Here is a 72,089-nt window from a genome sequence, read left to right on the forward strand (position 1 = left end):
GGATCCCTTCCTTGAGGCGGAAGAGATCCTTTTATACCTTCCTCTAACGGATCGCGAGGACCTCGTCCGATGATCATGAAATGTGGCCTCCTCTGACTGGGAGAATCATGCCCACGTTAACTAACTGCCTGGTGACGTCAGCTATGAGCGTCACCTAGGCTTTCTATTACGTCCTGATTGGTCATGAGTGAATGAGTAGATTACAGGGGATATCCGTCCCTCACGGAGGGAAACAAAATGTCACTCGGGTGTTAGATTGCCTTGGGCAAGGCTGGAACTTAGACAAAGTCCTGATGAGATAATGTCTCGTTTATTATGTCTGTTACATTTAACGGGACCATTTATGGTAACGTTAACATAATTCAACTCCACTTCGTATTCCAAACTGATCATCCAACTTCTGATTATCTTGTTGTTGTTGGAATAGTGTCTAAGGCTGTAACTATATCCGGTTGTGCATGGTCCTTTTGGGTTGCCTTCACCATAGCAACTTGATAGGATGATTTATTAAGAGAGAATAAATATTATTAATATATTATGGGAATAATATAATGAATAATATATTGTTATTTGATTAATATAAGTCATAGAATTAATTAGAATTAATTTGGTGACTTAAAGAGATTAATTAAATAAAGGGGTATAAACTGTCAATTGTTTGATAGTTAAGCTTTAAACTGTAAATCCATTTGGATATACTATGGACGAATTCTAAGAGGATTAGTATAGCTAAAATCGTCCATTAGAGTCATCTAGGAATGGATTTGGATAGCCTTAAGAGAAGATTATCTGATAGGGACTTATCTGTAATCCTTAAGGAATCTACAAGTATAAATAGACCCCATGGCATAGGGAATTCGACACTTCTGAAAAAGAAAGAGAACTCTGGTCGAATTCCTCCCCTCTCCTCTCTCCTAAATCATTCTTATTGCTATTGGTGTTTGTAAGCCATTAGAGGAGTGACACTTGTGACTCTAGAAGCTCCAAGACCTCAAGATCAACTAGGAACTCAAAGGTATGATTCTAGATCTGTTTCAATGTTGTTATTTAACCTAATTAGACATTAGAAGACTTGGATTCAATGCATGTTTATTAGAAAGCCTAGATCCAAGCATTAGGGTTTTGCATGCGCACATAGGAAAGTTCTTATGGCTAAAACCCATCAGTGGTATCAGAGCCTAGCTTGGTTTTCTGTAAATTGTTGCTTGATTAACTGAAACAAACCTGCAAAATTCGAATTTTAGGTTTCTGAGTCATGGACTCGGCGAGTCTCAAAGTGGACTCAGCGAGTAGGCCTGACTCGGCGAGTCCATTTGGGCACTCGGCGAGTCCAGGCGTCAGGAATGGCCAGATTCGGGATTTCTTTGTGTTTATCTTATCTTAACTTACCATAAACTAATTAGATCAACTTTAATTCGTTTTTCTGATAAATATAACTATTATCTTGGTCTAATTAAAGGTAATTATCAACTAATTAAATATTTAATTTCCTTATATGATAATTAATTAATTATTTTGATTATTTTGGTAATTATCTTAAAAGAAATCCTGAATAAATCAAATATAGATAATTAGGATATTAATTGTTAATTGGAATTATTTGTTATTTGATCCTCCATGTTTTAAATGTTTAAAACCTACCCTCATGTTTTGAAATTTACTTTTGTGATTAAAAGTTTTAATTTAGACAACTTAAATTTCAAACCCTAGATTTTAAAAGTTTTAAAATACAACCCTATACTAATACGATATTACTAGAATAATATATATATGTATAACTAAATGCTAGTCTTACCGTTAGTAGGCCTCATTCACGAAGCCGATCTATAAGGTGGGTATAAGGTTGCGGCCTATAAAATGGCGCTTAATGGGTGTACACTCACACCCACCGCTTGCTTGATTGGTGGAGGGTCGTTAGCCGAACGGGTAGGATAGGGCAACCTCATCCTCTCATTAAAAGTATAATAAGAAATATAAAGTAACTACATATATAATTTTAAAATTTCCCAATCCTAGTTACTTTAGGAAAAGTGAATTGATGCAATCCCATGAAATTACACTTTGCACCTTGCTAAGATGTTAGTGGAGCGTGTGTGGTTTACCGGCACACTAATTGATTCTAAGCGAAAGTGGCAAAGGGTGATTCATTGTTTATCATAGTTCGATGGAGCGTGTGTGGTTTACCGGCACATCGAATAGGTGATCGTTACAATGAAGGCACCATGTGAATTTGCATGGTAATTCACACCCGCTTTGTGATCCTCGGCATCCCAGTCACAAACGAGAGGGGCATATCGAGATTTAAACATGCCATTGAATAGTTTCAATGAATCTCATCCGAACCTAGGAATTCTCAAATAAAAACACTTAGGACTAATAGTTTAGGTTTTTGTGATGGAGAATTAGTGAATCGTCATTCACTTACCTTCAATTTATTTGCATGTTAGATTACGGCATCCCTTTTCTAGTATGTAAATGTTATTGTTGGATCCTAGCCCTAATTTTCTTATTGGGTGATAATTAGGGATTCTTATTCTAATCCATCTTTGTCCTTTTCTAATTGTAGATGTCAAACGCAAACAACGCTGCTGCTAGTTCTTTCACGTTGATGAGCCTTTGCCAAAAGGTCACCTTCGATGGAACGAACTTTAGCGAATGGATAAGATACATTCGCACCATTGCTCGCTATGAGGATAAGGAGTATGTCCTCGATGAGAAGCTCGAGAAAATCAATCCCGAAATTGCTACTCCCGCCGAAATCACCGCCTTTGAAACTCATGAGCGAGATGCAACGAAGGTACATTGCATCATGATCGCCACCATGAACTCCGAATTCCAAAAGTCCTACGAGGACATGTACCCGTACGAGATGCATCAAGACCTATTGGAGAGGTATCACCAAAACGCGAGACAAGAGAGGTACGAGATTTTCACTAACATGATTTCCGCGAAGATGGGTCATGGAGAATCTCTTACCGTGCACTTGCAAAAGATGCAAAGGTATGTTGACCGCCTCCGCAAGTTAAATGTTGACTTCGGTGAAGACTTGGCGATCGACATGGTGCTTCACTCTTTGCCTCCGATGTACAACCAATTTAGGATGACCTACCACATGAACAAAGAAGAGGTCACCCTAAGCAAGCTCCAAGGTCTCTTGAGGGTTGCTGAGAGCAACTTCAAGGACAAGTCTGTTGCACCCACTCCCAATCCGCCCGCTGCTCCTGTCTTGGCTATTGGACAAGGGAAGGGAAAGAAGAGGAAAGCTTCATCGAAGAACCATCGCAAGGTGAAAGCCCGAGATGGTGCCTCTTCTAGTGGGACCAAAGTTGATCCCGCCAAGCCCTGCTCTAACCCGAAGGAGGCAGAGTGCCACCACTGCCACAAGATAGGACATTGGAAGAGAAGCTGCCCGGATTACCTGCAAGCAATCAAAGAAGGAAAGATCAAGCCATCTTTCGCAGGTATATATACAATCAAATCTAACGATTCTAATCATGCTATTTCTTGGGTTCTTGATACCGGTTGTGGTTATCACATTTGTTCTAATGTGCAGGGACTAAGAAGAAGTAGGGATGTGGAGCAAGGAAGGATCAATCTAATCATGGGGAACAGAAGATCGTCGCCTGTGACCAAGATTGGAGTGTACTCCTTAGTGCTTAGGAATAGTTTAGTTTTAGATTTAAACAATTGTTGCTATTCGCCAGAAATGGCAAGAAACATCATTTCATTTCATGGTTTATATAGACAAGGATTTAGATTTTCTTTTAATAATGAGAATGGTTCTATTTTGGCTTATCTAAATGGTGTCTTTTACTTTGAAGCTATACCATGTAATGGAATATATGAAACCGTTATGATTGTTGATAACTTAGGAAATGATGTTTTGAATATTGATTCTTCCACTAGTATGGATAAAGCATCCTTGTGGCATTGTCGTCTTGGACATGTCAACAAGAAACGCATAGCCCAACTCCAAAAGGATGGAGTGTTGGAGTCATTCGACCTTAGGGAAGATGACACATGCGAGTCTTGTCTGCTTGGAAAGATGACTAAGTCGCCTTTCACGAGTACATGTGATAGGGGAGAGGGTCTATTGGACCTAATACATACCGATGTGTGTGGACCATTTAGATCAACCACGAAGGATGGGAACCGCTTCTATGTGACTTTTACCGATGACTATAGTAGATATGGGTATATCTACTTAATCAAGCAAAAGTCAGACACCATTGAAAAGTTCAAAGAGTTCAAGAATGAAGTGGAGAATCAATTGGGCAGGAAAATCAAGATGCTTCGATCCGATCGAGGAGGAGAGTACCTAAGTCTTGAATTCCACGATTATCTCAAGGAGTGTGGAATAGTTTCGCAATTAACGCCTCCTAGGACACCGCAGTTGAATGGTGTGGCAGAAAGGTGTAATCGAACCTTATTGGATATGGTTCGCTCTATGATGAGTCGTGCTTCGCTACCAATATCTTTTTGGGGGTATGCCTTAGAGACTGCCGCCCATATCCTTAACCGAGTCCCTACTAAGAAGGTTGCCAAAACACCTCACGAGATGTGGACAGGGAAAGATCCCTCGTTGGCACATATCAAGGTTTGGGGTTGCGAGGCTTTCGTAAGACGAGATACTCACGACAAGCTTGAACCTCGAAGTGAGCGATGTATTTTCATCGGCTACCCGCAGACATCCTTTGGATATCTCTTCTATAGACCGAAGGACAATGTTGTCTTCGTTGCAAGGAGAGGAGTTTTCCGAGAGCGAGAACTCATAAGCCAAGGAGACAGTGGGAGGCAAATCGAGCTTGAAGAGATTCAAGAGTCGATAGATGAAGGAACCTCTACCGCTGGCACTCAACCCGAGGAGGAAACTCCGGTTGAACCGATTGACGAATCCTTACCTCTTAGACGTTCCGATAGAGTTAGAGTTCTACCCCAGTTTTATGGTTTTCATATTACTACCGAAGGGGACACGTATATTAGTGATGGTACACTAGTAAATCTTGATGAACCTAATAGCTACAAGGAAGCCATGGCAGGCCCGGAGTCTGCAAAATGGAAAGAGGCAATGGATAGCGAGATCCAATCCATGTATGATAACCAAGTTTGGAATTTGGTTGATTATGTGCCCGGACGTAAGACCGTTGGGTGCAAATGGATCTTCAAGAAGAAGACCGACGTGGATGGAAACGTACACACATACAAAGCACGATTGGTTGCGAAGGGCTTTACTCAAACTCCTGGAGTTGACTATGATGAGACCTTCTCACCAGTTGCGAAGATTAAATCTATTAGAGTGATGCTAGCTATTGCCGCATTTCATGATTATGAGATTTGGCAAATGGATGTCAAGACCGCTTTCCTTAATGGGAAGCTGGCTGAGGATGTTTACATGGCTCAGCCCGAGGGGTTTGTGGATCCGAAGCATCCGAATAGAGTGTGTAAGCTTGAGAAGTCCATTTATGGACTTAAGCAAGCGTCTCGCAGATGGAATCTTTGCTTCGATAAGAAAGTCAAAGAGTTTGGATTTGTACGAAGCGAAGACGAGTCTTGTGTATATGTCAAAGCCAGTGGGAGTATAGTAAGCTTTCTCGTTCTATATGTTGATGACATATTGCTCATAGGAAACGACATCCCGACTCTGCAGGAAGTTAAGTCCTGGCTCGGGAAGTGCTTCGCTATGAAGGACCTCGGAGAAGCTTCTTACATTTTGGGAATAAGGATAATGAGAGAAAGAAATAAGAGACTAATTGGACTTAGTCAGAACACTTACTTGGAGAAGGTACTGAAACGTTTTAGTATGGAAAACTCAAAGAAGGGAGAATTACCAATACAAAATAATGCCAAATTGAGTAAGACTCAAAGTCCGAGTACCGAAGCTGAAATAGCAGAAATGAGCCGAGTACCATACGCTTCCGCAGTTGGCTCAATCATGTACGCTATGACTTGTACTCGCCCTGATGTAGCCTTCGCTTTGAGCATGGTTAGCAGATATCAAGGGAATCCTGGCAAAGCACATTGGATTGCGGTGAAGAATATCCTTAAGTACCTTCGGAGGACAAAGGAATGGTTCTTAGTCCTCGGAGGGAGTGATGACTTGAAGGTGCAAGGGTATAGTGACGCCAGTTTTCAGACCGACAGGGACAACTACCGTTCGCAGTCAGGCTGGGTCTTTACCCTAAATGGAGGAGCAGTAACCTGGAAGAGTTCCAAGCAGGAAACCGTAGCTGATTCAACATGCGAATCAGAGTACATTGCAGCGAGCGAAGCGTCGAAGGAGGCAATATGGCTAAAGAACTTCATCGGTGATCTTGGAGTCGTACCTGCCATAAAGGAGCCCATGGAGATTTTCTGTGATAACGAAGGTGCGGTTGCCTTAACCAAGGAACCGAGGGATCATGGTAGATCAAGACATATCGACAGAAAATATCACTTCATCAGACATCGTGTAGAAGAAGGACAACTCGTAGTGAAGAGGATATCATCAGAAGATAACCCAGCAGATCCGCTTACGAAGGGACTGAGTAAGGTTAAGCACTTACAGCATGCTAGGAGTATTGGGCTGAAGGATGATATTAGCATAGATTAGATAGTATTAGAAACGTGTAATAGATAAATGTAAATTGACATTTGATGATTAAATAAAGGAGTTTATTTATGAGTAATGATACTATCTTATGTTAATTGTTTAGCTATTGTTTCACTTTGCATGTTTTGACTTCCGGAATAATTGAGTTTATTAGGAATAATCGAATTATTCAAATGGTCCACAATCGTTCATATGTTGGGAGTAGATATGAAAGAAGATTGTCATGAATTGGTGTGTAGAGTGTCTAAATGGTGTTAGACATAGCAAAGGATTGCTGCAACGTTCATGAGTGCTTATGAACTAGTTTTGAGCATTGGAATAAACCCGCGCTTGCTGGAATTACCTTATGGAATAGGATATAAAAGGTGATCGCAAGACGATAATATCATATAGTCTTAAAACCTAGATATATGGTTTATTAATTGTTAATTGATTGTACATTGATAATGCGAAAACGCATCAGTAACTTGGTGTTATAAAACGTATTGTTGTGTATAGTTGGTTAATGAATAAGTAAATGCATATAAGTCGAAGTTTATCTGTAACTTTTATCTAAGAAGGTAAAAGCGATATCTCGGCCGCTCGATGATTTGATTTGACTTATGTGCCGGGCCCGGTCAGAACTGAATTGATGTGTTCGATTAAGTTCTATGTCGAATAAATCAGAAATCGAGAAACCTAAATGCTTGACTAACAATTCCATAGGATTGTCAGCATGATATCTAACAGAGGACTGTACGTTCCCTTATCTAAAGGACAAGATTGATTAGATCAGAGTTGACAGCGTCTTTGAGAGCTACGATTGCAAACCGAATTGTACTAGTATAGTTACTAGACTTATCCAAGTGGGAGACTGTTGGAATAGTGTCTAAGGCTGTAACTATATCCGGTTGTGCATGGTCCTTTTGGGTTGCCTTCACCATAGCAACTTGATAGGATGATTTATTAAGAGAGAATAAATATTATTAATATATTATGGGAATAATATAATGAATAATATATTGTTATTTGATTAATATAAGTCATAGAATTAATTAGAATTAATTTGGTGACTTAAAGAGATTAATTAAATAAAGGGGTATAAACTGTCAATTGTTTGATAGTTAAGCTTTAAACTGTAAATCCATTTGGATATACTATGGACGAATTCTAAGAGGATTAGTATAGCTAAAATCGTCCATTAGAGTCATCTAGGAATGGATTTGGATAGCCTTAAGAGAAGATTATCTGATAGGGACTTATCTGTAATCCTTAAGGAATCTACAAGTATAAATAGACCCCATGGCATAAGGAATTCGACACTTCTGAAAAAGAAAGAGAACTCTGGTCGAATTCCTCCCCTCTCCTCTCTCCTAAATCATTCTTATTGCTATTGGTGTTTGTAAGCCATTAGAGGAGTGACACTTGTGACTCTAGAAGCTCCAAGACCTCAAGATCAACTAGGAACTCAAAGGTATGATTCTAGATCTGTTTCAATGTTGTTATTTAACCTAATTAGACATTAGAAGACTTGGATTCAATGCATGTTTATTAGAAAGCCTAGATCCAAGCATTAGGGTTTTGCATGCGCACATAGGAAAGTTCTTATGGCTAAAACCCATCAGTTGTTTCCACTGGAAAACATAATCTTCGTCCATTTATTGTTGCCGGAAACTTTTCACTTGATAAAAGGGATTAGATAATCCTTCGAGTAAAATACTTATCCCTACAACGGTTAGACTCAGACGAGAGTTGCGTAGTAGAGTCGAATCAATTACTCTGAGATTATTTAACCTATGCAGCATGTGGCTTAACATGTTCACTTACTAACAAGGCGACTCTTAACACAAATCCCAATCACTGGTACCACCTCGGGTTCATCTTGTTGCCCCATACTTACATTCCTGATGCAGATGAGACCTCCCGGGTCTCATACTCACCCACCAACTTACCGATATAGTGGGTTTCTAACTAGTTGCTGAGGCTGATAGCCTCACACAATTGCACCATGTGATTCCTGAACAAGGGTCTAATTGACAATAGTTGCCCTAGCTAGCTTGCCATAATGGCTCCAACAACCCTCCAGATCCAACCAAGGATGACCTAACCAACCATTAATCATAATTGAATCCTTCAATTGAGATCAAGCGTGACTCCCAATGCAAGTCTCACCCTAAGTACCAGAGCAATAAAAAAAACTCACATCCTGATAACTAAAAATTCGCATTTTCGATATGTCCAAGATCTCCTGCATCCATGGTGAGCTTCCACTGAACTGGGATAAAAATCCCCAATCCACCACTGAGACTGACAGCCTCACACCCGGTCTAACTATCAGGCCCTTACTAAGAGTCTACTAGTAAAGGCTACCCTAGCTTGTACATTACACAGGTACCAATCACTGACCACAGAGTCGTCCCACTCAAAACATAGCCAGATACCTTGATCCAACCGATCTCCTCCAAGTCCCACCCACATTATCATAACCATGCAGGCCTTGCCCACGGGTCTCACCTAGTCGAGTGCTATACAAGCCTAAACTCTCTTCGGATCCAACGATCCTCATACCATACACATCATGCATACATACATACATACATACATACATACATACATACACATACATACATACATACATACATACATACATACATACATACATACATATACATACATACATACATACACACATACATAAATACACACACACATACACACATACATACACACATACATACATACATACATACATACATTCATACATACATACATACATACATACATACATCGGGCCCTGCCTGGTACATCTATCAGACCCCGTTTGGCATTGGACCGTGCCCGGTACATTAATCGGACCCGACCAACCATAATCATCATGATCTGAACCCGCACTTTACTATGCCCTAATCAGGTGTTTGGGTTATGCTTCAAACCCCAAAGCCTTAATCAGACAAGAACAGACAGAGAGGCCCTAACACGACCCTTAACATGTTCCTTTCTATATACACACCATGCGTCATTATTGATGTTCAATGAAGCATGAATATCCATTCTTATACAACCCTTAGACCAAAAGATCCTCCCCCATTAGGATTCAACTGCGCTATCCCAAACCACAACAACTTATGGAATCCCAATCTATTTCACAACCTTACAATTCAAACTGTCAACAACCTGAGCTCACCGGAACAAACATTCCATTACTGACCAATCTTAGCGAGCACACACACATCCCAAACCATAGGTACACTTCCTGAAGGATGTGAACAACACCTCTCCATTACTTATGAGTAATACGTTACCACTGCTCATCCCTTACTGATAGCAGTAGTCGACAACTTGAGCTTTATAATGGCTAGCTTTCCTTGACTAGCCAAGCCCGACGCTTATACATTCCAAGACCAGTGATTATTCCCAATACCTCAACGAATCTCAAGATCCTTATGCACTTTTCACTTAATCCACCATAATCCCTCAACGAATTATCGAATGACGAAGAACAACGTCTCAAATATCGAAACGGTTACCCAACCAAATCCACAACCTACAAGAAATTAGAGAATTTCCCGATGTAATCTGTAGGCACAAGAGGCTCGGGAGGAGTGGTTAGGTTGAGACAACATGCCAACATACCCGGGGTAATCCAGTCTGATGACTGTGGACCCAATATGCATGCTTGTGTGTTTTGCTGTGTGGGGTAATTTGGGGAAGCTCACTAAGCTTCATGCTTACCCAACTATTTATGTTATTTTTCAGGTATCATTGGTTTTCGTGGGAAGGCGAAGGCATGATTGTACACATTCATCAGCAGCAATAAAGATTTTGTGTTTACTATATTACTCTGATTTTTAAACGATGTACTTTGCAACAAATGGTTTTCTTAACTTGGATTATGAATATGAGAAGTTTTACCTTGATTAGAAATGAAAATTTTGAATGTGAAGATGAGACGTTACAAAAAGTTTTTAACCCTTTTTATAATGACAAATTTGCCCTTTGTTATTTTATTTTCCAAATTTCTTTTATTACAATAATTAAAAAACAATTAAAATTAAAGCGGAAATAAAATACCTCTCTCTCTCTCTCTCTCTCTCCCATATTTGAGCGTGTGTTTACTGTATGAACACAAATCCATGAAAATCCTCCCGCCCCAAATCCACCATATGTCTTGAACTTGAAACCTACCTTCAATCTCTCTCACCCATTGGAGCATTGTAACGTCCCAAAATTTAAGACTAAAAATTTCTTTTAAATAAACATTACTTTAAGCAAATTCATCATTTCAAAACATAAGCAGAGTATTAGTTTCCAAAATACATGTTCATTACCCGTAGTCTTACATCACCATCCATTGTTGACTGCTAGTGAATGCTACGGCTGCCCCGTAGTCTTACAACACTTCCACTACTGACTGCTAGTGAATGCTACGGCTGCCCCCTAATCTTACATCACTTCCACCACTGACTGCTAGAACGATGGCACCCATGTGCCATTAGCTCTCAAGATCCTCATTCCGACTCCCTCGAGTCTTAAGGGCGATCCACAACCTGAATTCCCAACCACGTACTAACCATTACCATCACACGCACTAGCTGATGGGGAGTTTCTCAAACTCCCAACCCTGTAATCCTCAATCCATCAAATGTTGAACTACTTCTTCTCCTTCTCGGAGGTCGAACACTCATTCTGGATCTGCGTGCTCCTACCTTTGCACACTCGGGGGATTCTCCCCCACTTCAATCCTATTTACCCCTTGTTGCTCAATACTCCAAAGAAATCCTTGCTACCATTCCATAATCAATCTGCTGAGGAACCCAAGCTTACCATAGCTAGGGATCTAACCAGTCCATTTCTAACACTATACAACTCCGATCTAGCAAGACATACCAAGTCCCTCCCAAGCATGCTACAGTTACTGCATCCTATGTAATCTTCCCCAATAGGGCACATCCCCTCACTACCATTCGAATATCCAAGGTATGCAGATGGCATATAACTCGATCACAATCAACCGCTCGAAAATAAAATACTCATACCGATAATGATGCAGAACCATAACAATATAATCATGCACAAATAAAAGAACTGAAAACGGAAATCGCATACCTGCAACATCCGGTGCTGATCGCGCCTCCAAGGTAGTCATCTAAAGAGCTCTGCCTCCTACCGCAGGCGCCTCTGCACGGCCCTGACGGCCGTCTGTGATCCTCAAAGTTGCAGGGGCAGGTTCCATCACCTGTCCTGCTGAAAACAAACTGGGGCACTGGGCCTTCTTGTGGCCCCGTTGATTGCAGTGAAAACATAACAAGTCTGATCCCTGCGCGGTGGTAACAGTACAATCCCTGCTGAAATGACCAGTCCGACCGCAGTTGAAACAGCCAGACTCACCACCGCTCCCCTCCTGCATGCGCCCCCGTGCGCCCTGCCACACTTCCCGCACCGATTGCGGTCCTGATAATCCCTCGATCTCGAATCCGATCCCTTGGGCCTTTTGCCCGAACCTGCGGCTACCTGAACCTCATCCGGCTTCCTCTTCCGGATTTGCTCCAAATCAATTTCCCTCTCTCTGGCCCGAGAAATCATATCTTCCAGCGTCTTACAGCTGGATCTGCTCACGAACTCCCTGATGTCATCCCTCAACATCTCATGGTATCGGGCCCTCTTCATCTCCTCATCTGCGACATACTACGGTACAAGAAGAGCCCTCTCCCTGAACTTGGTGGTGATCTCCACCACAGTCTCAGTGGTCTGCGTCAAATCCTGAAACTCCAGCGCCAACTGTTGCACCTCAATAATCGGCGAAAACTCCGCCTTGAACCTAGCTGAGAAATCGCTCCAAGTCATCGCGTCCAACGTGGCATCATCCCCCAAAGCATGACCAATCTCCTCCCACCAATCCCTCGCTCTGTCCTTCAGAAGACAAGAAGCGAGTCTGACCTTGTCCCCCTCAGGACACCGGCTTGTACGGAATGCGTTGGCAACATCAGCCAACCATCTGCTGCTAGCGATGGGGTCCCTAGCCCCATGATAATCTGGTGCCCCGCAAGCCCTGAACTCCTAAAATGTCAAGGTACGCGCTCCCATCAATGCCATCATCTCAGTACATAAGGCTCCCAGCCTTTCATCTAAAATCTCCAATATACCCTCCTTGACCGTGCCAAAGATCACAGGAGTCTGATCTAGAATACTGCGCGTAACCTCGGCGGATATCAACTCCCTCATTCGCTCGTCGAGCTGCTCGACCCCTGAACCCGAGCCTGATCCCTCTCCAGTGCCTGATCCGCCCGCTGGTCTCTTTCGCAATGTCACCATGCTGAAAATATACCACAACCACTATCAGAATACTCATCACTGATGCGAGACCAAACACACCCTACCAGGTTCCTGGTCTTGTCTCGACCTTTCCCGAATCGAGTAAGGATCCTCTGCTTTCAGTAGTACGGGCCCATACTACCTTCCACATCTATCCATACTTTCCTTAGGAATTGCTTCGACTCCACCAGGTCCCTTATCCTAGGCTTACCCTAGGAAAACCTCTGACTCAACTCAAACCAGTCCTCAGCTGCTGAAGGTCTCCTTATGATGTCAATTAGCCATCACCTGGATACCATCACATGTGAAGAGGCTCAGATAATCCTTCAAGTAAAAGACTCGTCCCTACAACGGTTGGACTCAAACAAGAGCTGCGCAATAGGACCAAATCCAACACTCTGAGATTATTCAACCCTGATCACATGTGACGTGTCGTATCCACCTAATGGCTAACTCCCATCACTCAGTATCCCACAATGCACAAAGCAAGCAGCATTCAGACAAGGGAAAATCTAACCACAACATACTCAAGCAATCATATCCACGCAACAAGAATCTGAACTAGCATGCAACACAACTCATAGACTCACATAACTCATAGACTCGGGCATAACCTAGACAGACTATCCTATTATTGTCTAATCAGCACTATCATGCAACTCGAAAGCACATATAACAGGCACATAAGGCATCATCCCTAGATCCTTAGCCCTATTCTAGCATGCTGTTCTACTAACTGATAATCAAATCATAAACTTGTATGGGTATTTTGGGGTACTTACTTGAGCTCGGTTGATTGCATGCACCACACCCTTTTTCTCTTTTCAAAGTTCTTTTCTTTCTGAATTATTTTTGCTTTTCTAAAATTGTTTTCTTTCCCAAAACTCTTTTTTTACAAAACTGTCTTTTCATTTTGAAAACTTCTATACCAATTCTTCAGTTTGAGTTCAGACACACCCGAGAGCATGTCCGAATCCCTCAAACCAAGGCTCTGATACCAACTTGTAACGTCCCAAAATTTAAGACTAAAAATTTCTTTTAAATAAACATTACTTTAAGCAAACTCATCATTTCAAAACATAAGCAGAGTATTAGTTTCCAAAATACATGTTCGTTATTAGAGTAAACATTCCCAGGCTGTCTAATCTATGGTGTGTGCCATGCAATCACCCCGAGCTCTTCCCTCCGCTACCGGAAGTACCTGAAACCAAAACTGAAAACCATAAGCACGAAGCTTAGTGAGTTCCCCACCCTACCACATACCATGCATAACCACATACTGCACATACTGGGCCACGCCCGCTATCCTAGGCCTCGCCCCCTACCTCGGGCCTTGCCCGTTACAACGGCCCCGCCGCTCCAGGCCCCGTCTGGCTTCGAGCCCCGCTTGGATACATATTTGTTTCACTTAGGCCTCGCCTGTCACAGGGCCTCGCACACTAACATATAATAGCACATAAACATATCACATCACATCACATGAGCTAAACACATACTAACAGATCTTGTCCTAAGACATCGCCTATCTCTGGGCCCTGCCCTTGTCCTGCTACTGATGAGTCATGGAACCCCGTCCATACTCCTGTTGATAGTGAGGTACGGGCCCAGCCCACCCTCACTCATTCCCTAACTTAGGCCTCGCCCCTGATCTGCTGCTACTAGGATGTGGAACACCATCCACACTCTGCTATTGGTGAGATACGGTACCTCGCCCACACTCACCTCCCTACCAGGCACATACAAATATCACACAGACAACAAGTATAAACTATCACATAAACCATTCCTTGGGCACCTGCCCTCTATCATTGGACCTCGTCCCGAATATCATACTAGCATATTGTGCCTAGGGCTAATCCCCTGTTCTTCTACTCATAACTACATGGGTCGGCATTGTGGCCGTAGACCCATTCATACAAAGGGAAACTCACCTGCACTGGCTGAACTGGCTGATGAACCCACTAGCTGCTGCCCGGCAACTCTCTGAACTCCTGCTCCACTCGCTTCCCGAGCTTCAGATGTTCAGAAATATCTTCCCAATCTCAGATCTATAGCCCCCTCCTTGCACCTTCAAGATCCTTCTTCCTTCTCCAAGCCTTAATGCACTCCTCAAGACAACAATTGGCTCAATCAATGGATATGGCGGCTAGGGTTTGGCATTCTGGGTTAAAGAGGCAGTAAAGGAACCCTAGGGAAGAGAATGAGGCGCTTAAATAGGCCCCAAGTCCCGAATTTAGGGTTTTCCTCGAACAGACCTGACTCGCCGAGTCTCCTTGGCCGACTCGCCGAGTCGGTCACTTACTCCTCAACCCGGATCCCGCTTGGACTCGCCGAGTCCCCCCTTAAATTTAGGGTTTTCTTTCCTTTCTTAGCCTTCAAAACTTTGGGTGTTACAACTCTCCCCCACTTAAACTAAACTTCGTCCTCGAAGTTTGCTATGGCCCACCGCCTGCGATCTGCTTTCAAAACCCACCAATTATCCCAACACCAGCTGCCTACCTTCGCTGGTCTTCCACCCGGTCATTCTGACTAACATTATCCTCGCGGATAAAACCTCGGGTCAAACCTGACCCTGAACAATTTAGAAACACAACTTACTCAACCGACAATCCTTCTGGTACTCTCTGAGTACTACACTTGAACTCGTAGGGGCTGACCCCTTATTTCCTTACGCGATTCCCTTGCCTTCCTAAGGCGATGCTCCATAACCAACTATTTCCTCTGTCACTGTGAAGATCCTATCTTCACCAATCCATCATTCCTGCTACATCCAGTACGGGTCATCACCGCCAGTAACCACTGACACTCTTCTCTGTCAAAACTTGGTGTCGAGCACCCCTCGGTTCAACTAACTGAATTCCACCATACACTGCTTACCCGCAGTACTACTGACTGAAAATTCTGCTATTCCTTGACTGTCTTCTGGATGAACTGAGACCACCGTGGTCCCTACCAACCTATCAATGTCTGGATTACCGGCTCCCACCGGTAGCTAGTCCCAACACCACCACTATTCGCTCCCAACGACTTCCGAAGAATCTTCGACCACCTATAACTGCTCAATCTATTCTTCCATTCAGGCACTACAAGCCTGGGATCCCTGATCCCCTAGCTTGACACTAAGGTCCCTACCAAGTCCCACCTGCGCTGCTAAAACTCACGGGCCTCTCCCACGGGTCCCACTAGCCTCTATCCTTCTAGTCCCACTAGTCTAATCACTCTCGCATGGGCCTCGCCCACAGGTCTCACCCAACCATACTACTGAGCAACCCTGCTCTCAGGTCTCATCTACACTGCTAATCTCATATGGGCCTCACCCACGGGTCTCACCCAACTATATCCTGGAGCGGCCTGTCACAGGATGACTCTTTTAGACTAGTCAATACCGTGTGCCACTTAGTGCTTCTCCGACTAAGTCAGGCTAACTTCGATGATCTAGATGTACTAACGAACTTAGGAAGCAAGAGTTACGACAAGGGACACTTCAAGAAAGCTTCTATTATATAACTCAACTTCTTTACAAGGCAACTTCTTGATGGTTTGGACAAATGAGTCATCCCCCTATTTATAGGAACCTTACACCTCCTCAAATGGAAGTTTCTAGGTCCCGATCATTCATGACTAATCTAGACTCTTTCTATTATATACATGGATTTTACAAGACTCTAGAATATGATAGATTTGTATACGATGCTCTAGAAATCTCTAAGTCGTCCTGACATTGTCCAAATCGTTCTTGTATGATCTAGCGTGTTCTAGATCCTTCCAAAGTCTTCCGGGTCATTCTAGCTTCTTCTAGCTTCCTCTTGATTATTCCAGATCGTTCTCCTTTGTTCCACGGACATCTATAATATTCTAGCATCTTCCAGCGTCACGTAGAGCATTCCTGATCTTTTCGGAGACTTCTCGAGTATACTTGATCGTTCCGGATTTCTCTAGACGATTGTATAATTTTCCAGAAACTTGGTCCGTGACACCCTCCCCCACTTAAACCCTTGACGTCCTTGTCAAGTCTTCTATACATATGTCTTGGTCTTTTCACGGGGCTACTTCGTGTCTTTTCTTCTTCTTCAAAGTATTTCTTCGAGTAAGGTGTGCTTTTATTTCTCAAGGTACCTTGAATCCTACTTCTTCTCTCAGCCTCATAACTTCTTGAGTAAATCTTCAAGGGGGATATGGATCCCTGTTCCTTCATGTATGCCTTGTTTACTTGAATTTCCCTTTTTGGCTTCATATTCTTCTTAATCATATTACTCTGGCAATAACACATGTGCATACTTCCTTTTCTCTCGAGGCCTTTTTGAAACTTCATAGTTGAAAGGGATCAAGCTTTTGTCTTTCTTCTTTCCAAGGGAATTATATGGATAGTTGATCCCTTGGTTATACGCAGGGTATTGTCTCTTTCGAACGACCAAGGACATACCATATCCAGGAAATCCATCCCTAGTACCATGCGATAGTCGTCCATCGGAACCACTATAAAGTCGATCGTCCCTTCCCATTCTGCAATCTTCATGGGTATTCCACGAGAAACTCCGAGGATCGGGTTAGATGGAGAGTTGACAACCTTCAATTGATCTAACTCCTTTGTATAATGAATACCCAACTTCCTTGCTTCTTCCTCTGCGATGAAACTATGTGTTGCTCCAGAATCTACTAGTGCCTTAGTGTTCCTTGCATTCACTTTAACTTCGACGAACATGAGACTCCCTCCTTTATTTTCTTCCTTCTTAGAAGATTTTATCTCATCTTTCGATATTGAGTTCAGAAAATGCATTGAGCTTATTTGTGCTTCGTCTTCTTCTTCTTGCAAAACCATCGCATAGAAAATCTTTTTCTTCGGACAGTCTCGGATCAAGTGAGGACCATCACACAAGTAGCACTTGATCTCCTTTCGCTCTTCTCTTCGGTTTCTTCCTTCGATTTCCTTTCCTTTCGTATTTAAAGGGTGGGGTGTGCTTTGTTTTGGTTCCGGTTCCGTCATAGTTTGTTCTCCCCCACTATTCTTCTTAACTGTGCTTTCTTTTCGAAATTCCATTAGATCTTCTGCCACGGCAATAGCTTCATCAATGTCTTTGACATTTCTCCTCTTGAGCTCGTTGTAGGCCCAAGATTGTAGTCCATCCATGAAATAGAAAAGTTTGTCCTTCTCCTGTAGTCCATCCATGAAATAGAAAAATTTAGGGTTTTCCTCAAACAGACCTGACTCGCCGAGTCTCCTTGGCCGACTCGCCGAGTCGGTCACTTACTCCTCGACCCGGATCCCGCTTGGACTCGCTGAGTTCCTCCTTGGACTCGCCGAGTCCCCCCTTCAATTTAGGGTTTTCTTTCCTTTCTTGGCCTTCAAAACTTTGGGTGTTACAAGCATTCATTAGAGTCGGAGGAGACGAGATCAAACCAAGATCCTATGAGGTCACCAAACAACCTTCTGATAGAGAGGGGAGATAGACAATCATCGTATGGTAGCTCAAATGGTTTTTTAGAACCGTCGCCATTTAGGGTTTCAGCCCTCCCGTATCTCTACTTCTCGGACGATGTTGTTGTTCCAGCTATGAAACGAGGATTTGCAAGCTCAAACAAGAAGGATGACTCCGCCCCATTTTCACTTACCTACACACCGACTTCGATCCCTCGTTGCAAACCCTAGAAACTGGAAACTACAGCCTCTCCAATTTGCAACTCGACAAATACGATGTTGAATCTCTGCAAACTGGAGCCTCGTCTTTATAGATCTGCAACCTGTTCTTCACTTTGCTTAAGCCCCTTACGATTTTGGATACTTTCAAGTCTTTCGGTTGTTGGGTTGACCTTGATGAAAGTGGAGGCCGTTTCTGACCTCTAAGTAGCCATTAACCGGTGATTAAAGTGTACCCTATGATGAATCTGATTTCTTGATGAATTTTAGGTTAGAAAGATGAAAGTGTGTGGTCATCAGATTTCATGTGTGTTTGGGTGTTCATCTGATTTCATGTGTGTGCTCATCAGATTTCGCATGTATGTTCAACTGATTTCGTGTGTGTATGTTTTTGTTCATCTGATATAATTTTGTATGTGTATGCGTGTGTTCATCTGATCTGATTGTGTGTGTGTGTTCATCCAATCTGATTTTATGTGTGTATTTATCAAATAGGAGTGAACTCAAGAACAAACCCAAATTTTGTGTATGGTTTTTGTTTTTTGGATGCTTTTTTTGGCAGATATGAAGTGATAGAAAAAGTTTAGGTGGAGATGGAGGTAACAGACGATGGTTGTGGTGACAGACGGTGGTTGAATGGTGGTGGCAGCGGAAGATGTTCTTGAGTATTCTTAAATCTACGAATATGTTCTTGGGTGTTTATCAAACACAGAGAGGGAGAGAGAAAGAGTATTTCCCTTTTTTTTATTCCTATAATAAAAAAAATTGAAAAAGAAAAAAAAATACCAAAGACAAATATGTCTTTATAAAAAAGTTTTGAAAATTTTATAAAAGAAAAAAAAATACCAAAGACAAATATGTTTTTATAAAATTTTTTGAATATTTTTAATCAAAGGCCAACAAAATCAAACTTTTGACTAATGAATCCAAATCTTTTTTGGGTTTTTGACACTGTAGCACATCAATATTTGGTCAATTTGCACATTTAGTCACTTAAGTTTTTTTTGTGCTCAATTGATCCTTAATGTTAGTAACTACCGGCTAATTAAAGGAATGTGAGTAAATACTACCGGTTTAAGGGTCATCGCTGACGTGGATTCGCTTATGTGGACAAGCATTTGACCATGTCATCTGTAACGTGTAAACCTTCCTTAATTGAACCTTATATTGAACCATCGAGGATACATTGTTACCCCAAATTAGGTCAGTGCCTCCCTTCCGATACTCTACACTCAATCGATATAACCAGAACAATGTCTGCCTCTTCCAGTCGATCAATCAAGCTCCTGCATGTCGGAAACGTTCGTGATGATGATCCCTGTCCACCTTGCGATTGTCAAGACGCAATAAGCGTGGAAAGGACTGCCTGGACCGACGATAATGTAGCTCACATGTTTTGGAACTGCAAAAACTCTTTGGTGAGTATTCATTTTGTTTACTAACACCGTATTTGTTATTTTGAGCTGGAGATGTACACATTCTCATTAATTGCAACCCTAACCCTAACTCTGGTTTTCCCTTGTAATCAGGCAGCTGAAGGTCCGAAATGCAAGTTCTTTATGTGGAAAGACAAAGAAATGGAGGAGGGTTACTACAAAGAATAGCTTCGCAAGATGAGGTTTGAGCTGAAAAGGAAATAAGAGTTTAGTGAAGTTTCAAAGGTTCAAAAGAAGTTGGTTAAGCTGCAGCAAGCTATGGAAGCAGATAAGCAAGTGTTTGAGACACAGTTGATGGAGTTGACAAAGCAAAACAGAATGTTGAAGTGTGGGATCTTTGTTATGGTAATTGTAGTCATTGCCATGTGGTTGAAATGGACTTGAATTGTGATCAAATAGGTGTTTATGGTTGATGGTATATAATTCCAACCAGTTTTTTGGAAAGTGTATGGGTGGATGTTAAAAAGTTATTAGCTTTTTTGGGAAGGGTATGGGTGTATGGGTACATGGTCAAGGTTAGATCCTAGTTGTAATGTATAGTCAGGTTTTTGGTTGAATGTTTGTTTGATCAGTGTGTGTGTATGGGATGTTAGATGTAATGGGATGTAGATGTAATGGAATGTAGATGTAATGGGATGGCAGTACATGGGAACAGTTGTAATGACTTTGTGTTGATTCAATGAATGATATGGAATATCCTAGTTAAGATATACCTTGTTGAATTTTATAATATGCATGTGCTCCTTTTATAAATTAAAGTGTGGGTACCACATTGTCGGCCATAAGGAACTCACTTTGTCCATTTAAAAGTGGATTGTCTTTAGAGTTCTGTGCAGGGGTATATATGGAAAAGTAAGGCTAAATGGACCACTGACCACACGTGGTATATAAGGACATAATCAATCATAATTTTAAATTATCTATATATGCAAATATATTCCCTTCCCATGCAGTTTAACCAGACAAGTCCTTGCCATGCATGCAACTTCAAATTAACACAACAAAAAGATCAAAATAACAATCAACTTAAGAACACAAAATGCACATCACATAAACCAACATAGTTTCATACAAATTAGCATAGTTAATAGCAGTTTCATAAAAACAACAATACACCAAAACACATCATTTAACACTACATACCATGTTCATATCACATAAACCAACACTTAAGGTTATTCTAGAGTAACAGGTTGAGCTTCTGAATTCCCAGGTGCATCATTTCCACCAACTTTCTTGCCCAGTTTCAACTTGATAATCCTTTCAAATTTCTTCCTCCTGATTTTCTTCAACAGGGTTGCAAGTGGTGTTTCTCTAGCCTCCTGTTCTTGCACATGAACCTGACTAGGTTCTCCATTAGCTAATGCATCAAACTCCAAAGGAGTGAGTTCCACCTCATCATAGTCTTGTTGCACATGCACCTCATTGACTGCTTCTCCACCATGAGTTACTGCTCCTCCATCATTGACTGCTTCTCCACCATCATTTACTGCTCCTCCATCGTTGACTGCATTAGATTGATTACTTTCATCCTCATTGAGAGCTTCAGCTACACCCTGATTGACCAATATGAAACATTATTAGAAATTTAAAAAGAAATTGTAAAGATTAACCATTTAAATACTTATGTACCTGTTTTGTTTTTCTTTTAACTTTGGTTTTAGGAGGCCTTGTTAAAGTACAAGCTCTTTTGTTGTGTCCTTCAATCTTACAAAGACTACATTTTTGTTTTTTACCAGCCTTGGATACCTTCACCTGCTCCTTACCTTTGTTTTGTGTTTGGGTAGTTGTCTTTGATTTTTTACTTGACTGGTTTGGGGTTTCTGTTGCATCCTTTTTCCTTTTAGTTGCAGGTCTCCCAGGCATAGCTCTACGAACAGGAGGTAAAGGTGGGGTATAATCAGTTGCAGGCCACAAATTACTTCCATTCATAGGTGCTAACCTAAACTTGTAAGCCTTCATATAAGTGATGCTACTAAACATTTTGTCCACATATGAATCTACATCCCTATTCATAAAACTAATAGCTGCAATAGAATGGACACAACCAATTCCATTAAGCTGCCATAGCCTGCATGAGCAAGTTCTTTCTTCAAGATCCACTTCATAAGCATCTGTAGTTCCTCTTACTTCAAACTGATTTAGTCCACTAGGTAAGACTTGGTAATGTCTTAGACCCTTCTTAATGTCATTCACTATTTCTCTAATTGTTGGACATATTTGGTTGCCCCATCCTAGACCCTTGCATTTCTTCTTGAACACCCTCTCCATCATATACATCCTCAACTCCTCTAGCATGGTGATAATTGGTTTCTTCCTAGCATCAACAATCACAACATTAAAACTTTCTGACATTCCATTCTCCACAACATCACAACATCTTCCTGGTTGGAAGTAGGCCCTTGACCATGTTTTGGGGTCTTTGTCCATCAGATACTGATGAGCACTTGAGTCTAGCACTTCAAGCTCTTTCATGGCAATCTTAAAATCTACCTCTGTTGTTGCTTTACATGCCTTCCAGAAAATGCTTTCATATTGAGCACCACTATATTCCTAAGGTTTTGGCTAATATGCTTGGCACACTGCCTATGCTCTACATAAGGAAGGAGTTCTTTCACAGCCTCAATCAAACCCTGTTAACAAATTCTAAATATAGTGAATAAGGATGCAAATAGATAGAAAAATTAATTACAAACAACTAAATTACCTTGTGTTGATCAGATATTACACTGTATCCATGGCCCAAATTAAGTCCTAAGTCATCAATGAGTAAATCCAAAAACCACCTCCAATTTTCCTTATTCTCCACATATACTACTGCCCATGCAATAGGATAAATCCCATTATTTGCATCCCTTCCAACAGCACATAATAACTCCCCTTTACAGTTCCCTTTAAGGAAACAACCATCTAAACCTATTATCTTCCTGCATCCCTCCTTCCACCCCTTCTTCAATGCATCAAAGCAAACATAGAACTTACTAAAGTAGTTCTTCCCATCTGGCATATGATTTACATCAAGCTTCACAGTGCTACCTGGATTTGATCTCCTAATCTCTTCTGCATATGACCATAACTTTGCATAATGTTCAACTAGGGTGCCATCTATTAGTTGGAGTACATATTTCTTAGCTCTCCTGCATTGACCAACACTAACATGAATGCCAAACTTCTGTGACACAGCTGTTCTTAGCTTTCTAACACTCATCTTTTGTCTAAGTAAGAACTCTCTTGTATAATGACTCCTTATCCAAGCATAAGTGACCATGGACCCTAACTTGTAGTTCCTTGCACATTTGTGGACTGGCTTTAAAGACTTAATTTGGAAGCTTGCTTCATCACTCATCCAAGATGCCCACAACCTAAATGAGCACTCACCCTTGCAACACTTAACCAACAATCTTTTCCTATCATTTTTCTCAAAGCAAAGTTGGTACCCATTCGCAACAGCATAGTTGCATAACATCGATTTTAATTGAGATGGATCTTTGAACCTCATACCAAGTATTGGGATCTGCTTTTTCCATGGAACTAACTCATTAAAAATGGAATGTTGTTGAGTTACATTGGCATCCTCTTCATGCCCATCATGATCATTTATGTTGTTATCATTTCCCTTTTCATCTTCGCCACATAATCTATTTAGAAATTCATCACCCTTTGTCCTATTCATAATGACTATGTCCTCATTAAAGTCCACATCCACATCTATTAGGCTATCATTTTCGTCCTCATTCTCACCACCATCAATGCAAGAATCATCTCCATCCTCCTCTTATATTTCAGAACCAAACCAATCTTCTATTCCTTGACCATCATGGTCCACATACATACAAATTTTACCATCTGTCCCATATGCATGAAAAATGAAACCACCATAGTCTTCATCATTAAAGATAGCAATTATCCCAGATATTAAGGGCTTACCTGGTTCACAATAGTATAACTTCTTTATACTTTCTTGCATGAACCGTTCGAGAAATGTGATACATTCACCGTATGTCATTCCAGAAAAATCGTGATCATTGAAAGTGAAATTGATACCATGGTTATATGAGAAAGGATTTCTAAGAAAAACACCTTTGAAGTTCAGCTCCACTATAGGGTAGAGTCCATCAGGGTTTGGCGTCGAGATAGACATTGTGGGTTGGTTGACTGCTCACTGACTTCGATCGGAGAAAACGACTTCGAACCCTAGGTTTAGTGCTTCGTATTCACTGTAAGATGAGACAAAGAAAGAACGAAGGAGGAGTGTTCTAGCTAAATAAATGTGTTTATTTTGACCTCCAAATCCTACATGGATAAAATAAATGAATTATATTATGTAAACTTATTTCACGTAAGCAATATCACCGGTTGTTCCGTTTACCGGGTGCATAAGGGGGTAATTAGCCGGTAGTTACTAACATTAAGGATCAATTGAGCACAAAAAAGACTTAAGTGACTAAATGTGCAAATTGACCAAACATTGATGTGCTACGGTGTTAAAAACCCATCTTTTTTCAACCAAACTTGCCTCCGACATAACATAACCATTGTTGTAATTTTGTCAAAAATTAATAAAAATACTAACATAACCATTGTTGTAATTTTGTCAAAATTTAATAAAAATACAGTTTTATTTTATGAACAAAGTAGAGATAAAAACGTTGAATCTTTTCGTTATTTGCTTCACCCTTCCGCCGCTCGCTGCCACCATCGCCGCTGCCGCCGCCACGACGTCATCGGTTATCAGCTCCGACTATAGAGTACACAAGTTTTCTTCTCTGCCTTGCGTATTCTTTGTGTACAATGCACAACATTCACAAACACAAAACGACGACGCTATACCTTCTAACCCTTTTTTCTTAAACGGTTTTACTCTCTATTTCTGTTTGAATTGAACCGTAAAGGAGTAAAAAAACCCTAGAATTGCTTTTCTCCTTACTTCAGTGCTTCAAGACTTCAAAGCCTCAAGTATTGGTAGAATCTGAGATATAGCTGGGCAATTTACTAATTCCTCCCTAAAACAGTTCGAAACTCCAAATTCCAGACTTACAGGTGAGCTTGTTGTTCTGATTTACCATCGAATTGAGTTTGAGAGCTCAAGTTTATTTTACATTGAGAGTTATCTGCATACTGTAACAGTGCTACTTGTTGTTTGTTCTTATTTTACATTGTTACTGTATCTTAGTGCTAAGATGAACTCAATGAAGTTCCTTTGAGCATCATAATGTACTCAATGAAGTTGCTTGTTACTGTAAATTTGTGTTGTTAACAATGAACTCAGTGCTGTAACCTAGTGCTAAGAATAAACTTGTTTTTCATAATTAGAGAATTGCTAAAATATATAATTACAGAGTATTGGATATTGGATATCATCATCCAATACTTTGTAGTTATGTATTTTAGTCATTCTCTAGTTATGTATTCTTATTTAGTTCACTATTTCTGTAACCATTCTATAATTTTATTTGTTACCTGTTACTTGTTGTTGCATTGACCATATCACCATCCAGTACTCTGTAATCTGTACTTTATCATTTTTAATCTGTTATCTGTTGCTTGTTGCTTCAATTACCATCTCTTTAATCATTCAATCTGTTATCATTTCTATCATTTATGTAATTCTGAAATACATAATTTTGTAATTATGTAGTAACCATTCTGTATTCATTTCTGCCTTTCTGTTAATAATTCTGTCTACATTTTTGTATTTTCAGTTTCAGCCATTCTCTAATTATGTATTAATGTGTTTCTTCCAACAACTATCATGTTTTAACTTATATTTATGTCATCTTTGGTAGAATCTTATGATTCAATCCCGATCTAATGACTCGAGGATTACTCATGCTCCCACATTACAATGCAAAATCACACTTAATTCGAATCGGATTATCATCACCCTCAAAGAATCCTCCTAAATTTCATACCTTTTCTTCCATTTCAAGAAAATCAATCCATGTTCGATTGTTGTGTGGTTGTTCCTCTAATCTCCAAGATGAATCAATTGAACTCTCAAAGTACAAAGAAACTTTCTCAAGGCGTATGGCTATGGCAGGTCTCAAACCCCATCATCATATTGGTTAGTTTCACATACCCAATTACACAATCATATTTGAAATCTTGATTCTTCTTTTCTACTCATTTTTGTTATTATTTTTACAAATTGTTTGTATCTTGTTTCAGCTGTGGGTGTCTCTGGTGGTCCTGACAGCATGGCGTTATGTTTACTAGCTGCTGAATGGAAAACTCATGGACTGAATGCTGCTTTAAGGCAAAACAAAGATGTTATTGATGGATTATTGGCAATAATAGTTGACCATGGATTACGTCCTGAAAGCAAAGAAGAGGCAGAAACAGTTCAACATCGAATCCTAAATATGAGTACAGATTTTGAGTTGTTTTTGCCAGTAAAAAGTAAAAAACTCAAAACTTTTTACAGGACAAAAGATGGTTAATTTTGGATCTTTGTAGGAATCAGATGTGAGATTGCCCATTGCAAATGGACAGATGGTAGGCCAAAACTCAGTCATTTGCAAGAAGCAGCTCGCGATATGAGGTATCAAGAGTTCTATATATATATACATATGTATATATATATATATATATATATATATATATATATATATATATATATATATATCTGTTGATAGTTTTGCTATATTCTTTTCAGATATGAAAAGTTACAGAATATTTGCATTCAACACCAGATAGGGGTGCTACTAACTGCACATCATGCTGATGACCAGGTTTGTGATTATTATAACCATTTTCATTTTTCAATGAGAAAATCATAATGCCAATTTCTATTTCTTGAATTACTAAAAAAATGAATAAAATTCAGGCGGAGTTATTTATTCTTAGGCTATCTCGCAATAGTGGTGTTCTTGGATTAGCTGGCATGGCATTGGCCACTCAGTTATTTGCTACACATGGAATTTCAAATAGCATTCTACTTGTTCGCCCACTTTTGGATTTCTCAAAACAAGATTTGTATAAGGTATGGTATAGTTCTTACATTACTTTGAGATTTTGATATGATTATATAAATATTTATATCTCATTGACAGATATGTGAAGAGGGCAAGCAACAGTGGGTGGAAGATCCCACAAATCAAAATACAATATTTGCACGCAATAGGATCCGAATGTCATTGGGAAACTTATCATCATGTGAGTTTGATAGCTATATTTTTATAATAGTTACTGTTTTAGATGATAAATACTGATTTGGATCCACAAGATTCATTTTGTTATGTGATTACTCCTAAAGGGTATTTTAGACATTTCACAAAATAGTCAAACACCTTCCACAGGTATATTTAAATCAGAGTTGCAAGCAGTTATATCTGCGTGTCGAATGACTCGTGTCTATGTTGACCAAATTTGTTGCAGTTTGGTGAATCAATCCGTGACTGTTATGCCAGTAAGTACCTGTACCTGTTTGTTTCTGCAAAATAATATATTTCTTTATAGTTTTTAATTTCATTGTATCACAATCAAGAAATCAAGAATTATACAATGCATAGATAAATTGAGGAAAAAATGAAAGTACATTGCTAGTTCTTGCATTTTATAAACATCATTTCATTTTTATTCTTAATCAAGCAGCTTTCTTGTTTGTTGGATATGCAGGAAGGATACGCCATTATTGATTTAAGTATTCTAAATCCATCAAAAGTGCTTGATATTTGTCTATCCAAGTTTGTGACACTCCTATTACAGGTCTCAACAATTAAAATTACAAAAACATTTATGTTGAAGATTTTTTAATTTTCCATAATTTGTCATATTCTATTTCTAGTTCATATCACAAAGGCAAAGACCAGTTCGTGGGAGTGCACAAAAGTTACTATTGGATTACATACGTATGTTTCCATGCAAGGTTTGTGTTAATTTTTACCATCTTCAACTCCCATTTTACCTAAATGTAAAATTTACCTTTTTGCCCTTTGCAGTCTTCTTTTACCGCAGCAGGTTGTTACCTATGTCCATCGCCTAGTTCCAAAGGCACCAAGCTTCTTATATGTTGTTCTGTGAATTCCACTTTACCTATGAAGATGATGAAATCATTCTATGCTGCTGCTTCTTTTAATGAGAAACTCAAAGTTTCAAGCGACTTGACTCAGATTATAGAAAATGGAAGATCATATTTAAACAAAATGGTTTTCTTAAATACATCTGATAAAATTCATTTTCTAAACACAAAATCTTCTGAGTCTATTCTATCCGAAGCCAAATGTGTCAAGATTCTTAGCGAGTCAACTCACACAAGCATTTGTTCATTGCAAAAAAACGAACACGAAAAATTCCAATTAAAAACCAAAACTTTACCCGACAACGGATCATGTAAGGTGGTGGAATTGGTTAATAATGTTAAACAACTTCATCAAGGGCAAATTGGTCATTTCATGGATAGGTTCTTGGTTTCATGGGAGTTTGTTTCCGGTGGTTGTTGTGGTTGTGTGTTTGGTCAATATTCGGTCATGGAGGTGCGCCACATGGTTGATGATGATTGGTTATATCTTTCTAAATTAAGTAAGAGTGAGAATTTGTGCTCTGATTTTGTTAAAGTATCTGCACGAGAAGCTCTGAGGGTATTAAAGTCAATTCCTGTTGCTGCAAGAAGAAGCCTTCCGGTTTTAGTTAACCCCAAAGGGCAGATTTTAAGCATTCCAGTAAGCTTAACCCTTTAAATAACTTTATTTATTGACTTTACTTTAATAGTAGTAACTATTTTTTTTTTCTTTTAGAAAACTTCATTGTTTCATATAACCATATAATCTAACAAATTTTGCTATTTGGTTACAGAATATTGGCTTTAGCATTTGCCCATGTTTGAAGGTATCTGCCAAATTTAATCCAAGAGTACCTCTTGGTGGTGGTTACAGTTCGTTTTTATGAGTTTTGGAGCCAAATGTGTTTTTGTAGTTCAGTTTGTAAATCATCATGTTTATCTTTTATAATCTTTTTTTTGGTTAATTAGTTGATTTTTGACAACCAATAGTATTATATAATATTTAGTTTTTTGGCCATTAGACATCGTTACCTATTTTATTGTTCTTGTTTAGTTTCGAATTAGTGATTTTTAAATTTTTTTTTTTGGGAATTCATTCGTTGCCACTATTGCTCCAACCCAATTGTGATTTGATAAGAAGATATAGTACAAGCAAAACGAGTGTTTCTAATTTTCTATTATGAATTAATAGAAAATTTTATTACAAATTTTAGTTTTAATTTGTATTGGACCTAAGAGAATAAGAGATTGTCAATAATGATTTTCCAAAGTTGTAATTAGTTTATGACTATGTTGCAAATGTTTTTAATGCTAAGTAAGAAAACACAGAGTAGAAGATCAAGTTTGAAGAAAAATGGAAGCATAAAGAAAAAATATTTAGGAATGTTGAGAGTGGGATTTGAACCCACGCCCTTTCGGACCAGAACCTTAATCTGGCGCCTTAGACCAACTCGGCCATCTCAACTTTTGTTCGAAGAAAGAGACTTCGAAATAATAATCATAATGTATTATTCTTAAGGAAAAATTGTGCTTGGTTACAGAGTTCGAGATTTCATTTCTTTACGTGTTTGGTTGACAATTTGGATGGAATCCACTTCTGTCGGATTTCTTGAAATTCCATGTTTGATAATCACAACTAGGAACTGGAATTGTGGATGTCCGTGGAATTGGAATTCAAGATTCCAATGTGGTTGAAAATTCGGACGGAATTCAACTTTGTCAAATAAACTCCTTTGAATTTATTATTTGATGGACTTCAACCATTTATAAGGGCAGGTGGAAGTAATGCCAGGCTCATTCTTCCCTTTTTAGTAAATGACCAGAATACCCTTGGTATATATTGAGATAGGTTAAAGAGTTGAGTGTGCATGCCGTTTTGATCACGGTTAAAAATTTGAACCTAATCATTCCATTACACCCCGTCCCGAGTTCAATTTAACCAGAAAAAGAAAAGGAAATGAGTAGAAATGCGAAGAAAATAAAAGAAATTGGTGTTTCCGAGGAGGGAAGTGGAGGGAAATGGGAGGATCATTTTCCCTCCTAACTTTCCTTCCGATTTGGGAGGATTTGGAAAGAAAGAACAAAATGATTCATTTTCATTCCACTTCTCTCCAACTCGGGAACACAAAAGAAAATTTTGTTTTCCTTTCCTTTCTCTTCTTTTCTCTCGTGACTTTATTTTCTTTTCTCTTCTTTTCTTTTACTAAACTCGGGAACAAGACGTTAAAGAAACAAACCACCAGAAAGCTTATGATTCAACTTTTATGATGAAAAACAATCAAATTTAGTTTCGCTGCAAGGTGTCTTTGGCATGGACGGCATTAAAAAAAAGGTTTTTAAATAAAATGATCAATTAGTTTGAAGTAAAATGACTTTTTAGCCCTTATCTTCATCTTCTCGATCTCCTTCATCTTAAATCATAAAAACCAAACCGATTTCAATAAACACCCAAAAACTAAAACAAAATCAAGATCCAAAAAATAAAAATAAAACTTCTAACCTAATAATTTTTTTAGTTGGCTGTTCATGTTTTTTTTTTTGTTTACTTTTAGTTTAATTAATGGGTTTTGGTTTGATTAGAGTTTAAGATGAAAATTTGAGGAATTTTAGGTTTACAGGAGGAGAAAAAAACAGGGACATAATAGTCATTTCACTTGGGACTTCATGGACATTTTGCAGGACAAATCTTGCAACAAAACTGTACTTTTGGTACATAACAACATACTTATTCTTTTACCCATATTTTCATTTCCCTTGTAATATGGGCGGCAACGTACTTTATTTGTTACAATATTGGCATATTGCTATTTATTGGTAAAGGAATTGCAAGTACGATATAAAAGAAATGTAAGTATCTTGATATTATGGCTTTCCCCACACCAATAACAATTTATCAAACTGCCAAAAAAATATGAAAAATAATAAGTTTGTCGTGATAGTGTGTAAAAATTATATGAGAGCAAAGCCTAATTATTTTTGGTAGCCATTTGGAGAGGCTGGTGATCATTGGAAGCCCAATTATGTCTCCTTTCATTTTGACTTTGGCTTTGACTTTGAAAATGACCCAAAACAAGGTTGTCACTTGTAAGGTTGTTTCCCAGTAAAAACAATAACTTCTAAATGTGGAAATGAAGAGATGAATTTTTTTGAGGTTTTATTTAATTTGCTTGAACATAGAAATGAAAAAGAAGAAGAAGAAGACGGGGGCAAAACTGGTCATATACAAATATTTAACATCTGTGTTGTTAAAGTTGTTATGCTCCTTAAACGTAAGCCAAATAATTTTTTAAGAGAAGTGGTGAATTTTGTTGAGGGTAAAATATGATCCTTCAACATGGAAATGGAAGAGATGAAAATGACATTGGCAAAATGGTCCTTTTCATAAATTTAGAATATAGGCTGTTTGAAGTCGAGACCTAGAGAGCAAACACATTATCACACCAAGAAATAAGTACCATATTTTAGTTTTGCTCCTTCAATGTAGTATATGATAATTGTTTATAAGGAAAGAGAGAATTTTGTTGAAATTTCATCCTGCTCCTTTAAAATGGAAATAAAAGAGATGATGATGAAAGGGACAAAATGGTCATTTTTCATAAATTTAACATCTAGGTGACAACCCTAGTACCAAAAGCGTTATGAAACCTTGAAATAAGGACCAAAATTGCAAAAAAAGACTCCCTTTTGGACCTAAATCACCAACCTGACAATAAGAACATGCTGTTGAACTGATGATCAAGAAACGGACTACTATCTGTTAGTACTTATAATCTCCATTTTTGTATCCATATTCCATAAATTTCAGTGAGTAAAAAGAACAGCATGCAAATTTTAACAACTACATATGTACATAGGGGGAAGGGTGGTTTCAGGGAACCTCCAATAAGAGCAAGAGAAAGACCACTGATATAGACAAGAAAGCATCACTTAATTATGAATTTGACATTAAGAACTTTTTAATTAAGTGAACTTTTTAACATATAAAATAGATTGAATTCTTTGCTAAAAGAAAGCAATTTTTATCAAGTCAATCATAGATATAGACACAAATCCAGAAAATATAAGACGTCATTATCCAGGTAGCACTTTATCAGTGAAGCACTTAATAAAAAAGAAAAAAGAAAAAAAAAAAAGCCTATTCGCCTTATATCAGGAACAATACACAATCTGATATGATATAAGCTTTTTTCCAAAATCAGTTGGATATGCTAAATATCAAACCCATCAGATGTAATATATCAGGGAAAATTAAAACCCAAAATTTACAAAACATGGAGAAACGTAACGGTAATGTGTATACAGCTTCTAAAAGAGCATGCCAGTAGGAATGTCAAAAAGTCCCGTGGGACCCTGTTCCCGTGGGGGCCTCGTCCCGTTTGGGGGAATTTTTTAAAAAAAATCAGAGGCGGGGACGGGAGCGGGGGCAAGGTTAACCCCCGTTTTAATTTCGGGGGCGGGGGCAGGGGTAGGCAATCCCGTCCCGAAACCTCCATGGGGACCCCGTTAATAAATTAAACATATATTTACATATATTAATTATGTAAACATAATAAACAATAACATGATTTTGATCTTCCAAAATTCATCAAAAAATATGTTTTTTAAGTTGTTAGTATAATGTTTTTAAGATGCCATAACTTTTTTTATTTTTAACGTGTAAGATTCGGCTATAAATAATTATTTGTTACCTAAAAAATAGCTTCTTTTACCCTAGATAACAACTTTTTTTAGCAAAAAAAAAGGCAGCTCAAAATCAATTGGGGGCGGGGATAATAAAGAGGATTCGGGGGCAGGGCGGGGCGGGGGTAGGAAGGTTGAACATTTCGGGGGTGGGGGCGGGGACGAGGGAACCAGGAAATTTCGGGGGCGGGGGCGGGGAATGCACTCCCCGTCCCGTTTGCCCCCGTTGACATCCCTACATGCCAGGCATCCCCAAATACAAATCCATTTCACTGCTTAACTAGGTAAATCTTTTTAGAGTAAAATGTCCTAATAAGCAAAAAAAAAAATGAAAGTTTGATGCTATAAATAAATGGGTAGAAAGCAGTAATCACCCAGCACCCTTATTTGAGATTCAATGCAATAGCCACACACCTAATTATGAAAATACAATGTAAAGTTTTGTCCCCATTAAGTCTAAAACAAACAACAATTTTGTCAAAATGTGATTAAGTACAATAAAATCCAACTAAGCCACCATAATTAGGGATGAGCATATGGACCGGGGAACCGGTCGGAACCGGTACCGAAACCGGAACCGGCACCGGAACCGGAACCCGATGGAACCCGTTGGGCCGGGACCGGGACGTTATTTTTGTGGATTTTTGGAGCCGGGAACCGTTAGGAACCGGTAGAACCGGCAAAAACCGGAACCATATGATGCTATTTTTCGTGGACCGGTTCCAACATTTGAAGACACGACAAGAACCGGTAGGAACCGGGAACCGGTAGAACCGCCGGGCCAGTACGGTTCTTGATTTTGGCCGAAGCCGGTTCTCGGTTCCGGTCCGGTTCGGTCCTTTTGCTCATCCCTAACCATAATATCATCTGGTTGGATCTTTCATATGTGTGCCAAAGTAAGATAAGATATATATAACACTATAATAAATATGGGCATTATTAAAAAGAAAATTTAAAGTGTAATGCTACAGCTAACCAATATAAAACATGTTTATATTTTCAATAAACAATGTCTTAATAGGAAAAAAAAAAAGTACGTAGAAGAAAATATCTTACTATGTTATAGTTGTCTAGATTTCCAAAGTACATTTTCTATGCTGGAAATAAAAAGTACAATGTCTAATAATATTAGATTTTCAAAGTAAAAAGTCTTAATAAGAAAAAGTTCAAAGGTAAAACTTTTGGAAAGTTCGCTGTCTCAATAAGCAAAAGAAATACAAAATACAATATGGAAATTGTTACTGTATTAGACATTTTGCATGTATATTAATATTAAGTAATCATCAAAGTACAGTTTGGTTTCTTACCTGCTATTGGTTTTTGATAGTCATGTACTCTGATGTTTTAACATATTGTTGAATCTTATGAATAAGAATGCATAAACCTGGTATTACATTTGCATGTCATTAACAGATCTAGTTAAAATTAGCCAAAAGGGTAAATTTCACCAAAATATAAAAACCTCTTTTTGCAAGTGTGTCCACTCCCCTATAGAATATTCTCTGTTTTAAAGCATCTGGATCCATGACTCAGCCTTGATAATCCAAAAAGCTTGACCACTGTATAACATTATTTATTTTATTTTTCTATTAATTTTATTTATGAGCATACAAAAGGGCAACTTGCTTGGAAAAGCAACATACTTTACACTTTTTTCCAATATAGGCAATGTTCATTAGTTTTTACACATAGCAACATACTTTACACTTCAAAAAGTATTCTTTTTTTTAGAGAATCTTTTTAGGGATTAGGGTATACTTATGCTCCTTAAACGTATGACAGATAATTTTTTACGACAGGTGTGATTTTGTTGAGGGTATATTATGACAAAAACAAGTATATCTTACTACTATAATACAGAATCTAATGAAACATACATTACAAAAAACTAAAATACTACTTTAGAGGAATAGGACATTTCCATAAATAGTGAAGAGCCTTACTTGATCAACTTCAAATCTCTCTGTGGCATATTGAGTTGAATGAATTGTCACATTATCCTTCTTGATGAGCCATAAAACATATCAATAATAGGTAGACGTAGAACATACAGATACAAGATATGTGCTTCTATATAAATTCAATGTAAAGCAACATGAAATGATGACTAAGTGATAAATTACTATCTGTTAGTACTTATAATCTCCATTTTTATTTCAATAAATTTAATCAACATTCATAAAATCTTAATGGGAAAGAAATTTGAATTACATTGTCCTAATAGAAAATTGTTACTAATAGTAAAACAAAATTATCTATTAAAGTATTAAGATATCCATACTTTCTCGTTCAGATCACCAGAAAGAAAGAAAGAAAGGAATGAAATCCATACTTTATTAACATAATTCATTTGGCTAAAAAGTATAAATTGAATTTTTATAACAAAATTCTCATATATAATATTTTTGTTCACAAACAAGAATTGCATATTACCTCATCAGATATAAGAAAGTAAACACAAGCATCCTCTTTATATTGACCACTTGATTTTAACATTTCAACCCACCAAAGACCACACCTTGTGACATTTCCTTCCCTAATGTCCCAATTTGCTAAATAAAATGCCCATATATAATCCCATCATTTCCTGAAAGCACAAGTTTTAGAAACAGAGGGGTAGAATTACAGTAATAAGAACAAAAAATGAAAAAGTACAATGCTATAATTGGGTAGAATTTTCAAAGTACAATGTCTTCATAAGAAAAAGTTGAAAGTCCATTATTGTAATAGAAGAGATGAAACTAAGATGCTAAAAAGGACAAATAAATGAAAGTAAGTTGTTACTTACTGCATTTATCCCTAAAAAAATAATCTACACTGCAATAACCAGACACCTAACTGAGCATCAATAAGCCTTACTGGCAAAAAGATTAAAAACTCAAATAAATAAAGTCATGTTATTGGAGATAGATGTTTATGTTTATGTGTGTTATTATATGATAACAAGACAAAGTTAGCGAAAAGTTCAGCAAAGTCAAACACATTACATTGTGATTGAACAAACAAAAAGATTTGAAGTTATTTTTGAAAATGACACAACCTTTAACCCAGTCAATATGAGTTGTTGAAGGTTCTAGCATCAAACAATCTTATCAGTGCAATTGATAAGAAAATGATTATCCATCATACCAGTATCAGAAGAACGAATCTCTGACAAAAAGCTCACCAACTACCTAAATGTCAAAGTGATTAGCAACTGATCACAACTTAAACCATTTAAAAATATCAACTCGAGGAACTTACAATATGTAATTTAAATGAGCCAAAAAGCCTGCACATGCATTCATTATAATCAAATCCAGGTTATTTAAATGAGCAACAATGCACTTGAAAAACTTTACATGTAACTAACAGGATGATCAAAGGATTCATGGTGTCTGAAAAGGATACACATCTACTCAGTAGATGTACAAGTTTGTTATTGAAAATTTGGAACTATGTTAGTACTGTAGTACAAAATCAAGTTGAGAAGCTGCAAGGGCAAATGAATAAATAAATAATTTTAAAATGATAAAAGTTGAACTCTCAGAACTATGTGCAACTTTCACTCGGTATAATTAAGTAAAATCATGTCATTAATTTACCTTTGTTATAGTTCAAGTAGATCCTTGGGTATAGTGTTTGATCCTTTTAGTGACGATGACGCAATTCTTAGAAAGAAAAAAAAAACAGAAATCGTTGTTGAAAAGATACACGCTACCTAGAAATTAGAGGAGAAAAATATGCACTCCTTTACTTGATCGATGATGACTGTGAACTGACATTGGAACCAGACGTTATACTACAACCTCAAAGCATAAAGGTACAACCCAATATCCCGATGAACCCAGTGATGAAGGGAGGGCTGAAGAACCTAGGCCTAATTGAAAATACTTAACAAAAGCAACAACGAAATCAATAATACGCAATAACAAAAGAAATAATACACATAAATAAAAAATCAAGAACGTTACCTAAGAGATGAAGAGGGGAACGCAGATGATTGTTGAACGCCGGAGAATGAAAGAAAGAGGAAACAATGGTATCGATAGAAGAAAAAGAGAGGAAAGGTGGTGCCTCAAAAATAAAACCCTCTACTGCTTCTTCTTGAAAGGTGTTTAGAGAGCAGCGGGAAGAATGAAGAAGGTTATATAAAGCGTAAATACACCGACCCAACCCTTTTGACTTCTCACTTCCAATCAACGGTTATTTTTTTAATCCCTTTCCAAAATTAACACCTTCCTTCCTAAATTACGATATTAAGACATTTTCACTTTTCTTACACATAGCCCCTAACTTTTGACTTTTACCTTTTTATCACAGGTTTTTATCTTTTAAATTGAAACTGATCCTTACTAGTACATACTTGTTTTTTTTACAACTTTCTTTTTATATATTTTTTAAAACATCGCTTTTTTTTATAAAATTAACTTCTAATAAAATTCTTTTATACAAAATCATTTATAAAATTAGTTTCATAGAAATATTTTATTAATTCGTTTTCTATATTTTACAAAAATTATTTCTTTTACATCTTTTTTTTATCAAATCATTTTTACAAAATTAGTATTCTTTAGAGAATTATTTTTTATAAAGATTTTTATCTTCGTTATGCATTTTAAGATTTTCTTATATTTAAAAATTATGTTTTTGTTAGAATTCATTTCCTATTTTTTTACATAATTTTCATGCATCTATAGTTGTAAAAGTATGTAATAGTTTGTTTGTTTTTTTCTTACATATTTGTTTTCTTTTAAATCAAAAGTGTACCTTAAGGAGTGCACTTTTATGTACAACTAAATATAATCCTATCGTAAATTACGGTATGCTTATTGTTGTAAGTCTCAAATCTGTTTGCGTATCAATCATATACGTTTGATGGTGCGGAATCCAGCGGCGGAAGCAAGTAGTTGGCAGGGGTAGCACGTGCTACCCCTCAATTCCTCCATAGAAATACTAATTTATATATATATATATATATATATATATATATATATATATATATATATATATATATATATATATATATATATATATATACAATTACAAGTGAATTACGATGTTACATTTTGAACCAAACTCAAACATTATATTGTATTTAAAATAGAAGTCAGTTAGCCCATTGTGAATGATTTAGCCCAATAGGCAATAGCCCATTAAATTAATGTAAAAATATATGTGTTTTTATTTTGTTTACACATCAATTACGGTAGGAGTAAGAGGGAAAAAAGAAATTGATATTTTTTTAGGTTCATATCATTACTACAATGCTACCTGTCGTTGCTGCTTCACCAGAAAATCTCTTGTAATCTGGCTTATTCACTATTTTGCTATTGGCTCACTTACGCAATATGAAACAAGTAATATTTAATTTTCCAACCTTTAATGTTTTTTGATTTAATGTTTAATGATTTAGTTTAATTTATTTGTTCAAATTGAAAACCTAATTAGCTAACTATGTGTTCACTTGTATTATGTTTAAATCTTCAATTGTGAATTTTATATCTTTAATTGTATTTGTAGGGTTTAATTGGAAATTTTTTTAAAAGGATATTGGATGTTGGTAGTAGTGATGAAAGTGGTGGAGGAAAAAGACCTCATCCCCAACCACAACCACAACCACAATTACATCATATTCCACCTAGTTTTGATATTAATAATATTCCTTCAGATCTGACGGATAGACCAAGAATTACATCATATCATCCAAATCAAAGAGATGAAATAAGGAGAGCATATTGGATTAAAGGACCTTCTCAACCAAAAGTCCATGATTTTCCATCAATAAAGATTGGTGGTAAGAACAGACGTTTTGTAAAGGAATGGTTTGATGAATTTAATTGGTTAGAGTATAGCATAAAAGAGAACAAAGCTTATTGTTTATGTTGTTGTTTGTTTGGAGACATTGTGGGGCAACAAGGGGGCAGGGATGTATTTGTGACAGGAGGCTTTGACACTTGGAGTAAAAAGAAATCATTGAAAGATCATGAGGGTAAAGTTGACAGTCATCACAACAAAGCAAAACAAAAATGTGAAAAATCTACTAAAGAAAAATCAATCTATCCATGAAGCTTTTCATAGGCAAATTGAAGTTGAAGCGAATAACTATCAAATTCGATTACGTGCTACAATTAATACTTGTAGATTTTTATTGAAGAATGCGTTACCATTTCGTGGTCATGACGAGTCGAATGAATCAATTTCTAAAGGCCTTTTCATTGAAGAATTATCATTCCTGTTCGGGACCATAATGAAAGCATTGATAATGTTATTTTAGAAAATGCTCCAAAAAATGAAAAGTTGACGTCTCCAAAGATTCAAAAAGAGATTGTTCAATGCTTTTCAAAAAAGATAATAAAGTCCATCTGTGAAGAAATTGGTAATGATGTGTTTACCATATTAGCAGACGAGTCTAGTGATGTATCCAAAAAGGAACAAATGGCTATGGTTTTGTGATATGTTAATAGCCTTGAATTAATGAAAGAAAGATTTGTTGGAATTGTTCACGTGAAGTATACAACTTCTTTAACTTTAAAATAAGCCATTGATTCGGTATTTACCAGCAATAACTTGAGTATATCTCAGGTAAGAAATTATGAATTTTTTTTATGTATTAGAATCTTTATCTATTTTATTTCTTATATATACAATTTATTTTTGAAATAGGTAAGAGGGCAAGGATATGATGGAGCAAGTAATACGTGGGATGCATTTAATGGTTTGAAAGCATTGATATTGAAAGATAATCATTTGGCATATTATATACATTGTTTTGCACACCAGCTTCAATTAGTGGTTGTGACTGTAGCAAAAAACCATGATGGTGATGATGATTTCTTTGAGCAATTAGCTTTGGTGGTTAATGTGGTGTGTGCTTCTTGTAAAAGAAAATATATCATACGAGATAGCTACAAGGAAAGGGTTCAAAAAGAAATTGGTAATGGTGAAATTGAGACCGGCAGAGGGTTAAATCAGGAGACCTCTCTTGTTCAAGCCAGGGATACAAAATGGGGCTCACATTATAAAACAATAATAAGTTTGAAGAATTTGTTTCCGGAGGTTATCAAGGTTCTTACATATGTTTAAGAGGAGGGATCTAGTTTAAATAACCGAAATCAAGCGTACGGTATTTTGTCGTATTTCAAGACTCTTGATTTTGTTTTTTATTTACACTTGATGTTGGAGATTTTTGGTCTCACGAATACCTTGTCAAAACATCTTCAAAGAAATGATCAAAATATTTTGGAAGCGGCTTCTTTGGTAAAAGTGACGATGAAAACGTTCAAAGCTTTTAGAAATAATGGGTTTCCTTCAATGTTGGAGAAGGTATTTTCTATTTGTCATAAACATAAAATTAAAATTGTGGAAATGTCCAAACTTTATTTTACTCCAAGAAACCGTAGAATCAACGTTACTAATCAAAATCACTTTGAAGTTGATATGTAACACCCTGTTCTAAAATATTCGTTTATGGAATTTCAGAGGCCAAGGCCAGGGGCGTTTTAGTCCTTTATTAAATTTGGAGTTATTATTCGAGAAGTTTTTCGGGCTGGGTTGTGTTGTTAGAAACGTAGGGTTTCTCATCACCTTTCCGTGGACATAAAGTTCGTCGGAAACGGATCAAGAATAAAGAAGTTACAATACTTTGAAGATATTGACAATAATGGCCCTTAATGGAAAAATTGGCAAGGCAGCCCCTTTTTCACGCATGTAGTGCATGCGTGTTTAGCTGGGTACGCCCAACGTAAGGCTGGCGTACGCCCAGCGTAGAAGAGCAAGTGGTCGCAGGTGTTCAAGGCGTACGCCCAACGTATGCTCAAAGTCTCAAAAACCTAATTTTTGGGTTAAGCACTATATAAAGGACATTATGGTTCCAACCCTAGCCCCCATATCAGCCTCCCCAACCTCAGAAGAAACCCTAAAACGTCCCTACCTTCATTTTATGAGACCTTGACCTTGGAGAACCCATTTTGGTGGATTAAAGCTTGGAAGCAATGAGAAGAAGGTTGGCAAGGAGGAACCTTTAAAGCTAGAGCTTGTAGATCTGGGATAAGTGCTTCATTTCGGACCTCTGCAAGGTAAAAAGTCTTGAGCTTGATGATTAACCTCTTATATCTCCTTAGTACAAGTTTATGGACCTTTTTGGTCCCAAGATTGGGACTTTATGACTTAAGCCCGTTTCTAGGACCAGGGTTGCCTCCCTTAGAGTCATATGAGTCCCATAAGCAGTAAAGTTCCGATCTTTATGGTCCAAATGAGTTCATGCATGAGTTAAGACCTTCTTTCATGGAATTAGAACATGGGTTTTGGAGTTGGGACTTATGTAAGTCATGGAAGCCATAAAGTAAGCAACTTTATGGATTAGGGCATGGAATAAGACCTAGATCTAAGTTTATGGCTCTTGAGTCGGAGTATTAAGCACTTAATGGAGAGTGTCTTAACAGAATGAGTACGCCGAGCGTAATTGCAGGTACGCCCCCGCGCACTCTCTAGCAGGCCAGTACGCTAAGCGTACATTAGAGTACGCCTCGCGTAACGCAGTCAGTTGGGCTTATGTAACAACCAAAAATTTCAACCAATTTAAAATTTTCGAAAACAACTTGATTCCATTAAAGTTATTACAAAAAGGTTTTCAATACAATTTATTTTAAGTGTTCCCAGAATCTCATCACAACATAAACATGAGGAGCGGTACGATCACGCCTTCGCCTTGCCACGGTCTCCTGAAGAACCTTAAAAACATTAAACCACAACTATAAGCCCGAAAGCTTAGTGAGATATCCCCCAAAATACCAACCACATATACCATACACGCATATCATGCCATAACATATCCGATCACAAAACAGCCATGCACTTCGGGTCTACTGTGGGACTGGTCCGCCGCACCGGCCAACAGTCCACCTGGTCCACCCTCCGAGTCTAGCCATATACCTCGAGTCTACAGTGTGATTGGTCCGCCCGCATCGGGCCTTCAATCCACCTGGTCCACTCTTTGAGTCTACAGTATGACTGGTCCGCCCGCACCGGGTGTAACGACCCAATTTTCACGACCAAAAATTTTGTTTTAAAAACATTACTTTAGCAAATATTAATAACTAAACACATTGTCTGATCAAATCATAACACAAGGTGAACCATGTCTAAAGCCAAATCATACATTCAATCAAAATATTAGAGTACAAATCCCAGTGAAGCTCGTAAATGCGGAAACCGGAGAGTGTGTGTGTGACATGTTGCTACCGCGCCGGCTCCTTTCCCCTAGCTGAGGAGGTACCTGAAACCAAAACTGAAAACTGTAAGCACAAAGCTTAGTGAGTTCCCCCATCATACCACATACCATACAAACACGTAACATACATACTGCCAGGCTATTCTAGGGTGTCTGACTACCCGGTACGGCCGTTCTGGGGTGCTGTCCTACCCGTGCCAAGCCATTCTGGGGTGCTGACTACCCATGTCAAGCCATTCTGGGGTGCTGACTACCCATGTCAAGCCATTCTGGGGTGCTGACTACCCATCGGTCCTAACAACCGACCACAGGGACTGGTCCCCTCGTACTACCTCTACTGCATATAACATAACAAGCCAGCATGCAAACATATCATCATATACTGTCAGATGTATCTGGGGTGTCTGACTACCCTTCGATCCTAGCAACCGAACTCGACTACTATCACATACAACATATCATGCTAGCATAAAACATATCAGGTAGTAGTAAACCTAGATGATATCACAAAGACAATCATCCACCATACGTCTCCTACTGGTGGGTCGGCGTTGTGGCCTTAGACCCACCGCTACTGGAAGGTAACTCACCTCGAAGTAGCTGCTGATCTGATCGGGAACTGACTGCCTACTGCTGCTGCTGCTGCTCCGGAAATCCTCCGGCTGCAATTCCCACAATATACCCAATCAAACACTGCTCACTGTCCTTTGGGTAAAATGACCATTTTACCCCTGACCATGCCCTAAGTCAAAGTCAAAGTCAACTTTCAGTTGAACCGACTCGCCGAGTTGGCTTTCCAACTCGCCGAGTCCCTATCCAAACGACTGCCCTGAATCCCGATCCTACCCGTCGAGTTAGGCGACGACTCGACGGGTTTACCTTCTTAACTAATATTCAAGTCCTTCATCCTACTCGCCGAGTTGTATGAGCAACTGGTCGAGTTCATCTTCATCCGATGAACACTTATGCTAAGTCAAAGTCAAAGTCAACTTTCAGTTGACCCGACTCGCCGAGTTGGCTTTCCAACTCGCCGAGTCCCTATCCAAACGACTGCCCTGAATCCCGATCCTACCCGTCGAGTTAGGCAACGACTCGACGGGTTTACCTTCTTAACTAATATTCAAGTCCTTCATCCTATTCGCCGAGTTGTATGAGCAACTCGTCGAGTTCATCTTCATCCGATGAACACTTATGCTAAGACTTGCCGAGTTGTATGAACAACTCGCCGAGTCTGTTCTTGATCTAAGGAGATTGCCTTGAACTCACCGAGTCAGGGCATTGACTCGCCGAGTACCTCCATAGATGAGTTTAGTTTCTGACTCACTGAGTCACACCCCGTGACTCACTGCTCACTCGACACTACGAAAAGGGGACAAACTCGGAGACTCGCGAACAGACTCGCCGAGTCACATGAACGACTCGCCGAGTCGTTGCCATGCACCCACTAAATACACAGATTTGCTCGATTCCAGTCCATGCCATTCACAGATCTGGACTTCTAGGAAACGAATCACACGTAAAGTTTCCAACTTTACGTGTGGATATTCATTAATATGTATTTTAGGGCTCAAAATGCCTCAAAAGGGTAGATCTAGGGTGAACAAGCAACATGGGGCCATAAAGCTAACAGATCTGAGCTCCTGGAGCTCAATCTTGCCTAGATCTAAGGGCCAATCAGCCTATTACGAAGTAATTTGCACATACAAACTTGGGGTTTGGCTCAAGAATGACTTACATGAAGTAATAAGCATAGAAACAGGGGAAAAACGGGTTATACCTCAAAGGAACTGCTGAAAGAGTGCAAAGATGCCTGGATTCCTTTCCTTCCTCTTGATCTACTTCCCCTTCTTCCTCAAAACCTTCAAGAACACACACAATAGCCTCAAACTCTCAAGGAACAAGCTTAGAACGAGGGTTTGGAGCTTCTGGGGAGAGAATGGGGGCTGGCCTGGGCGGATAAGTCCTTTAAATAGGGTGCAAACCCCTGAAACTTAGGGTTTCATCCAACAGCTGTGACTCGCCGAGTCCAGGATATGGACTCGCCGAGTCACCAACTTAAACGTGTCCCGGGTCTCGCATCCACTCGGCGAGTCGGACCTATGACTCGCCGAGTCCAAGGCTAAAAGAAAGAAAATACTCAAATAACATTTACGTACCAGGAACCGGGTGCTACAATCTCCCCCACTTATTTTAGACTTCGTCATCGAAGTCTGCTGCTCGATCCTGAAACAGCTCGGGATAATGCTCCATCATCTCGTCCACCGGCTCCCAAGTCCATTCCGAACCCTTGTGGTGCTGCCACTGCACCTTCACTAGCTCCACCTTCTTGTTCCTCAAATCCTTCGACTTCCTGTCGAGGATTGCGACTGGGTGCTCAATGTAATTCAAGCTGTCATCCACCTGAATATCCTCCAAAGGTACTACTGCAGAATCGTCCACAAGGCACTTTCGCAACTAGGAAACATGGAAAGTGTTGTGGATCTGGCTGAGCTCGGCTGGCAGATCCAACCTATACGCTACCTTGCCCACCCGGGCTACGACCCTGAACGGTCCGATGAATCGCGGGCCCAACTTGCCCCGCTTCCTGAATCGAATGCTGCCTTTCCAGGGCGACACCTTCAGGAGAACCATATCCCCGACTTGGAACTCCAAATCGGATCGACGCTTGTCGGCATAACTCTTCTGCCGACTCTGAGCAGTCTGAAGCCTGCTCCGGACCTGCTGGAACTTCTCGGTCGTCTTGAGCACCACTTTGGTGCTCCCCATGACCCTCTGGCCAACTTCACCCCAGCATATCGGGGTCCTACACCTCCGTCCATACAACATCTCGAAGGGAGGGCGGTCGATACTCGCGTGATAGCTGTTGTTGTAGGAGAACTCGGACAGGGGAAGATAGGTATCCCAGTTACCACCGAAGTCTAGCACGCACGCCCGCAGCATATCCTCCAGAGTCTGGATGGTCCGCTCGCTCTGCCCATCCGTCTGCGGGTGAAAGGCAGTGCTAAAATGCAGACGAGTGCCCAACTCGTTGATATGTGTATTTTTATATATATTTTTATGCACTTTATCTTAATATTTTGGCCTTATTTATTCTATATTAGAACTAAAAAGTACTCATAATGCTTTGAATTATGTTTTGCAGCTATTCGTTGTCAATAAAGCACAAAAGAAAAGACCGAAGCGGAAACCGGACTTAGGAGCTAAAAGAAGTTAAATATGTTGAAGGAGTGATTACGCCCCGCGTAATGTAAAGGTACGCGCCGCGTACACGCTTGCACCGGATAGACTTGATCGCGTGATTATCTTGAGTACGCATCGCGTAATCCTAAGTACGCCCAACGTACTTCAGTCGGCCGCAAAGACTATAAATGTCGATTTTCAGCTAACCAGGAAGGGGGATTCGACTTCTAACCTAATTTAGTCGACAATTAACTTCTGTTAAGCCGTTTTGAAGGTCTAGAAGGCGGCCAGAAGGCCGTTAAGCTAACGGGAGCGGAGACCGGAAGGATTGGAGAGCGGATACATGTCGGTAATCATATGGTTTGTTAACGTGACCATGTTTAGCATTCCATTGTGGTACTTTTCTGTATTTAGTTTCTGATTTGGGTGTAAAAACCTTTTACTTTGTGTTTATGATTGAATAAAGCTTTGATTATTAGACTAATTGCTATATTAAATAGTTTATTTGTGTTTAATTTATCTTGCCAAGCTTGTTAAAAGATCCTCATGTGTTAATGATGATTATTTTCTATTAATTGTTAAGTGAATTAAGTTGTATGAACATCTGCTTGATTTGCTTGTCTCTTATGATTTTTGATGACCATCGAGATTATAAGACTAGAAATAACGAATGTGAAACTAGAATTAATTTGAGAATAAGTAAGTTAATGTGTGAGCCTTGTTTGATGACCATTAACAAGAGGTTAATTAAATGTCGAAATCGATTAACTATATTTACAAGTCTTGCTTGATACGAATTGAACACTAGGAAGCATGTTAGTTTAATCAACTGATCACTGTTTGAATTGACTTGTTTGCTAAAGGATTAGTTATAGTGAACGCGAATCTAATCATTTTAGGAATCGGTGAATATGAATAAATCAATTTATATATGCAATTGTCTATGTTTTTAAGGTGTAATTTGTCTAAACCAAAGTACCTGAAGAGATTCGCTTTCCTGTTAGTTTATCGAGAGTAGTTAATTAATTATTAGTTTGAGATCATTTTCTTTATTATTTTTGTGTTGACCTGTAACCTATAATCAAATATTTTAAATTAATCCACCGTTCCCTGTGATCGACACCCGACTTACCTAAACTATAATGTAATCTGACTAGGTACACTGCCTATAAGTGCATAGATAGTCTAAGTTTGTTAGGTTATAAATATTAAAATTAGTGGGTACTTTTGTGCACATCAAGTTTTTGGTGCCGTTGTCGGGGAACGGTTTGTCATTAATTTAGTTTATTTGATTATTCGTTATTTGTTTTTAGTTAGTTTTTATTTTTAGTTTGATTTTCGATGATATCATTTCACTTGTCGGGAAGGTTCTTGTTTTCATTTTGCAGGAATTTGGGATTGTACACATTGCTTGACGTTACTTTTTGCATGGGTTTCGGGAATGAAAGCGATTAGGGAATTCTTGACCTGCTTAGCCTACTACTTTGTTGATCTGTCCAACTCAATCCACGAGGCGTAGTATAGCAAGGCGTATTGTGGTGGTTAAGTGGAAGACCGAGCTCTTGCTGTTCTTGACTAGTTAGGTCACTTCTTGTTCCACTTTTAGTTAAATGCGCAAGGAAAACAAAGGAAATATTCTAACGGGTCCCGAAAGTGGGTGTTTTCGCAAACCAATTCTTGCATGCAAAGGTTTTTGATCAACCGTTGTCGTTTGATCTCGACAAAGATAAGTGGTTATGATGTCTCATATTTTTATTTTTATTTTTTTATCACTCATCGTAAAGTCATCATTAGCTGAAGAAATTAAAAAGAAAAAAATAATAAAGTTTTAAGTCCCTTGATTAAATAATTAAAAAGAAAAAGGGAAATTTTATTTAAACTTACGCCTTGTGTAAGTAGGATTACGCCTTGCGTAATGAGCCCCGAATCGCGAATGAACATTTCAGGGGGATGGGGTTACGCCCCGCGTAACCTTGTGTTACGCCCCGCGTAATGCGACGACCAGGTATACCTTTTGACCATTTGACTGTTTAGTGTTATTCTTTCAATCCTCTCCTTTCTCGCATACGCTGTGACGGAAGAAGCCTCCAAAGATTCTCAATTTTTTTTCGTTTCTTGTTAAATCCAACACACAAGTAAGTATTTCGGATACTCAATGGCTTAGATTTATGTTTAATTTGATGAAATAAGCTGCATTTAGCTTTTGTTTGAATTCTAGGGTTTATATGTTTCTCGAATTAGGGGCCGATTTCAGAAATTTGTGGTTGTTTATGACTTGAATAAACCGATTTCTACTAATGAACTGAACCCTAGGACTTAATTTTGTCTTAATGCCGTCCCACACCCATCGATTTGAGCTTGGGATCGTACACCAAGCGTACCCCTGTGACTTCGAGTTCTTGACCGACTTCGAGTTCTTGACTGCTACGCTTGATTGTCACTAGTTACGAGATAATGGGGATTGATTTTTAAGGATGGTCACGTTTTTTTGTTCCTACTGCATTTGGACCACGAAAATATTAACAGTCTGCTGCCCTGCTGTGTTTATCTTAAGTTGGGTTATGATTTGGGAACAAGCAAAGGACCCAGGACGTAGATCTGTGGAACCTGGACGTACGCCCAGCGTACTGCCCCTATCCAGCCCCATTTTTTTTGGTTTAAAAATTATTAATGCTGTGATATTTGGTTTGATTTTGTGTTTTGTGCAGATTATGGCTCGAAGGACGCAAAGAACCAACCCACCCGAGGATGTGACTGATCATCGTTTTTTACAATTTCCACAAACGCTGAACGATGCTACCCAGGCGCGTTATGTCACCAACTTAAGCTTGCTTCTCACCAAGGAGATTGATATTGCACCCTCATTTGACTGGGAGTTGGCTACCAGGACTGGACTTGCTGCATTGATCCAGGAATTTTTGCAATACACACACTCGGACGCGAGTGGTGTGGAATTGTTTGTGTGTCAGGGATGGACGCGTTTGTTCAGGATCCAGGAGCCTGTATATCGGGAGTTTTTGTTGGAGTTCTACTCTACAGTTTCCTATGATCCTAGGAAGGCACTCGATGACAGGACAGCCTTTGCTTTCAGACTGGGGGGAGTGAGCCAGGAATGCAGCGTGATAGAGCTAGCTACCCGGGTTGGTATTTACACAACCGATGAGACGAGGAGTGTCCACTTCCCGACGTTCCTTGCTGACTGTCTCACGGACCGGCCGGAGGACTATAACGAGAACACCTTTTGGGCCGAGATTACGGGAGGAGTTTATACACCATCTACCACTTGAGGGGGGATGATTCGGTCTACTACATACCGAATGTTGCACCGGTTGATTTCTATGTCTCTCACGCATCACAAGAATAGTGAGAGAGTGCCTTCGACGGACCTGTATTTCCTATGGGCACTAGTTACTCCAGGGAGGCACCTGAACCTTCCAGTTGCGTTAGCTGCATATTTGGGACGGAGGGCCAGGGGACTTCGGGGAGATAGCTCGATATGCGGAGGGCATTTTATCACGCGGTTAGCTCGATCATATCAGATGCTGACGCGTGAGATCACGAGGTCGATGCCTTGATGGTGTTTCACGACATGAGGCCGATGAGTCTTCAGCTATTAGAGTCGATGCATGTATTAAAGCGGGGTGAAGATGGTGTTTTGAGGGTTCGAGTAGATGATGTGGCGGATGAGGAGGGTGCCGCCGAGCCACAGCCGAGACGGGTCCAGCGGCGTCGACTTGCTCCTCGGGGAGCGCAGCAGGGACCTGAGCGAGAGATTGATATGCGCTACCTAGCTCAGGGCATTGACCGCCTTAGTGAGTATGTTGCACATGTGGACAGGCAACAACGGTGGTATGGGGATGCGTTGAACGCATTTTTTGCCCACTAGGGGTTTCAGTATTCGGTTCCCTTTCCACCACCATTCCAGTCACGATTTGATGGGGCCGGTACTTCTGGGACACAGCCATATGATGATGGAGATGATGAGTGATCCTTTTTATTTTTATTTTTTGTTTTATTTTTAGTTTAGTTTAGTTTTTTTTAATATTTGGTATGTAATTAAACGTTAATTTAGTTTGTTTTACTTTTGTTTTCCATGTTGATGCTCTTTGGTTGTTTAGATTTCTGCAGAATTTTCGCCCTTAGGAAGCTGGCAGTAAGTTCAGCAGCTAGGTCCGACTGTTGCTAGAAAGAGCCGTGTGTGAGTTGAAGATTATAGTCAAGACCCACAATTTGTCATAAGTGTGGGGTGCATATTTATTTCGTGAGCGATCGTTCTGAAGATTGGAATTTTCACAATGTTTTGACTCTTATGATATGGATGAGCAGTTCCCACACCATAGAGTTTTATTTCGACGCGAGGAAGAAGTATCGTCCCGGCTGCCACGACATGGTTGACACTTTCCTATGTTATGGGGGATTTTCATCGCGAGAAGAGGATGTCATTCTTGACGAGACGACGTGGTCGACACTTTCCCACGTCATGGTTACTATACATTGCATTTAATTGCAATATTTTGCACCACATTTTCGAAGATGGCGGTCTTGATTTTATTTTTCGGCAAATTCAGAAGCAGCAGTTCCAGTTTTCAGTCTTTCAGCGATATTTGAAGCAATTTGTAGCAGCCCCATTCGATCTCGCCACAACTACCCAGGGGAGTCTGTTCCTTTTTCTCCTTTTTATGTTCTTAATTCGTTTTAGCATACAATGAGGGCATTGTATGAAATAAGTGTGGGGTAGGGGGTCGGTAAAAGTAAATTAAAATTAAAAGAATAAATGAAATTGCTAGATTTGGAAAATTTAATAATTTTAAATTTAAAAAAAAAAACTTGAAATAATAGTTTAATTTAGAAAAATCTAGTGATAATTTAAATTTTTGCTAATATTGTATGAAATGATCCGATGAGAACTCAAATGTTTAGTTGAGCCAATATACGTTATAATGCATTTGTGGCCTCCCTTATTTTAGTGAAATCATGGAACAAAAACATAACCCCGCTTGGTTTGAGGGATGCAATATGTTTAGCAGCCTAAACTTGAAATGCATCCAGGAAAATTATTATCATTAACCAATAAAGGTTGAGGTTGAGCGCCTCTGCTTAAGCATGTAGGTTTTGAAAAAAAAAAGAGAGAATTACGAAGAAAAAAAAAAGTTTGAAGAATTTTGGAGCAATTAAAGTGAAGATCAAAAGATCAAAATTCCAAGAAATCCAAAAAGTTGAAGATACCTGATATCAAATCAAATAAGGTGGTGAATTCAAAAAGATCAAAGATCAAATGTCAAAGAAATGAAGAATTCAAATAGAGCTCCATAGTGGTATCATAAATTGTAATTCTAGATTATGTATGCTTAGGTTGCTCAACTAAAAATACCTTGAGGTTAAGAGGTTTTATGCGGATGGATTCGGAGGGTTGTATAAAATGAGCATTGTTCGGAAAAAGTGGGCGAGTGTTTATGAAGATTGTGAGTATTTAAAATATGGGGGGGTACTTTAGGAAAATTTTAGACACAGATGTACGCGTTGAGGTTTTGGCATAATAGCTGAGTTTTAAATGGATTGTTTAGTGCGATATTGGTAAAATAAAAATAAATTTGCTTGGGGGCAAGCAAAGGGCTAAGTGTGGGGTATTTTGATATGTGTATTTTTATATATATTTTTATGCACTTTATCTTAATATTTTGGCCTTATTTATTCTATATTAGAACTAAAAAGTACTCATAATGTTTTTGTAGCTATTCGTTGTTAATAAAGCACCAAAGAAAAGACCGAAGCGGAAATTGGACTTAGGAGCTAAAAGAAGTTAAATATGCTGAAGGAGTGATTACGCCCCGCGTAATGTAATGGTACGCGCCACGTACACACTTGCACCGGATAGACTTGATCGCGTGATTATCTTGAGTACGCATCGCGTAATCCTAAGTACGCCCAGCGTACTTAGGTCGGCCGCAAAGACTATAAATGTCGATTTTCAGCTAACCAGGAAGGGGGATTCGACTTCTAACCTAATTTAGTCGACAATTAACTTCTGTTAAGCTGTTTTGAGGGTCTAGAAGGCGGCCGGAAGGCCGTTAAGCTAAAGGGAGCGGAGATCGGAAGGATTGGAGAGCGGATACATGTCGGTAATCATATGGTTTGTTAACGTGACCATGTTTAGCATTCCATTGTGGTACTTTTCTGTATTTAGTTTCTGATTTGGGTGTAAAAACCTTTTACTTTGTGTTTATGATTGAATAAAGCTTTGATTATTAGACTAATTGCTATATTAAATAGTTTATTTGTGTTTAATTTATCTTGCCAAGCTTGTTAAAAGATCCTCATGTGTTAATGATGATTATTTTCTATTAATTGTTAAGTGAATTAAGTTGTATGAACATCTGCTTGATTTGCTTGTCTCTTGTGATTTTTGATGACCATCGAGATTATAAGACTAGAAATAACGAATGTGAAACTAGAATTAATTTGAGAATAAGTAAGTTAATGTGTGAGCCTTGTTTGATGACCATTAACAAGAGGTTAATTAAATGTCGAAATCGATTAACTATATTTACAAGTCTTGCTTGATACGAACTGAACACTAGGAAGCATGTTAGTTTAATCAACTGATCACTGTTTGAATTGACTTGTTTGCTAAAGGATTAGTTATAGTGAACGCGAATCTAATCATTTTAGGAATCGGTGAATATGAATAAATCAATTTATATATGCAATTGTCTATGTTTTTAAGGTGTAATTTGTCTAAACCAAAGTACCTGAAGAGATTCGCTTTCCTGTTAGTTTATCGAGAGTAGTTAATTAATTGTTAGTTTGAGATCATTTTCTTTATTATTTTTGTGTGACCTGTAACCTATAATCAAATATTTTAAATTAATCCACCGTTCCCTCTGATCGACACCCGACTTACCTAAACTATAATGTAATCTGACTAGGTACACTGTCTATAAGTGCATAGATAGTCTAAGTTTGTTAGGTTATAAATATTACGATTAGTGGGTACTTTTGTGCACATCACTCGTCATGGAATCTCTTCCAAAACCTGGAAGTAAAACGCACATCCCTGTCCGAGATCACCGATACTGGCACCCCATGCCGTGCCACAATCTCCCTGATATAGATGTCGGCCAATTTCTCGGCCGATATGCTCTCCTGAATCGGAATAAAGTGAGCACTCTTGGTCAATCTATCCATGATGACCCAAATCGAATCCACTCCACGTGCGGTCCTGGGAAGCTTCGTGATAAAATCCATCGTGATATCTTCCCATTTCCACAGTGGAATATCCAACGGCTACATCTTGCCATGCGGTCTCTGATGTTCGGCCTTGACCTTCCTGTAGGTCAAACATCGCTCGACATACCATGCCACAGCCCGCTTCATGCAGGGCCACCAATAGTCTAGACGAAGATCCCTATACATCTTCGTCACCCCGGGATGAATAGAGAATCGGGACTTGTGCGCCTCCTCCATCAAAATCTGGCGCACGCCTCCGTGATACGGCACCCACACCCTACGGTGTAGTGTCAAAAGTCCTCGGCTATCATAATCAAAGGAGGAAACCTGACCCACCATACACTCGCTCTTCCGATGCTCCTCCTTGATAGCCTCCTGTTGAGCCTCCCGAATCTGCTCCAACAGGGGAGTCACCACGGTCATCCTCATGCAAACGTCCCTGATCAGCGCCGCCTTGCGGCTAAGCGCATCGGCCACCACATTGGCCTTCCCCGGGTGGTAAAGGATCTCACAATCATAATCCTTCACCACATCCAACCATCGACGCTGCCTCATGTTCAGATTCGGCTGATCCATGAGGTACCTCAAACTCTTGTGGTCCGTGTAGATGGTACATCGAACCCCGTAGAGGTAATGCCGCCAAATCTTGAGGGCAAAGACCATCGCCCCCAACTCCAAATCGTGCGTCGGGTAGTTCGCCTCGTGAGGCTTGAGCTGCCTCGAAGCGTAGGCAATGACATGCCCCCTCTGCATCAGTACCGCGCCCAACCCAGAAATGGACGCATCACAATAAACCACAAAATCCTCTACGCCCTCTGGCAGGGCTAAGATCGGCACCTCACACAATCTCTGTCTCGGCGTCTCAAATGCAGCCTGCTGCTCGGGTCCCCACCGAAAGACCACGGCTTTCTTCGTCAGCCGCGTCAGGGGTACGGCTATCTTGGAGAAATCATGGATAAATCTCCGATAGTAGCCTGCCAATCCTAGGAAACTCCGAATCTCAGATGGAGACTTCGGAACCTCCCATCTCATCACGGACTCGACCTTGGCCGGATCGACCAGAATCCCGTTCTGATTGACGAGGTGTCCAAGGAATTGCACCTCGCGCAACCAAAACTCACACTTGGAGAACTTGGCATACAAGCTCTCCCTCCTCAGGGTCTCTAACACCTCTCTCAGATGCTCCTCATGTTCCTCCTGAGTCTTGGAATAAACCAAGATATCATCGATAAAGACTTTCACAGACCGGTCCATCATCGGTCTGCATACGCGGTTCATGAGGTCCATGAACGCGACATGAGCATTGGTGAGCCCAAACGGCATCACCACGAACTCATAATGGCCATAGCGCGTCCGAAACGCAGTCTTCTGCATATCCTCCTCCCTGACCCTCATCTGATGATAACCCGAACGCAAATCAATCTTGGAGAACCAAGATGCTCCCTGAAGCTGGTCAAAGAGGTCATCAATCCTCGGAAGCGGGTAACGGTTCTTCACCGTTACCTTGGTCAGCTCCCGATAATCTATACACATCCGATGCGACCCGTCCTTCTTCTTCACAAAAAGAATCGGGGCTCCCCAGGGCGAACTGCTCGGACGAATAAATCCCTTGTCTAGCAGTTCCTGCAGCTGCGTAGACAATTCCTGCATCTCGGGAGGAGCCAACCGATACGGTGCCTTGGCTATCGGAGCCACACCAGGAACAAGGTCAATCCTTAACTCCACCTGTCACTCCGGAGGTATCCCAGGAAGCTCCTCTGGGAAAACATCGGACCACCGGAACCTCGCTCACTGTCGCCTTACCCGCCTCCCGGGTATCCATCATATACGCGACATATCCTACGCATCCCTGCTGAAGGTAGTGCCTAGCCCTCGCTGCTAAACATACAGCGGGTCCATACTGGGGCCTCTCACCATGAATCTCTAACTTCTCCCCGCTTGGGGTCCTGACCCACACTAGCTGCTGCGCACAATCTATCACAACCCCATTAGGGCCCAGCCAGTCCATGCCTATAATCACCTTGTTCCCACGCAATGGTATGGGAACCAAATCTACCAATTAGCGCTCCTCGAACAAACGCAGCACGCAATCTCGAAATACCATCGATGCTCGCACCGATCGATCATCAGCGATATCCACCTCCAAAGGGCAATCTAACTCGCCTGATGGCTCATGAAACTTCTTGCTAAGCGCAAGGGAAACGAATGATCGGGACGCACCCGAATCAAATAACACCTGAACTGGGAGGCCGTTCACATGGAACGATCCTAATGCATACGTATACATACAGAGCACATATCAATAACATAACATTATAAAAATAAGATAGAGGGAAAGAATCATACCCGTCACCACATCGGGTGCGGCGCGTGCCTCCTCGGTAGTCAGCTGAAATGCTCGGCTCCTCACCACTGGAGCCTCTGACTTGCACTGCCGGCCATCTGTGATCCGCAGGGTCGCTGGAGCTGGCGCCTTCACCGGCGCTGAAACTGTCAACTGGGGGCAATTGGCCTTCTTGTGGCCCCTCTGGTTGCAGTGAAAACACAGCAACTCTGATGTCTGAATAACTGCTGCCGGAGCAGTGCAATCCCTGCTGATGTGCCCGGACTTGCCGCACTTGTAGCAGCCTGATGATCCCATCCTGCACGCCTCCTCGTGCGGCCTGCCGCATTTCCTGCAGTGGCTCGGTCCTGACTGGCCTTTCGGCCTACCATCTGATCCCTTGGGCTTCTTCCCCGAAGCCCCTCCTGCCTGTCCCTCCTCCAATTTTCGTTTCCGGATGTGCTCCAAATCTATCTCCCTCTCCCTCGCCCTGGCAATCATAGAGTCCAAGGTAGGGCAAGCCGAAAAGCTAACATGCTCCCGGATGTCAGCTCGTAGCATATCATGGTAACGAGTCCTCCTCATGTCCTCGTCACCGGCATACTGGGGCACCAACAAATCCCTCTCCCGGAACTTGGCGGTGATCTCCGCCACAGTCTCCGTCGTCTGTCTCATGTCAAGAAACTCCCTGGCCAGCTGCTGAAGCTCGACCGCCGGCGCAAACTCTGCCATGAACTTGGTCACAAAGTCCGACCAGGTCATAGCCTCGATAGCTGAGGCTCCCAACGAGTCACCCACTGACTCCCACCAATCCCGGGCTTGGTCCCGTAAACATCCTGCTGCATACCTCACCTTCGACCCCTCGGGGCAGAAGCTAGTCAACTGGGCAGACTTGATGTCTGCAATCCATCGCCTGGCAGCAATGGGGTCTTTCACCCCATGGAAATCTAGCGCACCACTGCCCCTGAAGTCCTTAAAGGACAGTGTGCGAGATCCCGATTGGCCAGGTGCCATGTCGCTCCTGAACGCCCTGAGGCGATCCTCCATCAACTCGATGATCCCCTTCCTTGATCGACCCAAAGATAATGGGAGTCGACTCAAGGGTACCCCTGGTGATCTCTGACGCGATGAACTCGCGTAGTCCCTCATCCACCGGCTCGGAACCTGATCCCGAACCTGACCCCTCTCCTGAACCGCCATCTACCGGCCTCGATCGAAGTACCACCATTCTGCAATACATCACAACAATCATTAGTGATACTGATACTCCCTGAGGGATCACATCTACTTACAAGTTCCCTGGTCTTATCTTGGCCTTCCTTGGTTCGGGTACGGATCCTCTGCTTTCAGTAGTACGGGACCATACTACCTTCCACATCTATCCGTACCTTCTTCAAGGAATGCCTCGACTCCACCAGATCCCTTTCACTACTGCTGATCACTGCTATACTCATCCTAGGCTTGCCCTAGGGAAATCTCTAATTCCACTCTAACCAGTCCTCAGCTGCTGCAGGCCTCCTTGTAATGCCAATTAGCCATTACCCGAATACCATCACATGTGATAAGGCTCAGATAATCCTTCGAGTACCCGACTCGTCCCTACAACGGTTGGACTCAAACAAGAGCTGCGCAGTAGGATCAAATCCGACACTCTAAGATTATTCAACCCTGATCACATGTGACGTGACGCATTCGCCTAATGGCTAACTCCCATTATTTAGAGTCCCACGTAGCACGAAGCAAGCAGCATTCAGATAAGGGTAACAATCTCAATTAACTCTATCTACTCTCAGGAATTGAGCTAGCATAAAGTGCTAAGCTCATACTACCAGGCATAACCTAAGCAGGCTATCCTACTTACTGTTTACTCAACTACTAGCATGCAAGTTCCCATACAATTGGAACACATAAAGCAGGCACACAAGGCATCACTCCTAGATCCTTAGTCCTATTCTAGCATGCTGTTCTACAAAAGCTGATAAACATAACATAAACTTGTATGGGTACTTTGGGGATACTTACTTGAGCTCGGCCGGTCGCGCACATTACACACTTCGTTCTTTCTCAAAACTCTTTTCTCAATTTTAGAAAACATTTTCTTTTAGAAAATCTTTTAATCCCTCGATTTGACTTCAGACACTCCCGAAGGTGTGTCCGAATCCCTCAAACCAGGGCTCTGATACCAACTTGTAACGACCCAATTTTCACGACCAAAAATTTTGTTTTAAAAACATTACTTTAGCAAATATTAATAACTAAACACGTTGTCTGATCAAATCATAACACAAGGTGAACCATGTCTAAAGCCAAATCATACATTCAATCAAAATATCAGAGTACAAATCCTAGTGAAGCTCGTAAATGCGGAAACCGGAGAGTGTGTGTGTGACATGCTGTTACCGCGCCGGCTCCTTTCCCCTAGCTGAGGAGGTACCTGAAACCAAAACTGAAAACTGTAAGCACAAAGCTTAGTGAGTTCCCCCATCGTACCACATACCATACAAACACGTAACATACATACTGCCAGGCTATTCTGGGGTGCCTGACTACCCGGTACGGCCATTCTGGGGTGCCGTCCTACCCGTGCCAAGCCATTCTAGGGTGCTGACTACCCATGTCAAGCCATTCTGGGGTGCTGACTACCCATCGGTCCTAACAACCGACCACAGGGACTGGTCCCCTCGTACTACCTCTATCGCATATAACATAACAAGCCAGCATGCAAACATATCATCATATACTGTGAGACGTATCTGGGGTGTCTGACTACCCTTCGGTCCTAGCAACCGAACTCGACTACTATCACATACAACATATCATGCTAGCATAAAACATATCAGGTAGTAGTAAACCTAGATGATATCACAAAGACAATCATCCACCATACGTCTCCTACTGGTGGGTCGGCGTTGTGGCCTTAGACCCACCGCTACTGGAAGGTAACTCACCTCGAAGTAGCTGCTGATCTGATCGGGAACTGACTGCCTACTGCTGCTGCTGCTGCTCCGGAAATCCTCCGGCTGCAATTCCCACAATATACCCAATCAAACACTGCTCACTGTCCTTTGGGTAAAATGACCATTTTACCCCTGACCATGCCCTAAGTCAAAGTCAAAGTCAACTTTCAGTTGAACCGACTCGCCGAGTTGGCTTTCCAACTCGCCGAGTCCCTATCCAAACGACTGCCCTGAATCCCGATCCTACCCGTCGAGTTAGGCGACGACTCGACGGGTTTACCTTCTTAACTAATATTCAAGTCCTTCATCCTACTCGCCGAGTTGTATGAGCAACTGGTCGAGTTCATCTTCATCCGATGAACACTTATGCTAAGTCAAAGTCAAAGTCAACTTTCAGTTGACCCGACTCGCCGAGTTGGCTTTCCAACTCGCCGAGTCCTTATCCAAACGACTGCCCTGAATCCCGATCCTACCCGTCGAGTTAGGCAACGAATCGACGGGTTTACCTTCTTAACTAATATTCAAGTCCTTCATCCTATTCGCCGAGTTGTATGAGTAACTCGTCGAGTTCATCTTCATCCGATGAACACTTATGCTAAGACTTGCCGAGTTGTATGAACAACTCGCCGAGTCTGTTCTTGATCTAAGGAGATTGCCTTGAACTCACCGAGTCAAGGCATTGACTCGCCGAGTACCTCCATAGATGAGTTTAGTTTCCGACTCACTGAGTCACACCCCGTGACTCACTGCTCACTCGACACTACGAAAAGGGGACAAACTCGGAGACTCGCGAACAGACTCGCCGAGTCACATGAACGACTCGCCGAGTCGTTGCCATGCACCCACTAAATACACAGATTTGCTCGATTCCAGTCCATGCCATTCACAGATCTGGACTTCTAAGACACGAATCACACGTAAAGTTTCCAACTTTACGTGTGGATATTCACCAATATGGATTTTAGGGCTCAAAATGCCTCAAAAGGGTAGATCTAGGGTGAACAAGCAACATGGGGCCATAAAGCTAACAGATCTGAGCTCCTGGAGCTCAATCTTGCCTAGATCTAAGGGCCAATCAGCCTATTACGAAGTAATTTGCACATACAAACTTGGGGTTTGGCTCAAGAATGACTTACATGAAGTAATAAGCATAGAAACAGGGGAAAAACGGGTTATACCTCAAAGGAACTGCTGAAAGAGTGCAAAGATGCATGGATTCCTTTCCTTCCTCTTGATCTACTTCCCCTTCTTCCTCAAAACCTTCAAGAACACACACAATAACCTCAAACTCTCAAGGAACAAGCTTAGAACGAGGGTTTGGAGCTTCTGGGGAGAGAATGGGGGCTGGCCTGGGCGGATAAGTCCTTTAAATAGGGTGCAAACCCCTGAAACTTAGGGTTTCATCCAACAGCTGTGACTCGCCGAGTCCAGGATATGGACTCGCCGAGTCGCCAACTTAAACGTGTCCCGGGTCCCGCATCCACTCGGCGAGTCGGACCTATGACTCGCCGAGTCCAAGGCTAAAAGAAAGGAAATACTCAAATAACATTTACGTACCAGGAACCGGGTGCTACACCGGGCCTTCAGTCGGCCTGGTCCACTCTCCGAGCCTCGGCACGTCTGGTCCGCCCTCTTGGGGCCTACAGCCTATCCCGACCGCTCGCTGGGCCTTCGGGACAACCGGTCCGCCCTGGGTATCTTGGCCTACAGCCCAAAGCAGGACCCGTCTCAACCCAACTCCAGTCCAAACAACCATGTGCACATAAACATACAATCATATAGCAATTCATAGTCAACCAGCCGATCAAACAGATCACATAACATATCATCATCCTAACCTGGATACCGACCTAACCGGTCACTAGCATAGCATCACCCTACATCTCAGGATACCTATCTCAACCAGGTCTCTAACATATATCATCCTAGCTACCAGGATGCAAACATATCAAAGCAATAACATAACAACAAATACCCGGATCTCAATCCGATAAGGGCCGACCTTGGTGCCTTAGACCCTGTTGATATAGTGAGGATAACTCACCTCGAAACTGCCGACTGAACAGATAACCCAAGCTGCTCCGATCACCGATACGATCTCCACCACTGGACAATCACCAAGGCACTGAACTCAAAACAATATCCAACAATTACTAAAATGCCCCTAGAAACCACTGGTCAACCCTTGGTCAAAGACAAGGTCAAAGTCAAAGTCAAACCTTGATTGACTCTACTCGCCGAGTCAACCCGATGACTCGCCGAGTCCCCATGCTCATCATTCCTTCAATCCGCGACCCAACTCGCCGAGTCTAACAACTCTGAGTCCATTCACATACAACTCACCGAGTCATCCCTTGACTCACCGATACACGACTCAACCAGAAGAGATTGGGACTCTTCGACAAGACTCGCCGAGTCCAAGAACAGACTCGCCGAGTATGAGGCTATATTCAACCTACTCGCCGAGTTGTTCTTACAACTCGCCGAGTTCCAGACCATCTTCATCCAGCTCGCCGAGTTGTTCTTCCAACTCGTCGAGTTCCAGCTCATCTTCAAGCAACTCGTCGAGTCTACCCATGTGACTCGCTGAGTACCACCGGTCTGAATCCATACATAAGCATTCCAGGCCATGCAATTGATCCAAAACGTAGATCTAGCCTCCTACAACCCATCCATCACGTAAAGTGGCAAACTTTACGTGAATCCAAAGAGATCTAGGCCTTTTACACTTTAGGGCTAGGGTTTGGGACAAATAGCTCCTTCAAACACTCATCAATAGGGACTTTTATGCATTCAAGCCTTTCTCCATTCCAGATCTGAGGTAGCAACCTCAGATCTAACCTCTAAACTCCAATACATTACAATATATGTTTCCCCATAAACCCCAAAATGATGCATCTATATGAATACAACCCAAGAACGAGATAATACCTCAAGAAAAGAACCCCCAACAGCAAAGAAACCCGAATCTAAGCAAAGCCCCTTGTTCCAAGCCTCCTAACCTTCAAGATTTCCTCAATAATCACTTCTTCAAGCCTCCAAATGGATGTTAGGGTTTCTGGACTTAAGAGAGAGTAGAGAGGATGGGGGAAAGGAAAAGGATGTTATGTTCTTTATATACGGCTCAACCTCCGGATTTAGGGTTTTCTCCACTCAGCACCAACTCGCCGAGTCCACCCATGCTACTCGCCGAGTTGGTCATTTAACACGCGACCCATTCGCGACCCTACTCGCCGAGTCCACCCATGGACTCGCCGAGTTCCCTTTTTCAATTTACTCTTTTAGCCCTTCAACTCTACTCTTGATATTTCGGGATGTTACAACTTATTGCATTTTGGGCCTCGGTGTGGGCTGAGTTGAGACTTAGGGTCCTTAGGCCTTATTGGGCCATCATAATTCAGTTGCTAAGGACCAAGGATTTAGTATTGGGCTTGAGTAAGGTCCAATAAAGGGCTTTGGGCCCAATGGAGCAAATTGGGCCATTAGTGGGCATTTAGTGGGGCCATGGATGGGCTTAGAAGGAATTGAGGGTTTTTGGGCCATGTTGTGACCCATGCCATAATAGGGGTAAAATGGTCATTTTACCCATAGAAGAATCCCTATTTCTATTTAGTATTTTATTTCCCATGATAGTTGGGAAGCAGCCAGAGCAGCAGTCGAGGATTTCTCATTCAGGAGTTTAGCAGTTGGCATCACGAGGTGAGTTTCCTTCCAGTAGGAACGGGTCTAAGGCCACAATGCCGACCCGTTTAGCTAGCAGTAGTTTCCGGATTTCGGTCCGATGCAGTAGTTAGTATGTTTGATGCCTTCGTGGCTCAGACAGGATTTATGTGTTATGTGTTCCGGGCTACGGACCGATGCAGTATGCAGTATATGTGTGTTCATGCTAGTTGATATGTTTATGTTATGCTTTGTTTAGTTAGTTCCGGACATCGGTCCGATGCAGGGGACAAGGTCCCAACCAGTTTTCAGACTTCGGTCCGATGCAGGGGGCAAGGCCCCAGTTAGTCAGGACTTCAGTCCGATGCAGGCGACAAGGTGCCGGTCAGTTTCCGGACTTCGGTCCGATGCAGGGGGCAAGGCCCTAGTTAGTCCGGACCTCGGTCCGATGCAGTGGGCAAAGCCCAGCATGTGCTTTATATGTTGTTGTATGGTATGTGGTAGTTTGGGGAAGCTCACTAAGCTTCGTTCTTACGGTTTATAGTTTTGGTTTTAGGTACTTAGTTTTCAAAAGAGGAGCTCGAAGAGGTTGCAGTGCACACACCATAGTCAGTTAGCCTGGGGAATGTTTTACTCTGATAATGAGATTATGTTTTGAATTTAATACTCGAAAATTATGCTATGACTTATGATTCGTTTTTATAAATATGGTTTTAGTAATGTTTTAAAAGAGTATTTTAGTCGTGATTTTTGGGTCGTTACAAGTTGGTATCAGAGCCTTGGTTTGAGGGATTCGGACATACTTGAGAGTGTGTCTGGACTCAAACTAAGGAAACGGTAAAAAGGTTTTCAAAAGAAAAACATTTTTGAAAGGAAATTTTGGGTAAAAAGGAGTTTGAAAAAAGAAAAGAGTTTTAGAAAAAGGGGAAATTATATTTAGAAAGAAAATAACTTGAAAAGAGAAAAAGGGTGTGGTGCATGCAATCAGCCGAGCTCAAGTAAGTACTCCCAAATTACCCATACAAGTTTATGATTATCAGTTTTAGTTCCAGTTTCAGTTTCAGTTTGAGTAGAACAACATGCTAGTATGGGACTAAGGATCTAGGAGGATGTCTTATGTGCCTGCTTATGTGCTTCAGCCTTATGAGAATTGCATGCTAGTATTGAGTAGACAGTAGTAGGATAGCCTGTGTAGGTTATGCATGATAGTATGAGCTTAGCATTGTATGCTAGTATAGTTTCTTTTTATGAGAATAGTTTTGCATGGGTATGTTTCCTTTATCCAAATGCTGCTTGCTTTGTGCTTTGCGGGACTCTGAGGGATGGGAGTTAGCCAATAGGTGAATACGTCACATCACATGTGAGCAGGGTTGAATAATCTCAGAGTGTTGGATTCGGCCCTATTGCACAGCTCTTGTATGAGTCCAACAGTTGTAGGGACGAGTCTTTTACTCGAAGGATTATCTGAGCCTCATCACATGCGATCGTATTCAGGTGATGACTAATTGGCATTACAAGAAGGCCTTCAGTAGTTGAGGACTGGTTTGGGTGGAGTCAAAAGTTCCCTAGGGCAATCCTAGGAAGGTAGTAGCAGAGAACAGTAGCAGTATAGCGACTTGGTGGAGTTGAGGTAACTCTTGAGGAAAGTACAAATAGATGTGGAAGGTAGTATGGGCTTGTACTACTGAAAGTAGAGGATCCTTACTCGAATCAAGAGGGGCCGAGACAAGACCAAGGAACTTTTAGAGTGTGAGAGAGATCCCTCAGCAACGGTGTGTATATTGATCAAGAAGTGTTATATTTTCAGCATGGTGACATTGCGCGAGTTACCAGTTAGCAGTTCAGGTACTGGGGAGGGATCTGGCTCGGGCTCTGGAGCCGGGCAGCTTGATGATCAGATGAGGGATTTCATTTCCGCAGAGATTATGCGCAACATCATTGATCAGACTCCAGTAATTTTTGGCTCGGTTAGAGAGGCCATCGTGGAGCTAATAGACAGTCATCTTGAGGCCTTTAGGGTCGGGATAGTTTTGTTGGATTAGTGTCTAAGGTTGTAACTATATTTGGTAAGTACTTGACCCGGTTATGCATGGTCCTTTTGGGTTGCCTTCACCATAGCAACTTGACAGGATGATTTTTTAAGAGAGAAGAGATATTATTGTTAATTTATTATGAGAATAATATATTAAAGAGGTTAATTAAGAATTAATTTGGTGACTTAAAGAGGTTAATTGAATAAAGGGGCATAAACTGTAAAATGTGTGATAGTTGTGTTTTGGGCTATGTATCCTTATAGGTAATGGGGTGGACGAAATTTAGGGTTAGGGAACCTTAAATTCATCCAAGCCTAGAATCTAGAAGGATCTTGGATTGCTTAGGGCCCAAGTTATTCAATTAGGGTTAAAGGTGAAACCCTAGTATCCCATAGTATAAATAGATCCCTAGGGTGAGGGAAATCGGCACTCATCAAAGGCAAGAAACCCTAGGGCCGATTTCTCACCCTCTCCCTTCTCTCTCAAGATCATCCTCTTGCTAGTTGGTGTTTGTAAGCCATTTGAGGAGTGACAATTGTGACTCTAAGCTCCGAGAAGAAGAAGTATCAAGCAAATAATCTAAGGTATTATTCTAGATCCAGTTTCATATGATTTGGTTCAATTATTTACATTAGATATAGTATTGTAAGTCTTGGATTCAATGCATGTTCGATTAGAGAAACCTAGATCCAAGCATTAGGGTTTGCATGTGCCCATAGGAAAGTTCTTATGGCTCAAACCCATCAGTGGTATCAGAGCCTTGATTGATTTCTATTGAATTGATGCATTGGTTAATTGCTTGTTGCTTGTAAAATTTGATTTTTGGTTTTCTGCCTGATGAACTCGGCGAGTTCCACTGTGGACTCGGCGAGTAGCTCCAACTCGGCGAGTCCATAGTGGGTACTCGGCGAGTTCGAGCGTCAGAAAGAGGGAGTTTCGGGATTTCTTGTTGTTTTACTTGAGGAAACTTGCCTTAACTGTTTTGGGTCATTAAAATCCGACTTTAACCATATATATGAGTATATTCTTGACCAAACAAAAGATAATTACCAATTAGTTGAATAATAATTTTCTTATGTGATAATAATTGATTATTTGAATTGAATTAGTTAATTATTTTGCAAGTAATATTGAATAAGATCAAATTGAGATAATTTAATTGTTGATTTACATTATTTGCCTTTTGATCTTTATGTTTTGAAAGGTTTAAAACTTGTCCTCAAGTTTTGAAATTTAAGTTTTGTGATTAAAAGTTTAATTTGAATAATTTAAATTTCAAACCCTAGAATTTTTAGAAGTTTAAAATTCAACCCTATACTATTATATGATTACAAGTTTAATATATATATATATATATATATATATATATATATATATATATATATATATATATATATATATATATATATATGAGTAAAACTATGCTAGTCTTACCGTTAGTAGGCCTCACTCACGAAGCCGGTCTATAAGGTGGGTATAAGGTTGCTGCCTATAAAATGGCGCTTAATGGGTGTACACTCACACCTACCGCTTGCTTGATCGGTGGAGGGTCGTTAGCCGAACGGGTAGGATATGGCAACTCTCTCTCCTCATTAATAAGTATAATGAATCTATAAAGTAACTAAACTATTTTATAAAATTCCCAATCTTAGTTACTTTAGGAAAAGTGAATTGATGCAATCCCATGAAATTGCACTTTGCACCCTTGCTAAGAAGTTAGTGGAGCGTGTGTGGTTTACCGACACACTAATTGGTTCTAAGCAAAGGTGGCAAAGGGTGATTCATTGTTTATCATAGTTCGATGGAGCGTGTGTGGTTTACCAGCACATCAAATAAATGATTGTAACAATGAAGGCACCATGTAGATTTGCATGGTAATTCACACCCGCTTTGTGATCCTCGGTATCCCAGTCACAAACTAGAGGGGCATATCGAGATTTAAACATGCCATTGAAAGGTTCAATGAATCTCTCAAATCTAGGAATTCTCAATAAAACTTAAGGTTATGTTTTCATGATGAAAAATTAGTGAATCGTCATTCACTTACCTCCAAATTATTTGCATGATTGGATTACGACATCCCTTTTCTAATATGTAAATAATGTTGTTGGGTCTTAGCCCTAATTTTTCATTTTGGGTGTTTAATTAGGGATCCAATTGTAATCAAACTTTGTCCTTTCTATTTGTAGATGTCGAACACAAACAACACTGCTGCTAACTCATTCACGCTAATGAGTCTTTGCCAAAAGGTGACCTTCGATGGTACGAACTTTAGCGAATGGATAAGATATATCTGCACCATTGCATGCTATGAGGACAAAGAGTATGTCCTCGACGAAAAGCTCGAGAAGGTCAACCCAGAAATCGCTTCTCCCGAAGAGATGGTTGTCTTTGAGACACACGGACGTGATGCAACGAAAGTCCATTGCATCATGATAGCCACTATGAACCAAGAATTCCAAAAGTCCTATGAGGACATGTATTCGTATGAAATGCATCAAGACTTGATGGAGAGGTATCACCAATGCGCGAGGCAAGAGCGCTACGAGATCATCACTAACATGATAACCGTTAAGATGGGAAATGGAGAATCGTTGACTGTGCACTTGCAAAAGATGCAACGATATGTTGATCGTTTTCGCAAGTTAAATGTTAACTTTAGGGAGGATTTGGCCATCGACATTGTTCTTCATTCCTTTCCTTCATGCTACAACCAATTTAGGATGACCTACCACATGAACAAGGAAGAGGTAACCCTAAGCAAACTCCAAGGACTCCTTAGGACTACTGAGATCAACCTAAAGGACAAGTCTGCTGCACCATCTCCCGCACCAACCGCTGCTCCTGTTTTGGCTATAGGGCAAGGAAAGGGCAAGAAGAGGAAGGCTCCGTCAAAGAGCCACTGCAAGGGAAAGTCCCAAGATGGTTCTTCTTCTAGTGGGACCAAGGTTGATCCCGCTTAGCCCCACCCTAACCCGAAGGAGGCAGAGTGCCATCATTGCCACGAGATAGGGCATTAGAAGAGAAGCTGCCCGGAATATCTACAAGCCATCAAGGATGGAAAGATCAAGCCATCTTTTGCAGGTATATACACAATTAAATCAAGTAATTCATATCACACTATTTCTTGGGTTCTTGATACAGGATGTGGTTACCACATTTGTTCTGATTTGCAGGGACTAAGAAGAGATAGAGATGTGGAGCAAGGAAGAATAAATATAATCATGGGAAATAGAAGATCGTCGCCTGTCACCAAGATTGGAGTATATTCTTTAGTGCTTAATAATGGATTAGGTCTAGATTTAAATAATTGTTGCTACTCGCCAGATATGGCAAGAAACATCATTTCATTTCATGGTTTGTTTAGACAAGGATTTAGATATTCGTTTAATAATATGAATGGTTCTATTTATGCTTATCTAAATGGTGTTTTATACTTTGAAGCAATGCCTTGTAATGGAATTTATGAAACTGTTATGGTTGTAGATAACCTAGGAAATGATGTGTTGTGTATAGATTCTTCCAATAGTATGGATAAAGCATCTTTGTGGCATTGTCGTCTCGGACATGTCAACAAGAAGCGCATAGCCCAACTCCAAAAGGATGGAGTGTTGGAGTCATTCGACCTTAGGGAAGATGACACGTACGAATCCTGTTTACTTGGAAAGATGACTAAGTCACCCTTCACTGGCACTTGTGAGAGGGGTGAGGGTTTATTGGATCTCATACATACCGATGTACGTGGGCCCTTTAGATCCATCACAAAGGATGGAAACCACTTCTACGTGACTTTCACCGATGATTATAGTAGATATGGGTATATTTACGTAATCAAGCACAAGTCTGAAACATTTGAAAAGTCGAGTAGTCAGTAGGGAAGTGGGTTGGGGATGTGCACCCCAAACGCAGGCTCTCAGGTTGCAGTCACTAAAGTAAATTCAGTTAAGGATTTAAGGGTGCTCGGTTAGATAGCAAGAATGGTTCGGATCTGGTAAAAGTTAGTTGGAGCGCCGACAGAGGTTAACATTGGCGGGCAGCAGATCGACCTTTTAATGGAAGGAAGGTTGGGGAATCCTTTCGACCAGTGAGCAGTAAGGAGTTAGCCATATCCAAGTGGGGGAGAACCCTCCGAGTATGCAAGGGTAAGATCACGCAGACCCAGAATGAGTACACGGCCTCTGAGAAGAAAGATAGTAGCACAACGATGGATGGATTGAGGAGTTCAGGATTGGGAGTTTGAGGAACTTCTCAACAGTTAGTTCATGTAATCGAGATGGTTAGTAGCTGGTTGGGAATCCAGGTAGGAGGACCGCCCGTAGGACTCTAGTGAGTCAGGACGAGGACCTTGAGAACGGTTAGCAAGAGATGCTTTCGTGTTAGTTGTCAGTAGCAGAGACAACATGCAGAGCATGGTAGAGCAGCGGGAAAGCCGCAACATTTTTCCAGCAACAGCCAGATAGTAGTAGATGTGTTGTAAGTCTGCGGGGGTAGCCGTAGCATTCACTAGCAGTCCGATAGTAGTAGTTTTGTAAGCCTACGGGGGTAGCCGTAGCATTCACTAACAGTCAGATAGTAGCAGAGTGTTGTAAGTCTACGGGGGTAGTCGTAGCATTCACTAGCAGTCAGATAGAAGTAGTGTTGTAAGTCTGCGGTGGTAGCCGTAGCATTCACTAGCAGCCAGATAGTATTAGGGAGTTGTAAGCCTGAGGATGTAGCCATAGCATTCGTCAGGTTATTAGTCAGCATGAGCGCGTTGTTTGGACGCAGGGGAAGCAATAGTACCCACAAGTTCGGGTGCAACAGTGAGGATATGGGAATCCACGGGTTGGATTTTGGATATCCCAAATGGTTCAATTATGGTTAAACTGAAGATTCGACAGTTGGATCGTCACCACAGTTATGAGATCAGGAAAGCAGTGGACCACTTGGGTTCGTGTATGATAAGGGCTACCGTTAGTCTGGGAGCCATCATTTTAGTCTTGGATTTGATGATGTCAGGATTCGACGTGGACCCGGTCGGTTGGATCGGGAGGTTGATAGAGCCACAGTGACAGGATAACTAGTGGAAACTAGTTCCAGAGAAAGATTCGTTCAGAAGTCGTGGGAGCGACTAAGCGAGGAGTCTTTGGACTCCACAGTTGAGTTGGAACTCGGTGTTGCAGATAACCGAAGAATGATTGGAGACCAGGAAGGTCTCGAGATATTTTGGGAAGCGGCCATAAGGCAGATCGGTCTTTCAGACAATTCAATGTTTCAGGAAGATCAGTGCTTCAGGCAGTTCAGTGTTCCAGGCAGTTCAGTGTTTCAGATAGTTTCAGTGTTATGGACAATATTAGTATTCGTGTTGGAATGCAAGTGCTGACAGTATAGTTGGTTGATTTGGAAATGACAAGTCCCTTACAGCAGGATCAGTTGAATCATCTGCCAAGTATAAGTGATCTGCAAGGATAATTAGGCAGGTAGTCTTTCTTTTAGGATGGAAGGCTCGAGTTATTGGAAGTCGAGTAGTCAGATGAGAGATAAATAGTATGGTTCCAGCAACATCGACTCAGTATGAGTGGCAGAGTGGATAGAACAGTTATAGGTAGTCAAAGTATCTTTAGAAGTCACTAGAAGCAACTAGGAGATTGCGATGGGGTGTAGTGACTGGAGGGAGTCCGATAACCCAGATATCGACAAATTAGTTGGACCTGGGTGGTCTCAGTGCATCCGGTAGGCGGATGAAGGGCGTTAGAGTTTTCAGTCAGGGGTAGTAACGATAAGGGAAGTATGGTAAGAGGTAGCAAGTTGACAGAGGGTGCTACGTCTCTCGCAATAGGGTTGGATAATCTCATAGGGGAGGGTTTGACCTTGTTGCGCAGCTCTCGTATGAGTCTTAACCGTTGCAGGGGTGAATCTTTCACTCGAATGATTGTCTGATCCATTCGCTGGGACGGGTGCTCAGCACTAAGTTATGGAAATAAGAAGCATTTAGTATGTACCAGCAGTAGTAACCAGCACTAAGAGTGGCTGGAATGATGGACAAAAGGGTTAGAGTCACCAGGCAAGGTGTTGTGACATAATCGGTCATAGCGGACTTCGAGGACGAAGTCTAGTTTAAGTGGGGGAGACTTGTAACACCCTGTTCTAAAATATTCGTTTATGGAATTTCAGAGGCCAAGGCCAGGGGCGTTTTAGTCCTCTATTAAATTTGGAGTTATTATTCAAGAAGTTTTCGGACCGGGTTGTGTTGTTAGAAACGTAGGGTTTCTCGTCACCTTTCCGTGGACATAAAGTTCGCCGGAAACGGATCAAGAATAAAGAAGTTACAATACTTTGAAGGTATTGACAATAATGGCTCTTAATGGAAAAATTGGCAAGGCAACCCCTTTTGCACGCATGTAGTGCATGCGTGTTTAGCTGTGTACGCCCAGCATAAGGCTGGTGTATGCCCAGCGTAGAAGAGCAAGTGGTCGCGGGTATTCAAGGCGTACGCCCAGTGTACGCTCAGAGTCTCAAAACCCTAATATTTTTTTGGGTTAAGCACTATATAAAAGGACATTATGGTTCCAACCCTAGCCCCCATATCAGCCTCCCCAACCTCAGAAGAAACCCTAGAACGTCCCTACCTTCATTTTATGAGACCTTGACCTTGGAGAACTCATTTTGGTGAATTAAAGCTTGGAAGCAATGAGAATAAGGTTGGCAAGGAGGAACCTTTGAAGCTAGAGCTTGTATATCTGGGATAAGTGCTTCATTTCGGACCTCTGCAAGGTAAAAAGTCTTGAGCTTGATGATTAACCTCTTAGATCTCCTTAGTACAAGTTTATGGACCTTTTTGGTCCCAAGATTGGGACTTTATGACTTAAGCCCGTTTTTAGGACCAGGGTTGCCTCCCTTAGAGTCATATGAGTCCCATAAGCAATAAAGTTCTGATCTTTATGGTCCAAATGAGTTCATGCATGAGTTAAGACCTTCTTTCATGGAATTAGAACATGGGTTTTGGAGTTGGGACTTATGTAAGTCATGGAAGCCATAAAGTAAGCAACTTTATGGATTAGGGCATGGAATAAGATCAAGATCTAAGTTTATGGCTATTGATTAAGAGTATTAAGCACTTAATGGAAAGTGTCTTAACAGAATGAGTACGCCGAGCGTAATTGCAGGTACGCCCTGCTTACTCTCTAGCAGGCCAGTACGCTAAGCGTACATTAGAGTATGCCCTGCGTAACGCAGTCAGTTGGGCTTATTGCATTTTGGGCCTCAGTGTGGGCTGAGTTGAGACTTAGGGTCCTTAGGCCTTATTGGGCCATCATAATTCAGTTGCTAAGGACCAAGGATTTAGCATTGGGCTTAAGTAAGGTCCAATAAAGGGATTTGGGCCCAATGGAGCAAATTGGGCCATTAGTGGGGCCATGGATAGGCTTAGAAGGAATTGAGGGTTTTTGGGCCATGTTGTGATCCATGCCATAATAGGGGTAAAATGGTCATTTTACCCATAGGAGAATCCCTATTCTGATTTAGTATTTTATTTCCCATGATAGTTGGGAAGCAGCCGGAGCAGCAGTCGGGGATTTCTCATTCAGGAGTTTAGCAGTCAGCATCACGAGGTGAGTTTCCTTCCAGTAGGAACGGGTCTAAGGCCACAATGCCGACACGTTTAGCTAGCAGTAGTTTCCGGATTTCAGTCCGATGCAGTAGTTAGTATGTTTGATGCCTTCGTGGCTCAAACAGAATTTATGTGTTATGTGTTCCGGGCTACGACCCGATGCAGCATGCAGTATATGTGTATTCATGCTAGTTGATATGTTTATGTTATGCTTTGTTCAGTTAGTTCCAGAATTTGGTCCGACACAGTTAGTCCGGACTTCGGTCCGATGCAGGGGGCAAGGCCCCAGTTAGTCCGGACCTCGGTCCGATGCAGTGGGCAAAGCCCAGTATGTGCTTTATATGTTGTTGTATGGTATGTGGTAGTTTGGGGGAGCTCACCAAGCTTCGTTCTTACGGTTTTCAGTTTTGGTTTCAGGTACGCAGTTTTCAAAAGAGGAGCTCGGAGAGGTTGCAATGCACACACCATAGTCAGTTAGCCTGGGGAATGTTTTACTCTGATAATGAGATTATGTTTTGAATTTAATACTCGAAAATTATGTTATGACTTATGATACGTTTTTATAAATATGGTTTTAGTAATGTTTTACAAGAAATTTTTAGTCGTGATTTTTGGGTCATTACATGATATTTTCAACACGGTTTTGGATATGCAAATTCAAGAATTTGGGGACCGTTTTAGTGAAGTGAGCACCAATTTGCTTGAATACATGGCGGCTTTGAGTCCTTGTAATGCATTTTCTATGGTTGACAAATCAAAGTTGGTGAAACTAAGTGAGTTATACAAAACTGATTTTAATGATTCGGAAAGGGTGTATCTTGATGGTCAACTTGAAAACTATTATCACTCTTTGATTGATGATGAGAGATTTTCTAATTTGAAGGGAATTGCGGACCTTTCTCGTTTGATGGTGAAAATCGGAAAACACCTTTCTTTTCCTTTGGTTTATAGGTTATTAAAGTTGAGTTTGGTTTTGCCTGTTGCAACCGCAACCGCAACCGTTGAAAGATGTTTTTCCGCAATGAAGCTCTTGAAGACCGACTTACGTAATAAAACGGGTGATGATTTTTTGAATGATGCTTTAATTTGTAATGTAGAAAAAGAAGCACTTATGGATTTTAAGATTGAACGAGTGATAGAGCGCTTTCGGAAAATGAGTAATCGTAGATGACAACTTTAAAAATGTAATTATATAAGACTTTTGCGCTAGTTTGTTATTTCTAATGAAACCGTAATTAATAAAATTATCTTATTATCTTTTATCGGGATTTTTTTGTGCT

At 40.6% G+C, this 72,089-nt stretch overlaps 3 protein-coding genes, 1 long non-coding RNA gene and 1 other non-coding gene across 13 annotated transcripts; 2 read left to right on the top strand and 3 right to left on the bottom strand.

The window, feature by feature from the left end:
* Nucleotides 1–17,204: 17,204 nt before the first annotated feature.
* On the bottom strand, nt 17,205–18,047 carry LOC111903408 (uncharacterized). The gene has a single exon (XM_023899185.2). It carries the CDS (start codon nt 18,045–18,047, stop codon nt 17,205–17,207), a length of 843 nt encoding a protein of 280 aa, XP_023754953.1.
* Nucleotides 18,048–24,576: 6,529 nt separating this feature from the next.
* Nucleotides 24,577–28,968, top strand: LOC111903373 (uncharacterized). 2 transcript variants are annotated; one of them, XM_023899148.3, is made up of 12 exons: nt 24,577–24,991; nt 25,738–26,015; nt 26,120–26,317; nt 26,408–26,492; nt 26,607–26,682; nt 26,778–26,933; nt 27,004–27,106; nt 27,250–27,359; nt 27,569–27,658; nt 27,738–27,818; nt 27,892–28,611; nt 28,745–28,968. In XM_023899148.3, the coding sequence occupies exons 2-12, from the start codon at nt 25,763–25,765 to the stop codon at nt 28,835–28,837; spliced, it is 1,965 nt and encodes a 654-aa protein (XP_023754916.1). In that variant the 5' UTR covers nt 24,577–24,991; nt 25,738–25,762; the 3' UTR covers nt 28,838–28,968. The 2 variants fall into 2 exon arrangements, with proteins under 2 accessions (XP_023754916.1, XP_023754917.1); XM_023899149.3 differs by lacking the exons at nt 24,577–24,991; nt 25,738–26,015 and having other exon boundaries at nt 26,178–26,317; nt 26,415–26,492.
* Nucleotides 28,969–29,334: 366 nt separating this feature from the next.
* On the bottom strand, nt 29,335–29,415 carry TRNAL-AAG (transfer RNA leucine (anticodon AAG)). Its single transcript has one exon. It is a non-coding gene; the product is annotated as a tRNA-Leu (tRNA).
* A 1,372-nt stretch (nt 29,416–30,787) lies between these two features.
* LOC111903376 (uncharacterized) lies at nt 30,788–36,734 on the bottom strand. 8 transcript variants are annotated; one of them, XR_006185849.2, is made up of 7 exons: nt 36,584–36,734; nt 36,367–36,502; nt 35,671–36,280; nt 35,064–35,217; nt 34,574–34,633; nt 34,093–34,189; nt 30,788–34,014 (listed from the first exon to the last, which is right to left on the bottom strand). It is a non-coding gene; the product is annotated as an uncharacterized LOC111903376 (long non-coding RNA). The 8 variants fall into 8 exon arrangements; XR_006185845.2 differs by having other exon boundaries at nt 35,760–35,799; nt 35,874–36,502; XR_006185847.2 differs by having other exon boundaries at nt 35,671–35,799; nt 35,874–36,502.
* A 1,226-nt stretch (nt 36,735–37,960) lies between these two features.
* LOC111903409 (uncharacterized) lies at nt 37,961–40,283 on the top strand. Its single transcript, XM_023899186.1, has 7 exons — nt 37,961–37,969; nt 38,133–38,601; nt 38,887–39,061; nt 39,173–39,194; nt 39,276–39,677; nt 39,795–39,935; nt 40,176–40,283. Exons 1-7 carry the CDS (start codon nt 37,961–37,963, stop codon nt 40,281–40,283), a joined length of 1,326 nt encoding a protein of 441 aa, XP_023754954.1.
* The last annotated feature ends 31,806 nt before the right edge of the window (nt 40,284–72,089 follow it).

Source organism: Lactuca sativa, chromosome 8 (genome assembly GCF_002870075.4).
Source record: "Lactuca sativa cultivar Salinas chromosome 8, Lsat_Salinas_v11, whole genome shotgun sequence".
In the NCBI taxonomy this organism is placed as follows: Eukaryota; Viridiplantae; Streptophyta; class Magnoliopsida; order Asterales; family Asteraceae; genus Lactuca; species Lactuca sativa.

Bases quoted from the DNA above. Each gene is read 5' to 3' on its own strand.
- LOC111903408 (XM_023899185.2), bottom strand. From the start codon at position 18,047: ATGGATGGACTACAGGAGAAGGACAAACTTTTCTATTTCATGGATGGA.
- LOC111903373 (XM_023899148.3), top strand. From the start codon at position 25,763: ATGACTCGAGGATTACTCATGCTCCCACATTACAATGCAAAATCACAC. The intron at 26,016-26,119 runs GTTAGTTTCACA...ATCTTGTTTCAG, and splicing joins CAAACCCCATCATCATATTG to CTGTGGGTGTCTCTGGTGGT. The intron at 27,360-27,568 runs GTAAGTACCTGT...TTGGATATGCAG, and splicing joins AATCCGTGACTGTTATGCCA to GAAGGATACGCCATTATTGA.
- LOC111903409 (XM_023899186.1), top strand. The intron at 38,602-38,886 runs GTAAAGTTGACA...ATGTTATTTTAG, and splicing joins ATCATTGAAAGATCATGAGG to AAAATGCTCCAAAAAATGAA. The intron at 39,195-39,275 runs GTAAGAAATTAT...TTTTTGAAATAG, and splicing joins ATAACTTGAGTATATCTCAG to GTAAGAGGGCAAGGATATGA.